We start from the raw sequence: 72089 nt of genomic DNA on the forward strand, positions 1-72089 counted from the left end.
AAACTCGTAGTTGGTCAAAATCACCACCCTGCATTTAATTTGAAAAATAAATTAATTTAGGAAACAATTCAAATGCCGATAAAAAAGATAAATAATTGTTATCCATTATGTTGTCATTCTCCGGCTTTAATTTAAAAATTTTTATCAATAAATCGTGCTAAACTATTTCATACATTTTAGGGACTCAAAATATTACCGATAAATTTGTTCCATCACAAAATCCACATAAATTTGCGCCAGAGGTTCCACTGCCGAATAAATCAAATTCAAAGCCCTCTCCATGAATGTCATCGGTTGATTTGTACCGAAAAACGGTATCTGTACATATGATGTTTCCGACGGATTACCAATCATTCGATTCACTGCCCCAAACGGTGCTGTCAGACTTACAACAACAATAGGACATCTATATCTAGCAGCCACGCCCACCATAAAGTCATTATGAAAATATCCCAATAACATCAAATCAAAACTATTTCCCTCGTCATTGAAGAACTCACGAAAATTCTCCCATTCGAGTGCATTCTTTTGAATATTTGTAAATTCATTCGTTGTCAAAAAAATATTCCTCATGATTTTGTACTTTGGCGGATTTACATCAGATATTTCTGTCATATAAACATTTAATGTTTTTATAATGTCAGATGGTACTTTGAGGAAGATATGACGAAATGTTTGTTTTCTCTTCGTCATCAGTGATTCTTGGGGAATTGGAAGGACTGTCACAATTGTTAAATTATGTCCTCTTTCGATTAGAGTATTGGCTACTGCCATGAAGGTAATAAGTTGATTCTTAACCGGACTTGTAAACATACAAAGGACATTTTCCGAATTATTTACGCGGACTAGGCTGACGAAAATTAATATTAATTGAATAAATGCAAAACGTTTCGACATAATGCACTCCCTGTCGCTATATATTGGCACTGATTGTATTAACTTACTGAACTAAACGTACAATTGTATCAGCATTTGTTGGGACTACAAAATTAATTCTTATCAATAAGTCGGTATCTGATAAGAGTTGATAGATAGCAGAAAAAAGGGAAGTAGAAAGTAAGTGGCTTCTACTTCTTACTTGTGACTTTTAGCTACTATATGGTAAGTATTGGATTTCCTAAAAAAATCTTAAACAGGGTTTTGATCAAACGTAACATTAGGATGGAAAAAGAACTCAAAAATGGGGGCCGGCAAATCCATCTGTCCATCTGCCTGTCCTCTCTCCTACAGCTAGAACCATTTTAGTATTAATAAAGATCTCTATGAGGTTAGCGTAGTATGAAATTTTTTGGTCAAAGATCAAACATTCGAATATTCTAAAAAATGGGAAAGATAAAGTATTTAAAAATGTAAATGTAATAAAGTTAATGTACTATTTATGAAAATAAATAAAATTCATTAAAGGAATATAAAGTACTTAACATATTAATTAAAACCGAAATCATTTACAAAAAGGAAACTAGTTTTGCAGCACGTACCCCTTTTGTGAGCAGTTGTCAGTGAACTTTCGTTGGGGAAGGTCCCCCTGTGTTGTGCGTCCGTTGCGCATGCGCTTCTTGTTCGAGTCTTGTGCCTAATCGTGATATCTGTCTAATTGTTTTCCTTAAAACTTAATGTTAACATAAAAAAAAAATTAAATAAAACAAATAATCAAAAAACAAAACGAAACAAAAAAAATAGCAAACAAAATATTAAAAGTGATAAACAAAAAAAACAACAAAAATTAAAAAAAAAACAGTAAATCACGCCACACCAAATCAATTACAATAAAACAAAAACAACAAACAACAAACAACCAACAAAAAAATAATACATATCATGTTAAGCCAACTCAGCATAGCGATAGCACAGTGAGTACCATCCTTCACTTTCCCTCTTCTCTCGTACAGTCACATGGCTTAGCATGTGTACCAAATTGCATTGTGTTAATTACTAATGCAATTGATACACAGCTACGTCATCGTTGATAGCAGATTGTTGACAACAAAAATTTTACTGTTTTGTACTAACAGGGCCGGATTTGATTCTTGTCACTACTAAGGCATAACACTGGTAGTGGCGTGTATCGAATAGCATTCTGTGGTTCAGCGCAGTAATATTTTTCTTATAGTCTTCGTCTGTTTTGGTTTTTGTTATTCTTTTATTTGCAATGGCTGGAAATTTCAGGGTAGATTAATGTAATATTCGTGGGCTTAGAGCGAATTTTCTTTCTGTGTACTCCCATACTGCTTTAAACAGGCCAGCTGTTTTGGCACTAAGTGAAACCCAAGTGGGTGAGGATTCCGATCCCACTGAATTCTTTATTCAAGGGTATAACTTGGTGCCATTATTCTTTTCTCACCATGGTCTCGCCATATACATTAGGAATGATGTTGCTTATCAGTTTTTGCCACAATATGGTCTCTGCACCAATTCTTTTTTCAATTTTATGTGGTTTAAATTTTCCGTGAACAAGCAAATCATTTACTATTGCTTCCTTTATCGAAGCCCTAATCTAGACAGAGTATCAACTTCTCGTGAATTTGATGCTTTGTCTGATTCCATCCAAAGAATTGTTTCGTCCTATCCTCGCACTGAAATCGTTGTTACGGGCGATTTCAATGTACACAATTCTTCATGGCTTCAACATTCGGGCCAGTCAACACCAGAAGGAGTGTGTGCTGAGATCTTCGCTGAGTTAAACCACCTAACTCAGCTGGTCAACGAGCCCACTCGAATATCGGACGTCGTAGGTCGAGGAGAAAACACTCTTGACTTGTTTCTTACCTCTGACCCTGGTAAGTACACTATTAGTGTTCTATCTCCTCTAGGCACATCTGACCATTGTGTCATATCAGCAAATTTCTGGTGTAAAAACTCTCCAGTTAAAGAAAGAGCTCCTATGAGAACCGTTTGGCAATACGAGAAAGCCAACTGGGACGGTCTCAACAATTACTTTAGGATCTTTAACTGGTCACTATGCTTCCTCGATAGTGACGTTGACGCCAGCGCTGATATGATCACAAGTTTGATTCTCCTGGGAATGAGAACTTTTATCCCGAATAGGGTTAAAAGCATCAGACCTAAGGAAAACGCATGGTTCGATGCGAGCTGTAAAGAGGTTATTAGGGTTAAGAAGGTAAGTTTCCGTTGTTTTAAAGCCAATCCAACTGAGGAAAACCGGAATAAGTTCAAGCAAGCCAGGAAGGCCTGCAACGCCCATATTCGACGGACCAAATTTTTACATGACCAACAATTACGGCAAAAAATACTGCAATGTCCCAAAGGCAGTACAAATTTTTGGTCATTTGTAAAAAATATGAGGAATTCTTCCTCTTCCTCGGTTCCTACGCTCGTCGTGAATGACACTCCATTTGTTAGCTCTTTAGAGAAAGCAAATCTCTTTGCTAGGCAGTTCGCCGCCAATTCAACTCTGCCAGTGAGTGTTATGACTCCGCCTGTACTTGAGCGAGTTAATGATTCTATGGGGCAAATCTTTTTTCGAACTCGTACTGTAGCGAGAGTCCTAAAAGATCTTAACATACACAAATCTGCTGGTCCGGATGGTATCCCCGCTATTGTTCTGAAGAGGTGTTCTTCATCGCTGGCAAAACCACTGCGTAAGCTTTTTCATCTGTCCTACTCCTCAGGTCTCGTTCCGAGCGGATGGAAAACCGCATTTGTCCAGCCCATTCCCAAAAAAGGCGAATCTTCCTCACCGTCTAATTATCGACCGAATGCACTTACGTCCCTTCTTTCCAAGGTCATGGAAACGCTGATTAATTATTAGCTCAAGAAATATCTTGAAGAACGGAAGCTTCTTAATGACCGACAGTATGGCTTTCGTAGCAATAGGTCCACTGGTGATCTCATGGTTCATCTCACCGAACAGTGGAACAAATCTTTACATAGTTTTGGAGAAAGTAAGATTATTGCACTAGATATTTCAAAAGCGTTTGATAGGGTTTGGCATCAGGCTCTCTTATCGAAAATGCGTGCTTTCGGTTTGCATGAATCCCTACTTCATTGGATTAGTAATTACCTTTCGAATCGTTCAATACAAGTTGTATTGGATGGATTCAAGTCTGAAAACCACAAAATAAATGCTGGTGTGCCCCAGGGCTCTGTTCTATCTCCAACACTCTTTCTCATTTTTATTAATGATCTCCTGTCTTCAACATCTAATCCAATACATTGTTTCGCTGACGATAGTACTCTTAGCTTTTCATATTCGTTTTCAGATTCACACCCTTCTTCTTCGGATGTGGAACTGCAACGACAAAATATGATAAGCTCATTAAATTCCGACCTAAACAGCATTGTACAATGGGGAATAAGAAACCGCGTGGAATTTAATGCTTCGAAAACGCAATGCTGTCTTGTATCGTTAAAGCGAAATGTACCCCCCTTGCCATTATCCATAAATGGCACTTGCATCGAGGAAACTGAATATCTGGATATTCTTGGTATGTGTATCACCAACCACCTTTTGAGGAACGATCACATACGCGATGTCGCCAAAAATGCCGCAAGATGTTTGGGTTTTCTAAGGCGATGCAAGAAGTTTTTCTCCCCCTCTGATCTGGCTGTTATTTACAAGACTTATATACGTCCAAAGCTTGAGTATAACTCCAATATCTGGGCCGGTGCTCCTACAACTTACTTAAGCCTCTTGGATAGTATTGAACGTAGAGCATTTAGATTGATTGGTGATATTACCATCATAAGATCATTTACGTCACTTGAACATAGTCGAAATGTTTCTTGTCTCACCCTCTTTTACTGTTATTTTAATGGTTTATGCTCTAGAGAAATAGTCAGCTGCATTCCTCCCCTTAAACAGTTCAACCGTAATACTCGCGCTTCTAGGAATGCTCATCAATATACCCTCGAGCCCATCTTCGGTCGTACTGTCAAGTATAGAGATTCGTTCTTTAGCCGTACTATGCGAATGTTTAATGCCTTGCCACACTCTGTCTTTCCCAGCTATTGCAATATTCAGGAATTCAAAACCAATGTGCACCGACATCTCCTTTCAACCCCTCTCTCCCTTTCCTAGTGCTCACACTGTGTCTACATAATGAGGGTAATATATCCCCTTGAGTGTGCGCTTATTATAAAAAAAATTTGCCAATACCTGGTCTGTTGAAATATATTGTAGCTTGACTTCTAAATTCTCTAACTTTGAACAAGCTTTTAAATATTCTTGTGCATATGGCGATAGATCACCTTCTAGGCGTTTAAGCCATATAGACTCTTGGATAGAAGCAACAACTGACATAACTTCAGCTTCGGTTGAAGAAAAAGCGACCGTTCGTTGATGTTTTTTAACCCATGATGCAGCAACTGATTGTAAATACATAGCCAGTTGTGGCACGTTGGGCGTCAATCTCAACTGGGGAGATTCCATAATTTCCGAAACGATAAGCATCAAAACGATTATCATTAACGATAACGTCAATAATTTGCTTCACGTAACTTTATCACTATCGTCTCGTTCAATCGTTTTCAGTATAAGTTCGTTGAGTATATTATACTATGACTCAAATGTCAAAATGAACTCAACGAAAGATAATGCTTGTTCAATAGCTTGAAAATTGTATTAAACTTGGTTTTTCTCTATGAGAAATTTTGAAAATTTGCAAAGAGTGTATTGTTTATAAACATGCCACCTATTCTGTGATGTTTATTGTCATTGTCACTTTTTGTGTTTTCATTTGCTGCCGCCGAAGATAAAACAATAATACCAAAATGTTTGTCCAATGTCTGATATTTTTGTAAATCAGCTGCAGTAATAAACCCAATTTGGTCTTAGAGAAGGAAGTGAAGACTTCATTTTATCCACAGGGAACATAACTTGGCTTCAAAAATATTTTTTTGTTTCCAAAGCTAATTGGGATTAGTGCTTTGTGCAAGAGCAATACCTACTAAAATCGTTGCCTGTCGAATATACCAATGTAATTTATAAAATAATTGTTTATAATATCATTATAAAGTCCTCTTTTGCAATTGCAAAACAACAATTGTTTTATTTATTTAACAACAATTAAGAGAGATTACTAATGTCTTGTATAAAAAAAATGATTACATATGGGTTAGAATAGATAGAAAGTCCCATTCATCTCTTAATTTTGTTCGTAACCGAATTCATTGAGTTTGCTTAGTTGTCAATGGAAATTAATAGCAGACGATGCCTACTTAGCTATCGTGCAAACGCTATCGTTTTGACGATATCACTTTGACGATTATCGTCTTACGTGAAGTGATACTATCGCCGAAGCACTATCGTCTAACGATTATCGTTTTACGGAATGACTTCCGTGGCCCATCTGCGTCGCAGAATCCAGCCATTGCACGTTTTCAGTACTTCATCACACGTTCAATAGCTGACCAGCGCTTTCCGGATTCTCACCAAATCTGTTTCGTTTTGGCTTTTTTGGTTGCAAAAATCATATCTCCTAAGATATTGCTTAATTTTCTTCTATCTTGAAGTAAATATCCAACGCTATACAAATTGTGACTTTAAAAAAAACTGTTTACAGATGTTTCAGAAATTTGTGTTAAAATAAGGAATTTAAACAAAGGTGATAAACATTGCGGTATTTTAATTTGCAATCGTCAAAATCAATTTTGAAAGTAATATATATAGCAAAAATATAAAGGACGAACTCGAGTGAAACAGTGGGAAGAAAGCTTTTTTTTAATTGTTAGGATATTTTTTTCAGTATTCAAGAGTACGTAATGTATTTTGGTAATATATCAAAAATCAAAGAATGAACAAAGAAATAAAGACAAAATAAATTAATATATAAACGCTAAATTTCTTGAAAACTCATCATTTCTGGAGAGTATCGTTCTTTTAGTTCTTTTTGGCACCTCACGTGTCTGAAGGGAAAAACAAGTGGATCCGAAGAGGTTGCAAGCATGTTAAATAGGTCCTTTTTCTGCCGAATCCTTGAAACTTTACACGTATTATGATATCGATATTTCTTGTAGTCTTTATTTTTGCATTCCTGAGCTTCTTTTCTAAGTGGTAATGATTGATATTCAATGATATTTTGACTATGAACCGATATTTTGAGTATTTTATGGGATTTTGTTGGGGAGTGTGAATGTTTTACTTGACTCTTTTGACACGAAGTGGATTTGCAGAAAATATTGCCTGAATTATATCACTCTTCCCCTTTTCATCGTCCTTATTGTATCTTATACTCGAAGCTTCAAAGAGATGCTCTGAACATATCTCCTTTGTAGCTTTGATTAGTTTTTGTTCTTTAGTAATAGTTGCGCACTCATCGACTAGCTTCTTTCATCACCCGCTTTTTCTGTTTGTCCGGTAGTGATATGCAGAGATAAGGAACGCCATTCTGCATTCTTTTTGAAGATAATTTGATTTTGGCTTCTATCCATTTTCTATCAAGGTTGTAATCAAATTGATTTAATATCTGTTTGATTGCCAAGACATTTGCACAAATCCTCATTCAGAATATATTTGAAAAATAAAAGCAACTGCTCAAACACTCGTTTAAATTCTAAATGATTAGTTTAGTCTAATGTTTCATCCTTTTATACCTTAGAGTAAATACCTGAACTCAGGACTCTTCTAATCCTTACATTAATTATACTTAAAACACTCCAATACAACTACCTGTCTATCTGCCTTTATATTAACATATTTCAAAAATCTTTTATCCTTAAATCTTTCCAGAAAACAAATGCAAAAAAACTCTTGTTAATCTTTGATAATAATCATAAAACAAACCTTTTTTAAATTAAATCATATTTTTTAAATCCACCTAACACAAAAGAGAGAAATCGTACTTACAAAGAATTTTCCATGAAAATAGAATGGAAAAAAATGACTGACTTCATCAACTCAAATCTCCTTAACTCAGTTAGATGCAAAATGACGCAGTTGATCTTTTGGATTTATATTAGGAAATATATAAGAATTCTGAATAAGTTGCGATCTTACCACCACTCGTTGAACCTATTTTTCTATACAAATTGAAGTCGAAAAAGTGTGCAAATAGTAGCAATTAAACAATTGAACATTTTTTTGTTTAATTATCGATCTAAATAATGACAAAGCATATTATAAAAACAAAAATGAAAAGCTTTTCGAAGCCCTTTTTCTAGGTTTTACATTCAAAGTTAAGAAAAATAAATTTTAAAAATGATCATTATACAAAATCTTCAACTTTGGCCTGCTCTATAAGCACACCAATAACCCAAATTAAATAATTTGCTCGATTACTCGAGCTTCAAATATTTGTGAATCCAGTGAACTTAAAAGTTTTGCATTATAAACCCACTCAAAAAATTAATATTGCAAGCAGTTTTGCATAAACGAGCCATTGTGCGGCGCGCGGCGGCGCGCGTAGCAGATGTGGGTGCGTGTGATCTCAGCAGCACATCCTTCATTCGTAGTTTTTCATATTTGGGACGCATATCTGAAGACAGCTTTTGATTAAGATCTACCGGTGTGGATATAGGAATGCAGTCATCTATGTTAAAGCGTCTCAAAAATTTCTGAAATATACTGAGATTAATCAATTCTTAAGGACGACTCAGTTCGCTTGATCCGTATGCCTAAGACTGACGTGGCTTATTCCATGTATTTTATTTTAAAGCTTTGGGCAGCTCATCCTTCAAATTAATTACCAGGTCAAATGAGTTCGAAAAAATCAGAACATCGTTGACATAAATGGCGACGAATAACATCTGCTCTCCCGAATTTTGAAAATATATGTACTGATTCACATCTCTGCGCCTTAAATCCATTTTTGTCAGAATATGATTGAGCTTCTTATTGCAAACACTACTGGATTGCTTGCGTCTATTAAGAGATTTAGGCAGCTTACATATATCATCAGAACCATCTTTAAAAGGTCCAGGTTTTATTTGAGTCAAACTCGTCTTGCCTAGCGTTTCTCCATAGTTCACCATCACCACTCAACAAAGCTTCTTTGGGATCTAGAGGATCACTGAGAATTTATCTGTTGCCACAATATTGTAGTTTGGCATCATGTAACATCCTCATCTGGAAAAAATGTTTGGTCATCAGCATCATCATAGTCTGAAAATTTACTAGCAGAAGTTTCATGATTGGATGGAGCTTCATGACGGGGTTCAGCTTCCAAACTAGACGTTTGTGGCAATTCTATTAAAACTTCTCCCCTGAATTATCAACGGTGTTCTCTTCATCGTCCTTCTGGTCAACTAAGGGTGAAACAAAAGGATTAATAGTGTTGTGAATATTTAACAGAATTCATTTAAGTTAACTTGTTACAATGTTTAGAATAGTTTGATGACCGTATTCAGTGATAGTTTTTTTATTACCAACAATTCCCTTAATAATATTTGATGGTCACATGAAAGCGTTAAATTTTTAAGAAATGTTGTTTCTTTCTTTAAAATTCTATATCTCAAAAAAAGGTCAGCATTTGTTAACGAAATTCAAATCAAAAATGTTGTTTAATCACTGAAAAATTAAACATCTATATAAATTATTAAGTTATGAAAAAAACAAAAAACTACAATGATTTTTGGAAACAAAATTAAATAAATCAAAAATTTAAATATTTGGAGATAAACATTGCAGGAATATTTTCGAAAATCAAAATAAGGGTAGAATTTTTCAGAGACTCTTTGGATTCATGAGGAAGTTCATGCGACTTGGTCGTTCTTTAAAATATAGGTAATTTATAGATAAACCATTGCCTTAACCATAGACCCCAAAAGAATGGTTCTATAGGGTGGGTCGAATTTTTGAATTCCTCGTTACACCGAAATTGAATAAGTTAATCGATTTAAATTAAAAAAATTAAAATTAAATAAATTCAAATTAAAGAATTTATCATGTATATTAATGCATTTTGTAACAAAATTTGGAACTTCCATTAATTTTGTTATTTCAATATTATTACCTAAAAATGTACGTTTAGAAAATTTCAAATTAAATTTGTTTGCTGTAAAAAATTTCTGAGATTCCATTTTTTTACATTTTATTTTAATGCAAAGTATTTTTTATTTAATTTAATTTTAATTTTTCGTTTTCATGTAATTTTTATTTTTCACTATAATTTTTTATTCTAATAGTTTTTATTTTGCATCAAAATATTTCAATGCAATTAGTTTTTACTTTGCATTGCAATTTTCCTACTTAAAAATGTCCATTCTTTTGCATTAAAGTTTTTAGTTCTCTGGTCATAAGTTAAAATTGCTTAAGAATATGCTATACTTAACATTATAAACATATTATTTATGTATGTATAAACAAAAAACACATACAAATATCTTAGAATGTCTTAAATGATTTTCCACTTGTCCCTTTGGCGCAGAGGATAGCGCGTTGGACTTCTAATCCAAAGGTCGCGGGTTCGATCCCCGCAAGGGATGTCACTTGACATGGTTTTTTGTTATTTACTTAAATAAATTTATACAAACAAAAAATTAAGGAAACTAACAAATATATTTTCTTTGTTCTCCTTTTCCTTATTTGAATACAATTTCTCTAATTTAAAAAAAATACAAAATATTTACTTTATTTTCCTAAAAATCGAAAAATATGTACTTTAGATTATTAAATTTCGAAATTTGAAAAAAGAATTTTTGTACCAAATTTCAAAAATCTAAGCAATTACAAAAATGTCTCAACCAAATTTAAAAAAAAGCACACCTTTTGAAACTACCTATTGAAAAGTAAAACAGTTAACACTTTATACCTTCTAGAAATTCAGAATACAAAAAGTACTAGATCGGTACTAAATTTCAATCTACTTGGCTTATACCTAAAAATAAACTCAAATGGACCAAATTTATCTGTTCCAAGTTTAAAACATATCAGGTTGGTCTATGAGACCACCTGTCAAGTTCAAATATCAGAATTTGTACCAAATTAGAAGCACATTGGTACACAATCTAGTCGGCGTAGATTGTGGAAAAACGTTAAGCCAAAACAAGATCCACCAACTAACAAATAGGAAGTCAAAAAAGAGCCCCTTATAACCAAAATTTTGAGAAAATTGAAAAAATTATAAAAATAAAATGCACGACTGGGTCGCACGAACTTGCTCCTGTATGCTAAGAGTCTGTTTAAAAAGGTACTTATGTATATTTAGATTTAAAAATATACCTGTAAAATAAGTTTGTCTTCAAAGATATAAATGCCATTATGTACAATTGTACATAATGAAAACCATAGTACTCTCATGAGCCGAAACTTTTAGGGCGACCAGATGCAGAGTCGTTGGCGTGGCGTATCGAAAGTGGAGAAATTCAGCGGGAGCGAGAGAAAAATATTATTTCCATTCCCATAAGCAGCCAGCAGAATAAGGGAGATAATTAATTTTCGACCCAAAAAGTCTACACAATTTCCTTCATTCTATTTGAGTCTATCCTTGTATATATTTTCACATAAAGAGCTTCCATATGAAGGTTGATGAATTTGTTTTTGTTTTATTTATATCAATGCACTTTATATAAAAAATGGAAAAGTAAAACAAAATGGCTTAATATTGTATCTAATAAGGGGATGAAAGACACTTTTCCATTCTTACGTCAGCTTTTTAGGATCTTGTACCGATATTTGTTTTTATTCACATTCATAAGTCTGCTTTTACTTGGGTACGATCTTTGTATATGAAAAATGAATTCTATTATGTATAAAGCTACGATGCGATTCATATAGATTCAACTTGTTCCTTCAAAGCTTTTTTCCTTTAGATAGCTTTATTGTAATTTCATATTAGAAGAACCAGGCAGGAAAATAAATAAGATAAGAAAGAGGCAGACCATGAATGTTTAAATTGTAAAGCGATCGCCTATTGGTTGTGTAGTTAGGTAGCAGGTAGGTGTCTAAAACGAATAAGGAATAGTTCATTGGCGTGCTTAGCTTTAAGCAGATAGATAGATGAGGACATGTTTATGATGATAATGAAGGAATGTTATTGGTAGGTAGAAGGTTCTTACTACAATCCAATCATATTCCTTCTTAACTACAAGCTTTCGGAGCAAGCATTTAGTTTTAACGTTCAGTTTATTTATTTTGTTAAAGTTTAAAAAAAATAACAAGCATACGAACAGGTACAAGAAATTGATATTGATGTGTTGTTTACAGTCAGGCTTTTGTACGTTTTGGATTTTAGTTATGAAGTGACACGTAAGCAGTAGTTGTAGAAGTTGTACGTAATACCTTTAAAAATAGGTATAATGTGTATACGTTGAAAAAGTGATTCTAATAGGAAATACATATACACTTTCTGGCCCGTTTCTTAAACTTTTACTAAGTATTTATTCTTTTATATAGGCGAAGGAAAGTAAATCATGTGTGAAACAACCTTATTCGTAAAGAATAATATTTTAAAATCACATATACGAAGTTACCAAGATATTACTTCTTGATAGATACTTTAAAATAGATTGTTGATGAAATATATCATATCCGATACAGTTGCGCTACATAGATGGCCATATCGTTGGGTATTTACAATAATTTTAGTTATAAAAATACATAAATATGTACGAAATGCACTTATTTAGATAAAAGCTAGGAATGTAATTACAATTTTGATAAAATAATGCGCTCTTTGGGGCTCATCAGTTAAAATATTAAAAAAAAAACTATTTTAAGATTCAAAATTTCGCCCGAAAAAAAAGTTTGTCTTCAAAAATTTAAATGCCATTTTATAAATAAAAAAACATTTGATTTTTGAAATTTTTGTTTTGAAAATCGTTAGAGCGGTTTTTTTTAAATTAATTTTTTATATATAAAATTTTTCAATTTTGTTCCAAAAATATTTTTGGTACGCAGTTGTTTAGAGATTGTTAATATACGCTAAACGTTTGAATTTCGTAAAAAAATGTTGATCCGTTTTTGTGATATTGAATTTTGAAAAAATGAAATTCAATATTTTTTTAAAAATCCAAATAACAAAAAATTGCGCTTTTGATAATCAAATATTGTTAAAGCAATATAAGAGCTTATTCAGAAAAAAAATTATTGACATCGGTTTATAAGTTGCTGAGAAAATTAAAAAACAAAATAACGGTTCTATGAGCGGTACCTTTCCTGAGCAATACAAAAATTTGTTTTTCTTATTAAAAGCAGCCAAATCAAAAAATAAAATTTCAGAGAAAATTTAAAGAAAATCTATCGGTTTGTTTTTGAGAAAATTCAAATTTTCGTTTTTTGACCAAAAAAATTGTATTTTGGCCACTGTTAGTTTTGATCTTAAAAAAAAAATGAAAAAAACGTCTAACGCGAATCTGCTCAAAACCTTAACTTCCAAGTTTGGACTCAATCGAAGCAATGGTTTAGGCTGTAGAAGCGTGGACAGACAGACAAAACCGACCGGACGGAATCGCGGGACCCACTTTTTTCGACTTCTCTACCATCGCAATATCAAGTTTGATTAAAATCTCGAGTTCGAAATTTTGCACGAATGCAAAACTTGCCATATAGTTCCTATATGTCGCAAGTAAAAATATGTGTACCAAATTTTTAAGCAATAAAAAGAAATTTCACATTATAATTTCTAAAATATCAGTCCACTTAAAAAATTTCTACAAGTCACAATACATACAATTTTCTGTACAAAATCTTAAGTAAATCAACACACTCCTTAAAACTTTTTAATATCTTACAAAAAAGTCATGTCAAATAATTGCAGCAACATATTGAAATACTCTTTAAAATCCTCAACCTTTACAATCAGACTCAAACTCAAAAAAAATGTAATCTGTTAAAAATTTTTTTAACTAGTTGGTTAAGACTTTGGAAACACATTATCGTTTGCCATCTGACAAATAGGAACTCAAAAAAGAGTCTTCAGTACCAAATTTCAAGAAAAGTTGTCCACAAAAAAAAATGTTGGAAGTAAAAGAAAAAAGTATAGTAGCAAATTTCATGATAGTCCGCTCACACTTTGGAAAAACATCGTCCCGACCAAACGTTAGGCCAAACATCTACTAATTAACACATATGTAGAGATTCCAAAAAGATTCTCTTGTGTCGTAAATCCAAAATTTCGCATGAAAAACTATAACAGATTTTAAGCTATTCGTGAAAAGAGTTCTGTACTAAATTTTGAGAAGATTGAAAAATCACACAAAATGAATCCGTACCAAATTTCAAATATTTAAACAACCTGAAAATTTCTCAAAGTTTACTCTTTAATACCTTCTTAAAAGCCACAGTACATATAATTTTCTGAACAAAATCTTAAGCAAGTCAACACACTACTTAAAACTTTCAGATATCTCAAAGAAAGTCATTTGCAATAATTTTTAATCGATTTACTCTTGAAGTTTCTCAAAAAAATAACAAATATAAACTGTACCAAATTTCAAAAAATTCAAACAAATTTGTACATAAGAAGTTGACGAAAGTTTCGCACCACCTGAGCATTCACGAAAATAATATGAATGAGTTGTAGGGTAAGATCTTCTAGAACCTTTTGTACCAAAATTAAAACTAAAATGTATACCCAGCGACAAAAACAATTGGGAAATATCGAAATAAGCATCAGTACTTGTACCAATTTTTAGCAAATGTGTCTCCTGAAATTATCTAGGCAATTACAAAAAAAGTATCGGTACAAAATTTCAAGAAATCATGTATAATGTACACATTTTAAGAAAATCAACTCTTTAAAACTCTAAAAAAGTATCACATAAGTTATCTGTACAAAATTGTTGCTTACAAAAATTATTAGGCAATTGAAAAAAGTAATTAGTTACAAATTTGAAATATATTGGTCTGATCTTTAAGAACACCTGGAGAATCACAAAAAAATGTACATTAGTATTTGTACCAAATTTCAAGCAAATTGGTCAACAAAAACCATCTTACTCAGTCCCAAAATAAAGTAACGTACCAAATTTCAAGCTAAGGCTTTGAAAAACAGTTTTCAGGCCAATATGTCTACCAGCTGACAAATACGAAGTCAAAAAAGACTTCTCTGTACCAAAATTCAAGAAAATTGTACAAACAAATCCTATCCAGCAAATTTTAGAAGAAACCCAAAACAGATTTTAATTTATTTTTTAAAAATGTTCTGTACTAAATTTCAAGAAAATTCAAAAACACTCACAAAATTTAGTAAATTTTAAACACATCGCTCCAAAAAGTTTTAAATTGATGGCATTGTTTAGTTCAATTCCTAATTCCTTTTTGCTTATAAGTAAATGCTATGATACAAAAATTGTCTAACCTTTCAAAGAATCATATTCCAAAAAATTATTTCTTCCGCTCCAGTTAAAACAATTTGAATGTTTATTAAATTATATTGATGTATTTAAAATGTAGGTACACCCGAAACAACGTTACATATCTATCTCCAAAAAAGTTCTCCTTTCGAAAATGATACCCAAATATGATATTAAGGGCGCTCATCCATGCAAAACTTTTGAATTAAGCTATATGGATGTGGATGCTGAGCTGATGGAGTCTTTATAATATCGACGACGACAGTCAGAACAACCCTCGTTATTTTCGTTATTATGGTATCTGAATATACATAGAGCTGAGGTATAAGTAAGGTATAAGAGTTTTACAAAACAATTCAATTTTCAAATTTACATTTATAAATACATATTCATACAAACATATCCCTAGCACATTTTTGAAGGCGTAAAATGTCATACTTAGGATACACATAGAAATATTCGTGTATTATTTTTTGAATACAATTTTGTTCACGCGATTTCCCTTCACGCACAAAAGCTTAATTGAATGAAGGTCCTTTATTCTTATTTGTTACACCTTATATTATATTTATACTTTATACACATACATACATATAGCGTGCCATTAGAGAATTTAATGACATTTCTCATTTACGGTTCAGTGAATTCTTCTTTTTTCTTCTGTCTTTTTGAAAGGAACTCATTTAGTTATTATAAAGTGATATAATGAACATAATCTAATCCGAGTCTCTTGTAATTTATAAGGGAAAACTTAAAAATATATTTTTGACGTTGAATAGAAATTTTAGAACAAAGTTCTGACAGCTAAAACATCAGGAATTTTGACTTATATAATATTATAGATGATGACGTTTTATCTGTCATAATAGACATAAGATTAGAGATTTATTTTTATTAGCACGCTATTGGGCAGCTGTCATTTTTAAACTTTCATCTTTTGACACTTGATAAGTAAGATCTACGTCATTTGTTTGAATGGCACGATACACTCTCTAACGATAGACTTGAAACTGTCAAAATAACCTACAAAAATGGTGATCATCATGAAATGGCAACGAACGATGGACTTGAAACTGTCAAAATACACTACAAAAATGGAGATCACCATAAAATGCAATTTTGAAATAACATTCTTCAAATCAGAGTTTTTCCACAAGATCTTAACACTTAAAAACTTTAGATTGGTTTTCTTTGGAGTCCCACAAAAGATAAGCTCTATAACAATGCTCCACAGTCAATTCAAGACCTTAAATATGGAATTCGTGGAGTTATCACTCAGCTGTTTGAAGTGGTTATGGAAAATTTCAACTGTTTGGCTGATATCGTTGGCTGGAAACTTCAAAATTTTGTATGATTAATACACTAATTTTTATAAGGAAAACTTTTGAAACAAGGAAAATGTTAAAGAAGTGTTTTTATTAAACGCCTACAACTATTTGTATATGCTGTTTTATGTAACGCTTGTTTTTCTTCCACAAAACTAAAAAAGAATAACAACCTTGTAGCTTTGAACACAATGATTACAAAATAAACAAAACTTTGTTTTTAATTTGACAGTTCTATTCAGATACAAAAGCGTTTAAGATCATAAAATAGTTCTGAACACAGCCAATTGCTTGTGTTTAGCATTGAACTCATTCAGCTCAGTTATTTTATTCTGAGCTCATGGAGCTAGATCTAAACAACTTACTTACTTACTTAAGATGGCGCTACAGTCCTGTGTGAAATAGGGCCTCACCCCACAAACTACTCGATCTAGCTCGGTCCCTAGCTAGATTCTCCAGTTGTTCGCTCCTAGTTGGGTGAGGTCTCCTTCCACTTGTGCGCGCCACCTGATCCGCGGTCTTCCTCTACTGCGCTGTCCTGTCGGTGTGGATTCGAAGACTTTTCGGGCCGGAGCATTGGTTTCCATGCACTCAACGTGACCCAGCCATTTAAGTCGTTGGACTTTTACCCTTCTGGCTAAGTCTACGTCGTTGTACAGCATATAGTAACACTTTTGTCTCTCGAGAGTGGACTTTAGTCCAAAGAAACAGTGTTTAGCAAAAATTTCGCCGTGGTCATCCTGCACAAACTCGTTCGTTCATGTAGATGCTGTCATATGCGGCCTTGAAATCGATGAAAAGATGGTGGGTGTCGATTTGGTGTTCTTGGGTTTTTTCCAGGATCTGCCATAATGTGAATATTTGATCAACTGTGGACTTTCCTTGTCCAAAATCACACTGATAAGGCCCTATCATGTTGCAGAGACGATTTTATAGGCGATGTTAAGAAGACTGATTCCTCTATAGTTGGCAGCTTAGAGGGTCTCCTTTTTTCAGGATCGGGCAAACAATACTGAGGTTCCATTCATCGGGCATGTTTTCTTCCGACCATATCTTACAGATAAGTTGGTGCATGCTCCTAACCAACTTATCTCCAGCTGCTTTAAAGAGCTCGGCATTCAAGCCATCTGCTCCAGCGGCTTTATTAGACTTCAACTTAGATATAGCAATCTTTACTTCGTCTAAGTCGGGAGGACGGGATTGTTAGCTTTCATCGTCTATGTTGAATGGATCATCCTGCCTGACAGTGGAATTCAGTTCTTCGTCGCCATTATACAGTCTGCAGAAGTGGTCCTTCCATATCCTCAGCATTGACTGCGGTTCCACTATGATGTTTTCACTTTCGCCTTTGCAGCCTTCGGTTCTAGGTTAATGTACCTGTGAATTTCGTTTCACCTGTTCATAAAACTTTCGAACCTCATTTCCGCTTTTATACATCTCAACATCTTCGAACGTACGCTTCTCATGCCCTCTCTTTTTCCTTCTGAGAAGTCGGCGTTCCTCTTGCCTCTTCTGCTCAAAGGGCTCATGAGCAGCTCTCGTCCTTTTATGCAGCGCCGCTTTGCGTGCCTGTTGTTTGGCTGCATTTGCCTGCCGACATTCGTCATCAAACCAGGGGTACCCTGTTGGTTGGCAATTTTGCCAGTGAGAACTTCGAGAGAGGTTCCTTGTAACTCGGTCGGAAAAGGGTTTGGCGATCTCTGGTGTATGTAGCCGTTCGACGTTGTACCTTCTTCCACCTCCCTGTTTTGCCTTGGGTTTGGAAATCCGAAGTGCTACCTTGGCTAGAACGAGGTAGTGTTCCTGGTCGATGTTAGCTCCTCGGAAAGTTCGTACATCCATGATGTTGAAGCGTGTCTGGCGTCGATCGCAATATGGTCAATCTGGTTGACGGTAGATTACTCTGGAGAAGTCCAACTTCCTTGTGTGTTGAGGTGTGGGAAACACTTACTTGTTACCATGACGTTTCGCCCCGCAGTAAAATCTATGAGCCTGAATCCGTTGTCGAAAGTGTTGTCGTGCAAGCCGTTCTTCCCGATTATTCCACCAAAGATGTCTTACCTTTCTAGCTAGGCAAAAAAATCGCCCAGGACTATTTTAATATCGTAGCTAGAACACTGCTCATATGTTTTGTCTATGAGCTCGGAGAACATATCTTTGGTGTTGTCGTCTTTCTCTTCTTTGGGGGCGTGCGCGCATATCAGGCTAATGTTGCCGAATTTGGCCTTGTTGCGTATGGTCATGATGCACCTATAGCTCAAGTTTTCTTGCCCTTGTCTGGCTCCAATGAATAAGCCGCATCAGAATAAATGCTGTTGGTTTTCGTGGTAGCAGTCACCATAGTAAATATCGCAGTTTTTTATCCTCTTTTTCCCGGTCCATCCCATCGTATTTCCTGGATGGCGGTGATGACTGCTTAATAGTAGTCTACAGGGCCTCCACTAATTCTTCGGCCACACGTAGTCTGTTAAAGGACCTAACATTCCACGTGCATATCCAAAGTTCGTTGTCCTTAATTCGTTTGCGTTGGTTGTCAACAGTAAATCCGTCCGTATCCGAGGCTTGTATGTGCTTTGTAACTATGAATCTTTTGCGTGGCCAGGAAGTCACCCCGACCGCACAAACCCCAAACTGGAGCGCCATATCCTTAGTATAACTAAAAGGACGGGGAGCCGGATAAATCCGTTCCTTATATGCCTGGGGTCCGAATAAGTCGAAGAAGCCCTATAAGGTGTTCAGAAAGTAGTTCAACCTTACTGGAACTGTAGACGCCACCGTTGATTCCATCTCGAGAATTCCTCCGCTGCCATCTGGATAAGGAGAGGTGCCTTGGTGGAAACACCTCTCCCCCCCCCTAGCTTGATTGCTGCCCCCAACGACTTTCCACTGTGGTTGGAACCCACTCTCCAGTTGAAGTACTAGGCACCCGATGTTCACCATGGGGAGGTGAGAGTAGGAGTTGATACCGCTTGTGCCTCTTGAATGCACATGTTTACCATTTGAACAAAAAAAAAAAAACAAATTTGAAGAACTGAACCTTCAGAGGTAAAAACAAGCGCCATTATTTGTTTGACAGTTCAGGCTCTGCTTTGTAGTAAAAAGAAAAAACGCACTCAAAAGTTCTTAGAGAAATGTGTGTGTGTGCAGGTGTACGCACGTTCGTATCCATACGTTCAAGTTACACATTTTTTTCATCCTTATCTCCAGAACTAGTAGAAATATGAAATAAATTGTGTTTTTCATAAAATAACATCTAAAGATGAAGAAATAACTTTCAAACAAATTTGGTTAATCCGAAATATCTCACGAACCAAAACCTTAGTGAACTCAATGAAATTTTATATTATAACGGCTTATCCAATTTGTGGTTATAAAGGTATAAGGCTGGAATTCGACATTTGTCAAACTAAGTTTGAAAAGACTGGATTGGTTACAAAATTGTGAAACATGTGCCTCAACGTTTCGCTCGTAGCTCTGAAAACAGCTGCTGTAAGAGTAATTTTTGCCGAAAACCTGAATGTGTTGATTCATCGTTCTCAGGAATTAGGACGGTATTACTGCACATTATGGCATATTTTGCATTTTGATCTACACCTACATCCATATAAAGTCCAGCTCACATATTAACTGAAGCCAGCTTACCATTCACAACGTCTTCGTAGATACGTCGAATGGGGACTTGAAAAACAGGCGGTAGACAGTTTGTTAGTCAGTAGCGAACAAAATTTTCTTTAGTGACGAAACACATTTCTTACTCGGTTGATATGTTAATAAACAAAATTATCGTTTTTTGGGTTCTGAGAATCCCCTATTGATTGAAGAAAAGCCATTACATCCACAAAAAGTCACTTAGTACTCTCTTCGGTCCAAAGGTGTGATTGGGCTGTCACCGTCAATACGGAGCGTTATGGTCAAACATTTGATAACCGACTTTTTTTGCCTGTTATTAAAGAATACGACTTGTAAAATATGTATTTTCAACAAGACGGTGCCACATGTCACAAAACTAGAGCGAATATGACTTTTTTGCAAGAGGTAATTTCGATTTGACAACTCTGGATTTTTTGGCTACACGAAATACCGAGTTTATGCAGATAAACCTTGAACTCTTGAGCAATTAAAAACCAATGTTCGTATAGTTATGACTGAGATACCGCCCAATATGTGTCAAAAAATGGTCAATATTACCTCAAACTAATCGATGCTGCAACAATTCGAGAGGTGATCATTTAAATGATGTAGTGCTTAAGGCTTGTTTCACACTACGCTGTTCTGACCGTACGGCAAAAAACCGGACGGTGACATTAAGTGAGAGGCGCGAGGAAGAGCATATACGCTTTTATTTTATAAGTTCGCGGCAAAATGCCGGCGCCGCGCCATGAAGCAACCATCTACTGCCACTACAGTATAAGGCCGGGCGGCTTAGTGGTGTACCACTTCAAGACACGATGAAAAAGTATACTAAGCACAGGGACCCTGCATATATCGTGTTTTACTGTACGGTTAAAACCATATAATGTGTAATTAGCCATTGATCCGGTGTATTTCGTCCGGTTTTTTGCCGAACGGTCAAATACGTGTATTATAAAACGAGCCTAACACATAATTTAAACGTTTAAACTTTATAATAAAAAAGAAACATCATACAAAAATAATTAATATGTGTTTTATTAACGTTTACTTTTAAAACCCCAAAATGGATAACCCTGTATTTTGATCGTATGAGATTATAGTAATGGAAAAATAATCCCTAATTACTTATTTATCAAGAGGCATAGAAATGTGAATTTTAACTAAGTTTCTTCTTCGTTTGATTAAAGACTTTGCGATTAAATTATATGATATCGTAAATTGCTTATCATTCTATCAATTAATTAACATCCAATTGAGAAGTTTGCTCTTAATGCATTTTTGATTTGTTTTAGGTATAAATTAAATCGCTCCCTTAACATTGACTCTCAGTTTTTGTTAAAGTTGCAAACAGTATGGTAGGCCTTGATATGAGGACTTCTTTGTGTTTCTTATATTTCTTGTTTCTTATTAAATCGGCTCAGCTTGAGGTAAGTATTTTGATATAATTATTTTATTTCATACAAAATTAAACATTCTTCAATCAATGACATACTTGATTTCTATTAATAATAACTACTTTAAACTTTATCACATGGAACTTTCTTTCAGCTTTATTATTAATTTAATGTGATCATTAAAACTTATGCCTTTCTTTTGTTATTATACACTACACAACAGTGGTGTCATATAAAAAATTATATGATATAAAGAATTTTGTTTTAAGTGAACCTAAATAACTTTTAATTCACGTCCCTCCACTGTTGTGCAACAAAATACATTTTCCATACCTAAATGTTTAAACTTTTGTGAACGAATAATTATTTATTTATTAGCTCTCGAAATACATATATTTTTCGTTTGCGTCAATAACTTTGAAAATTTCAATCGAAAGATCAGAAAATCTAATACCATTGCGACAGCACTGGCACTTACCAATGTGTATTTAATTAAAAGCACAGTGGGGTATTCCTCAACAAAATATGACATAAATTTGAATAATTTTTCAACGAAATGAAATAACACGAAGGAACACTTACATTAACGAATTTTACACGTCAGAAAATAAATAGCCGTGTGTTGAATTGCTTTTGGGAAAATTGAAGAATGCACGTATATTGTTCCTTAATCTAAAGTGTCATCTGTCAAATAATCTTTCTGCTAAATTGAAGTTTTCTCTGAATTTAATGACACCTGTCACTGAAATGAAATTTGTATCCTAAAATTTTGTAGAATTTTTGTTATACAAAGCAAAAATAAATGTTTTCTTTTTTTTAAGGATTTATCTGCATCTAAATCTTTCTACACAGCTGGAGTCGTTGAATTTGCTCCAGCCAAATACCAAGGATCATTCCTAGACCAACTCAACGACAATCTCGATAACTACATAGAAATTATAAACTCACATGAAGCTTCAACAACCGATATTATTGTTTTTCCCGAATTGGCTCTAAATAATCCACAGTACTTGACACTCCTTCCAGAACCGAAAGATAATATAATTCCATGTAACATAGTCAGAAAAAATTATGAACCATTTCTCAAAAAACTATCTTGTGCTGTCAAAAATGTCAGAAAATATGTTGTAGTCAATGTATTGGAGAAAGAAGTTTGCACGCGTACATCTCAGATGGAGAAAAATGACCCCAGACCATGTGCTCCAAATGGTTTCAATAGTTTCAACACAAATGTCGTATTTAATCGTGATGGAATGGTGATAGGTCGTTATAGAAAATACAATTCATATGATTTGATGACAAATGTCACTTTGATGCCAGAACTGTCAACTTTTGAAACAGATTTTGGTGTCAAATTTGGGATGTTCATTTGTTTTGATATTAATTTCTATTCACCAGCCATGGAATTGGTGGACCTAGGAGTGAAGGATTTTGTGTATAGTTCTTTTTGGTATTCGGAACTACCATTTTTGACAGGTTTGTAACGACCATTTTTATGTTGTATGAAACCTCCTTTAATAATTTGTTCTCTCTCTTTCACAGGTGTACAACTTCATCAGTCTTGGGCTTACGCTAATAATGTGAACTTATTAGCTGCAGGGGCAAGTTCTCCTAACGGAGGGACCACTGGTTCTGGCATCTACTCTGGACGGCAAGGGGCTCTAGTATCAGTGATGGCAAATAGTCCTGAACGTAAATTGTACATTGCAAACGTGACCAAAAGTTTCCAATCGAAATCCGTCCAGCAAAAGCCTCAAGTCTTCAAAACTAACAGGAAACACATTGCTAGCAAGCATACCACAGGAATCCGACTCATGCGTGAATATCGCATGGATGATTTTACCTCAGAACTTGTAGAAATTAACAATAATGGTTTGACAGTTGTTGAGAAACTCTTATGTCACGGATCATTTTGCTGTCAATTTAATTTGGAACTAACCAAAATTTCTTCAAAAATTTCTGACAATTCTTATAAATATCATTTGGCTGTTTTTGATGGAGATCGTAAATATTCTGGTTTTGGTTATACGAAATATAAGTTTTGTGCTGTTTATGCTTGTACTGGAAAAACCCAGGACTCTTGTGGGCGAATTTTTGATGGAAATACTGAAATTCAACCAGAAGTAGTTTTTCAGAAAATATTAATTGAAGGTGATTTTCCAAAAGCAGACAAGGTTTTGATAATGCCAAATAGCTTGGACCAAAGTCTGATGCCTCTCTCGACTGACCGTTTTGAATTTGACATCGAAGATGACAAGTAAGTTTTTGATTTTTACAAAAATGTACTGTTATAGAGTTGCCAACCTATGGTTATTTTAATGTTTTTTTATTGCAGACAAATGCATCATGTAAAATATTCACTCTCCACGGCATCAGATGATCTATTAACATTTGGAATATATGCGAACTATTACAATGGTGAATTTTAACAATTTAGAAAAACATCAAGTTTACTCATTTCAATGGGATTGAAGGGAAATCAAAGTTTATAAAGTTAAACGGTCTTAAAATTAAAAATATGATGACAAAATAAATATTAAAATGAAAAATTTTTGTTTGAATATAAACATAAATATAAATTTAAATTTAAATATAAATATAAATATAAATATAAATATAAATATAAATATAAATATAAATATAAATATAAATATAAATATAAATATAAATATAAATATAAATATAAATATAAATATAAATATAAATATAAATATAAACATAAATATAAATATAAATATAAATATAAATATAAATATAAATATAAATATAAATATAAATATAAATATAAATATAAATATAAATATAAATATAAATATAAATATAAATATAAATATAGATATAAATATAAATATAAATATAAATATAAATATAAATATAAATATAAATATAAATATAAATATAAATATAAATATAAATATAAATATAAATATAAATATAAATATAAATATAAATATAAATATAGATATAAATATAAATATAAATATAAATATAAATATAAATATAAATATAAATATAAATATAAATATAAATATAAATATGAATACAAATATAAAAAAGTCAAATCCAAGTCGGATCCAAGTTGTCCAATTTTAAATGACTCGTTCCCATAGATCTGGCCGAATTTGAGGATATCCTTTGTTATATTCACCTTTAGAGCGATTGTGGTTATTTGCATAGAACTGCGACTTGAAGAATTCCACAGCAAAGAAAACTAGCGGGGTCAAATCGTATGAAGATAACCTTACCCTCATATCGTTCATGCAAAATATTAATCGTGGCTTTTTCTGTTTCGCACGTAGCACCGCCGCCGTCCTGCTGGAACCACATGTTGTCTAGGTCCATTATGGTTTAATTTGGGTCACAAGAAATTAGTTACCATCGTTATGTAGCGCTCGCTGTTGACTGTGACCGCCTCACTAACGTCGTTTTCAAAAAAATACCGACCAATTAGGCCGCCAAGAAAGCCCAAAATCCTCACTAAACGGAAACTTTTTGAGGATGCATTATAACCTGGTAAACCTCGCGCGAGTTGGTGTCGTCCCATATACGGCCAGTTTGCTTGTTAACTTAGCCATTCATCCAAAAATGCGCCTCATCACTAAAGATGATTTTTTGGCAAGAATTGGGTTCCTCTTCCAAACGATTCAAAGCGCAGTCATCGAACAATCGGCGTTGCCTATGGTCATGAACTTTAAACTCCTGGGTCAATTGAATCTTGTTCGGGTGCAGGCTAAAGTCCCGAAGTAAAATTTTCCAAGTTAAAGTTTGCGAAAGTAGGAGTTGCCTCGGGTTCTTCTTTACACTCCACGGACCACTCGATGTTCTGGGCCGATCTTGCGTTCCTTGAAAGTACGGGTGTTGGCTAATTGTGTACTAAACCGGTCGTCTCAAATTTGGCCACTAAACGATGAAGAGTCGACTGTGAAGGCCCACCACGTCTTCCGTAAAATGGGGCAATGCACGCAACGTTTGCGTTAACAAACACTTATTTTGACGGTAAAGTTTTATCATTTGAACGTGCTGTTCAACCGTGTGACTTATCATGAAGTTTTGGTATAATCAAATAAATAATAAACAAAATAATTGACAGATGTCACCAAAACAAAATGGCCGCCACGGGGCGCCAAAATCTACCTTCGCCAACTGGAAAACCCTTTATATTCGTGCCTCAAATCTATATTTTAAAAATCATTTTTAAATCGTTTCTCAAAAGTTTTCAACAACCTAGTTAATTAATTATTTAAATCTCCCACACAAATCACTTTTTTTTTTATTGTCCACAGTTTCAAGTGGACCTATTATTATAAGTAATTTACCCATTTTTGTATGTTAGTCCCATCACTACCAACACTCATCTGAATAGACTGCATTTGCATGCAAATAAAAACATTGCATTGTAATAAATTTTTGACTCCACACATATTTCAGATTTCACAGTTCACAATTTTTCCTCCCTTAAATTGGCTAAGTAGCCCCATGTATGATACTACGAGATAACCACGATGATGGTGCTGATGCTGACGCTGATTCTGATGCTGATGTTTATAACACTTATAAATTTATATTCAGTAATAACAGCCTTATGGTGCATTGGGACTCATTCAACAGCTCATTCATCCCCTTCCCATGCAAAACATCAATTCCATGTAATGTAATAATCATTAAAAGCATATATGATAAAAATAATATAGTAAAAGCAAATCGAGTTAATGCAACACAATTATTTTTATATGGCGTTAAAACTGACTTAACCATATAACCCTTCTCAAGGGATTTAAAAGGGAGCTAAAAAAAAAAAAAACGGTTTTGTTCATTATAAAAGCTTATTGTACTTTTTTAAATGCTTAAAAAAAATTATGAAACGAGTTGATGGTTTTTTGACTTAATTTGTTTCACTGTTAATCTTTTGGTTCCTTCAATATGCACAGTTCATCATTTTCAGTGCCGAATTTTGGTGAAATACGTTTTTCGGAAATGACTTTCGTGTTAAAAAAAAGTAATCAACAATAATTTAAAAGATATCTCATTTTCCATTGTAAACGGTCGGTGCTGCGGGGTGTCATACAGGGCGAATAGGGTTAAAAGCATCAGGACTAATTAAAACAGATGGTTTGATGCGAGCTGTAAAGAGGTTCTTAGTGTCAAGAAGTCAAGTTTCCGTTGTTTGAAAGTCAATCCAACTGAGGAAAACCGGAATAAGTTCAAGGAAGCCAGGAAGGCCTTCAAAGCCCAAATTCGACGGACCAAAATTTTACATGACCAAAAATTACGGCAAAAAATACTGCAATGTCCCAAAGGCAGTTAACATTGTTGGTCATTTGTAAAAAATATGAGGAATTCTTCCTATTCTGAAAACCACAAAATAAATGCTGGTGTGCCCCAGGGCTCTGTTTTATCTCCCACACTCTTTCTCATTTTTATTAATGACCTCCTGTCTGCAACATCTAATCCAATACATTGTTTCGCTGACGATAGTACTCTTAGCTTTTCATATTCGTTTTCAGATTCACACCCCTCTTCTTCGGATGTGGAACTGCAACGACAAAATATGATAAGCTCATTAAATTCCGACCTAAACAGCATTGTACAATGGGGAATAAGAAACCGCGTGGAATTTAATGCTTCGAAAACGCAATGCTGCCTTGTATCGTTAAAGCGAAATATACCCCCCCTGCCATTATCCATAAATGGCACTTGCATCGAGGAAACTGAACATCTGGATATTCTTGGTATGTGTATCACCAACCACCTTTTGTGGAACGATCACATACGCGATGTCGCCAAAAATGCCGCAAGATGTTTGGGTTTTCTAAGGCGATGCAAGAAGTTTTTCTCCCCCTCTGATCTGGCTGTTATTTACAAGACTTATACGAATATACGTCCAAAGCTTGACCATAACTCCCATATCTGGGCTGGTGCTCCTGCAACTTGCTAAAGCCTCTTGGATAGTATTGAACGTAGAGCATTTAGATTGATTGGTGATATTACCATCATAAGATCATTAACGTCACCTGAACATCGTCGAAATGTTTCTTGCCTCACCCTCTTTTACCGTTATTTTAATGGTTTATGCTCTAGAGAAATAGCCATCAGCATTCCTCCCCTTAAACAGTTTAACCGTAATACTCGAGCTTCTAGGAATGCTCATCAATATACCCTCGAGCCCAACTTTGGTCGTACTGTCAAGTACAGAGATTCGTCCTTTAGCCGTACTTTGCGAATGTGGAATACCCTGCCACACTCTGTCTTTCCCAGCTATTGCAATATTCAGATATTCAAAAACCAATGTGCACCGACATCTCCTTTCCACACCTCTCTCCCTATCCTAGTGCTCACTCTGTGTCTATATATATCCCTTTGAGTGTGTGCTTATTATATAAAAAAAGAGGCTGGGATGCGACCCACACTGATAACTTCCCATCCCGTCTGTCGATTTGTCTTGCTTAAAAGTTTGTCTTTATGTACTCGTATCAATTTTTACCAAATTTGCGTACTATTTTTTGTAGATTTTGTTTTTTTATGAAAAAAATATAAAAATTACTGAATATCTATATTGTCTTTATGTACTCGTATCAATTTTTACCAAATTTGCGTACTATTTTTTGTAGATTTTGTTTTTTTATGAAAAAAATATAAAAATTACTGAATATCGAAAACAATATTTTCTGTAAAATAAAATAAGTTTGAAGCCAATATTTTTATTTATTGAAAAGCTTTTTAAATCGAAAATAAATTTTTACTAACTTTTGTTAATTTTTTTAGGTTTTTAATTTTTTGTAAAAAAAAACTGTCAATTCGATTTTTTTCAAAATTTTACTGAATGTTAACAACAATATTTTTGTAAAGATAAAAGTAGTTTAAAGCAAATATTTACAATTTTTGAAAAGATATTGGAGTCGAAAATCAATTTTTACCAACTTTTGTTAATTTTTGTATGGTTTTTATTTGTTTGTAAAAAAAATTGTCAATTCGATTTTTCTCAAAATTTTTCAGAATGTTGAGAACAATATTAATATTTCTTATAAGATAAAATAAGTTTGAAGCCTAAATTTTAAGCTTTTGAAAAGATATTTGAATCGATATTCAATTTTTACCAACTTTTAGTAATGTTTTTTTTTTTTAGATTTTATTTTTTATAAAAAAAACTATTAATGCGATTTTTCTCAGATGTCAAAAAAGCAATATTTTTCGTTGCACAAAATTGTTTTGGAGATGAAATCATATTTTAGTCGTAAAATTTTGGAATAGACAATTTTTTTTTCAGTTTTTTTGATTTAATAAAAAAACCGTTAAATGGATTTTTTCCAAAAATATATGTACGTCTTTCATATCACGTTTAAATATATTATATAAAATTTTATTCAAGTCTCTAGCGTTTTTGGTTCGTCAGATATTAAGAGTTAAAAAAAATGTTCACCTTTTTTTCAAACTGCTATGGTAAAAAAACCACGCAAGCAATTTTCTTGAAAGCCCTTTCTGCATCTTTCTGCCTTATTATCTGTATAACAAAATTTATTTGTAATCGGTATCTCTTCTGGTTCTTGAGCTATGGACGACGAAAAAAACGTCGCGAACGTACGGACGTACGAACGTACGTACACTCGCACGCACAGACATCTTTCTAAAAATCTTTTATTTCGACTCTAGTGACCTTGAACGTCGAGAAATGTCAAAATTTTCAATTTGAATAATCAGACCCATTACAATAACTTCCTATGGGAAATTAAAAACGAATTTTTTAACACAACAGGAAAACTTACAAACTTTTAAACAAGACAAATCGACAGACGGAATGGGAGATTATCAGTGCGGGTCGCATACCTGCCTCTTTTCTTCTTCTAGATTTTATTTTGTTTACATAAAACCGCCAGTTAAATTGTTCTAAAAATTACACCTTATGTTTAAAAGAATATTTTGTATAAGATGAAATAAGTTTGAAGTCAATATATTTCTTCGTTTTAAGACGTTCTCTATGTTTTGTCATCTTAATTCGTCAATGTAGGTTATGGATTAAGTATCGAGTAAAGTTTCTTTGAAATTTTTAAATTCTATTGCAGGAGCTTGTATCATAGGAATTCCAAACTACTGCAAAAATATCCAATTCAGATTTTTTCAGAGAATTGAAAAGTGACTTAAGCTACTTTTCTAACTCTTTCGTGTTGGTTTTTAAAAACCGAGAATTTGACAAACCTTTTTGATGTTAACCATATAGTCAATGTGTGAGAAAAATGAAAGTTTGATGTTTTAAACGACCACATGGTCTGTCTTTTATTCCACGTGTGATATGATAATATTATTAAGTTGAACAGAACAAGCATAGTTTGTCTTAAACAAGACATCAATTGGGTTTTAGAGAAATTAAAATAAACGAAATAAGACACCATTTTTTTAATCTAAGTTCCGCTTCAACAAGAAAATGACAATCAAATACACACTTAAGTTTATGGTTCAACTTCGGGTCGTCGGGATATATAAGAGTCGACGAGAGGACACAAAAATTGACGGAATATTATTTTAAAATAACAAACAAAACAATGCGCATAACTGACTTCCTTGAGGATTCAATTTTGAAAATTCGAATTATATTGGAAAATTAAGATTTTAACCAACTATCAAGTGTAGAGTATAAACTTAGGAATAAAATGTATTGAGAAGCACCCATCCATCTCAAACTACCTAAGTTTGGAATTCTTTTGACAATTTAAGGAACGAAATTTTGAAAGCCCAACATATGAAATTTGTATGATCCTTCCATGTTCTAAGAGTGTATGAGTTCTATCTTCTATCCAATTTAATTATTGATCCTATAAAATGATTGCTATGCTCTATTCCATTTTTAATAAACTTTTAACTGAAGATCCTTTTAATTAACATCAAATACAAATAATTGTAATGGGTCATGATATATTTTCCTCGTCCTGATGGACAATACTTATATTTATTTACAAAATATACAGAATTTGATATTAATAAATAATTTTTCAGAAAGACACATATCCATATAAATATTTATATAATAAAAAAAAAATAATAATAAAATTACCCAAAACCGAATTCCTTAACGAAGGAATCAATTTAACATTATTTATTGAAGAAGATGAAGATATGCGTACATTTCAAGCAAGGAGTATATAGACAAAATTAAATTTTCCACATCGAGAAGAATATATCCAATTTCAAGGAGTGAAGGAGGCTCTCATTTTAAATGATGTTCATATCCGAAAAGAGCTCTCTTCTTCAGTCTTCATCACATCAACAACTTATATCATCGACATCAACATCAACATCATCGTCATCCTTGTTCTTCAACGAACACACATAATATCAACACAAAATTCACAATCAAACATCCCTACAAAATGATACAAGGATATATGGAAAATAGTGAGATAGTGATATGATACAAACAACATCCTTCTGATTCTCGTCCTGACGATGCTGTGGCCATCGTATCGTATCTCTCTATCTTATATAATTTAACTATAGATGAAAATCCTGAAGTGTATAAGGTTGCCAATGCAACCAACAGTAATCGAATGGTAAATTGATTAAGAGCTGGCCTTCAAGTGGCAATATTCAATATTATCATCATTTCGTTTATATATTTCGGAAAGCTTTTCGGAGAAAGGGAATGATGATTTGGACTTTGGAGAGATATGATATCCGAGTGCACTTTACTCAAATAAACAAACGAACTTACCAGTTACCATTAACAACTCATCCATCCATTCAGGAAGAGGAAATTCAAGGAGGACACTTCTTCTCATCGCATCAGGCTCTTAATATTAAGTTCTTCGAACACAAAAATGAAAACTTGAAAAAATATTATTTATGGTAGAAAATTCTTATTCCAATCTCGTGTTGCAGCGTTATCCTTTCTTCATCATGATTCAAGTTCATATTATACCAAGAGATATAAATTGAGTTGAAGTGCGTAGGATGATGATGATTTTGAAACGATTTCAATTTTCTTGATGAATATTGCATGATCTCTCTACAAGTATAATATTATCATGTACCTACTCTCTTTTTTTGAAAACATTCGGTTTTGAAATGCAAATAGATACAGAGAAAGAGAGAGCTTACCTGAAGGGATACCAATTATAAGTTGCATATAGACAAAACATAATAGTCTAATAGTATAGATAAGCCTCTTTAAATAAAGAACCAATCAACTAGAGAATTCAAATCATTTTCAAGAGTACGAGTATACATTTATAGAAGGAACTTTATCAAAAAGTATTGTTGATTTCAAAAACTCAGACAAGTCTAAAGAGGTAGTATAAATAATTAAGCATGATGTGAAAAATTGGGGAGTTTAAATCTGTTAAAATTGATTCAATTTCCAGAAATAGGAGTTCTTTTTAGTTCTATATGAAATTTAGAGTGTGAATCTGTCAAAATAATGACAGATCGACGGCCATCTTGTTATTAATTTCATTGCGTTTGCTTTTTTTGTGTTTTTATGAGTTTAAATCTGTCAACATCGACCGTCATTTTGCCTGTCAAAAACTTTAGTATTTGTTTTTTTTCTGACTGTGGTTTTGAGTACCAAACTCTATTTGTCAAATAACAAGCATGTTTAATTTAGCACATGAAATCATTTTAATACAATTTTTCATTTTAATACAATTGTTCCACCAACCCAGAATATAAATTTATAGTGGGGTGGCTTTTTTCGTCTGCCGTGACGCCATACCAAATTGGTCCTCATTCAAAAAAAATTAAAACATATTTTATTTGTCAATTCCTATATTTTACGAAGAATGAATGGTATTACCTTTAAAATGATTTTAATCACCAAAAACACAATTTTAATAAAATCAAATTGATAGTTATTTATTATTTTTATTGTTATTTATAAAATGAAAACCTAAGAAAATAGTAGCAAAACTTGGTCATTATTATTCATTTTCAACTCGAATATTTTAACAACATAATGAAAGTTTTTGAAACCTATTTTACCGTGCGCGCTTTACAGATAATAACGTAGAAAGATGCTGAAGGGAGTTTCAAAAAATTGAGTAGGTGGTTTTCTCGACGTTTCAAGGTCCCTAGTCGAAATAAAAGATTTTTAGAAAGATGTCTGTGCGTGCATGTGTACGTACGTTCGTAAGCCCGTACGTTCGCGAACATTCAAAAACTTTGAATTTAGGCTTTTTAGCAATATTCTATGAATAAAACTCCGATTACTTTTAATTTATAAAATTTATTTATTACGATTAGTTCCCGACACGACTGCTCTACTAGAATGCTCAATCGAAACTGAACTCTTTTCGATCTTCTTTGCTTTCGTTCAGTCTTACAGTGTTGCCACAACTCGGCCATCCTGACCGTAATCGTCCCGATTACCATTTGCCTTAATAATGTTACATCTAAGCCACGGTTTCATATTAGCCGCTTCCCAAGTACCCCGATAAGGAACCTGGCTAACCTGGAACCCATCTACGTCAGAGATCAAGTATCTATCATTGCCAATGTTCTTTTTTATTTGGTATGGACCCTTGAACTTGGGTGCAACCTTTTTTGATACCCCGGGGGTACTAATATAGTTCTTGACCATTACGTAATCGCCTATATTTTACTTATGAGCCTTTTTACGATTTTCATCCGTTTTTCTCTTATTATATTCCTGCAGTCTTTTTTGTTTTCTTACAGCCCGTGACCTTAAATTGTATAAATCTCTACCCCCTTTCACATTTTCATTTAAATACTCGCTTACATAATCGATCACTTTCCCTCGCTGCCTTACCCCGAACAAAAGTTGGCTAGGCGTTGTACCTATCCCGCGATGCAAAGTATTGTTCATTGAAAATTCAATCTGTGGCAAAATGTTGTCCAAGCTCGCCGCTGGATTACCACTACCTAGTTTCGCTATCATTGGTCCTAAGCTCCTATTTATCCTTTCAACTTGCCCGTTCGCTTGGGGCGATTAGGTCGCTATTTTTATATGTTGAACGTTATTCACCTCTAGGAATGCTTCAAAATCATTTGAAGTAAAGCTACTGCCCCTATCCGAGATCAACATTTTTGGACGGCTGTACATGTGAAAATATGTTTTCAATTGACTTATTACTTCTTTAGTATTGGTAGTGCGTGCCGAAAACAACTTTACAAATTTTGTAAATGCGTCCACTACCAATAGCACGTATTTCTTTTTTGAATTGCCTAAAGAAATCGGACCGTAATGGTCTATGTGGATGGTCTCGAACGGCAGCTCACCCTTGGGTATGTTGTGCAACATGCCTTCTCGCCTACCCTCTTTTGAAGAAAATGCTAAACATTTCAAACAGTTTTCTATGTACATACCAATTTTCGTCTTGATCTCTGGAAACCAATACGTTTTCGTTATAGCTTCTAACACTTTATCGCGACCGATATGACCAAGCTCGTCGTGGTATTTGCAAAGAACGCGATTTTCTATTTCAGATGGTACATAGAACAGTATACTATCTTTCACTTTTCTATATACTAGCCCGTTATGCATTTCATAAAATTTATTTTCCGAATTCTCTAATTGCTTACGAATACTACATATATCTTTATCCCTGTACTGGCAAATTGAAAGATTTTGTTCAAATGTATTTTCCTCCAATACTAGTATATTTGTTGCACGACTCAGTGCGTCTACGTGTTGCATTTTATCCCCGTTTCTGTGTTCTAAAACATAGTCATAGTTTTGCAGTTGTAGGACCCATCGGGCGATCCGAGGATTTATATCCCTTTTATTCATAGTCAATGCTAATGAGTTACAGTCCGTGACAATTTTGAATTTAATGCCCTGTAGGTATATCCTAAATCGCTCTAATGCATATATGATTGCCAAAGTCTCTAGTTCGAAGCTATGAAACTTTGATTCGGCATCGGTTGTTCTCTTGGAAAAGTAAAATATGGGGTGGAACTTGCCATCGGACTTCCTCTGTAATAATATAGCTCCGAAACCAATAGCGCTTGCATCGCAATGCAGTTCGGTTTCGTCGCGGGGGTCATAGATAGATAAAATAGGTGCTTCAATAAGTTTCATTTTCAGAAATTGAAAACAATTCAATTCAGCCTCGCCAAACTTAAATTCCGTTGCTTTCTTTATTAAATTACAAAGCGGTTGAGCTATAATGGAAAAGTCCTTGACGAATCTACGAAAGTAGGAGCATAGCCCCAAAAAACTATGGACTGCTTTTACATTTTGTGGAACGGGAAAGTCAACTATAGCTCTCATCCCCCTATCGTCAGGACGTATGCCTTTACCGGATACCGTATAACCTAAATATTTAACCTCTGAATGCATAAATTTACATTTATCTAGTCTTAGTTCAAGATTATTTTCAGCTAATCTACATAAAACTTCCCTCAAAACGGAGAAATGCTCTTCCTCGTTAGCTGTCGCGATCATAATATCATCCATGTAAACTGTCATTTTCCCTTCGTTTATTAGATCACTAAAAATTTTGTTTACGTATCTCTGAAACGTTGACGGGGCGTTCTTTAAGCCAAAAGGCATTCTTAAAAATTCATATTGACCCGTCGGTGTCACGAAGGATGTATACTTAACTGAGCTTTCATTCATGTGTACATGATAAAAAGCACTTTTTAAATCTAAAAGAGTAAACAAATTTTTATTTGATAATCGATCTAGGAGGTCGTCAATTAACGGAAGAGGGTAGTTATCTCTCAATGTTACCTTGTTTAGAGAACGATAGTCGATGCAAAACCGTAACTCTCCCGATTTCTTTTTTACGAACACAACTGGAGAGGCGTATTCTGAATCACTCGGTCTTATAATTTGTTTTGCTAAAAGATCATCTATAATCTCATTTAATCTACCTCGCTCGAAATACGACAACCGCCTTGGGGTACAATGAAAGGGTTTCTCGCTATTCAAAGATAATTTCATTTCGTAACTGACATTAGGCAATCGGCGACGCTCACGGTTTACATAACATGAATTAAATACATCAATTATTTTCTCTCTTACTTTATAACTCAAATTTTGGTTTATATCTAAGTCTAAATTATCTTGCTCAATTTCCATCATATTAAATTCGAACTTTTCATTTCCCAAAATTTCATTGTTCTCATTATTCTGTTCTATGCTTAACTTAACGTTTATTTCTTTTAACTTGTCATTGTCTAAACTTTTCTCTTTTATTTTTTCCATTTTCTGTAAACTCATCTTTGATTTTAATAAAAAGTCTCTTCCTAATGCTACTGGGTATGCCATCGTCTCATCCGTTACAACAATCATTTCCAATAAAATACTTTCATTTTCAAACAAAACATTTATTTCAACTTTTCCAAAAACAATTAACTTAGTTTTATTAATACCAAAATAATTTAGTGTGTTACATTTTAATTCGATAAGTTCCGGTACAAACTTCCGGCGGATGAGGCTGATGGGACTACCCGTGTCAATTAAGCATTCTAATAAAAATACATTGTTAAAATTAATCATTTCAAATCGTAAATATAAATTTCTTACGAATTGGTTATCATCGTCATCGTCCACATGATGAACAACATGGTTCTTCTTTTTGTAGGCAGAGCATGCGGCCGCAAAATGTCCAAACTGTCCGCAAGCGTGACATGCTCCGATTTCTCTCTTCGGCTTTTTGCAATCTGAAGCAAGATGCCCCAGAGAATTGCAGTTGAAACAACGAATCTGTAATTTCTGCTCGCCTTCGTTTGACGGACGCAGGCCTGCGTTAAAAGGCTTTGGTAAAGATATTCCAGAGAATGCTTCCAAAAGTTAATTTCTGTTGACGAATCGGTGCATTTTCGCCTGTACACGTAAATGATGATCTGGGATACCTTCAATTATGCAGTCTAAGAGTTCTTCTTCTGCTAACTCCATCTTGTTGGCCAGAATTAGTTTGTCATGGAAATAATTCTGGAATATTTCGCTAGACAGCCACTTTCGCGACTCAAACTTCCGACGAATTTCTAATTTGCTGGTCCGATTATCGAAAAGAGTTCTCATCTTCTCAAGCATTGAGTCAATGGAAATTGTTGCAATGTCTGGCTTAGAATGCAACCATTGAAGAGCCTTTCCTTTTAATTTAGCTGCAATTAGAGCACGCATGTTATTATTGTCCAAATTGTATGATGATTGAATGTTTTTTATTTGAGACTGCCAAAGTGAAAAGTTGTCTCCTTCTCCAGCATAGTCAGACAATAATTCTTTAACCATGTTTATATTACTTATGTAGCACTCATTTGATGGTTCTTTCTTTTTTGCGCTAACCAAATCATTTTGCATTTCATTCTCTTTTTCTATATTCTTTTTGTCACACTCTTTTTTCAATATTTCGTTTTGTTCACGTTGCTTGTAGTTCTTTTTTTAAATGCAAACACTCTTTCTCTCTCTTTTGTAGCTCATTTGAGAGTTTATTTTCTTCTCCTTTTCTTTCATTCTTTAAGCACTCATTTTCAGTTCTCAGCAATTCGATTTCTTTCCGTTGTATGCAGATTTCTCTCTGCATCAGTTCTATCTCCTTCTTCATAAAATTGTTTTGTTTGTTGTCGTTGTGTTTCTGGTCTGTGGTTGGCATTTTGTTATCTGCATCTTCAACATCATCATCGTCTTCTTGGTGTTGGTTTCCATCGTTTTCTTTGTCTTTCCCCTTCGTTTGAACAGATGCCTCTGGATCGTTGTCGCTTTCATTGTCTCCGTATGCAGCTGCAGCTGCTTCTATGTCTTTTGATGTTTCCGTTGTTTCGGGTGGGTTGGATCCACGCTCGTTAACGGGAACGGATTCCAAACGTAAAATGAGGGTTGCTTTGTTACCGTTTGTTTTTTGTCCAAGCGATTTTAACCACGATTTTAATTGCGCTGTGGATAACTCAGACAAATTATTATCGCTCATAATGCCGAATAGGTTCGAATTCCACTTCTGAAATTTTAGCAATATTCTATGAATAAAACTCCGATTACTTTTAATTTATAAAATTTATTTATTACGATTAGTTCCCGACACGACTGCTCTACTAGAATGCTCAATCGAAACTGAACTCTTTTCGATCTTCTTTGCTTTCGTTCAGTCTTACAGTGTTGCCACAGCTTCAAACTTATTTTATCATATAATAAATATCGGTTTAAACAATCTGAAAAATGTTGAGAAAAATCGAATTGACAGTTTTCTTACAAAAAATAAAAACCTAAAATAAGAATTAATAAAAGTTGGTAAAAATTGATTTTCGACTCAAATATTTTTTTTCAAAACTTTGAGATATTGGCTTTAATTAACTGTTATTTTTCAAAAAATATTGTTGTTAACATTTGGTAAATTTTTTAAAAAATTCGAATTGACAGTATTTTTACAAAAAAAAAAAAAACCTAAAAAAGTGTATAAAGGATGGTAAAAATTTACTTTCGACTCAAATAGCTTTTCAAAAATTAAAAGTATTGACTTCAAACTTATTTTATTTCACAGAAAATATTGTTTTCGATATTCAGTAATTTTTATATAAAAATCCAACAGTCCGTTTTTTCATAAAAAATTAAATTTTCAAAAAATAGTTCGCAAATTTGGTAAAAATTGATACGAGTACATATAGACAAACTTTTAAGCAAGACAAATCGATAAGACGGGATGGGAAGTTATCAGTGTGGGTCGCGCATCCCAGCCTCTTTTTTTCTTAATTTGGCTCGTTTCAAAATGAGACAAAATATGTTTGTATTGCTCCAGTAACCCCAATAGAACCGTTATTTAGTTTTTAAGTTTTCTCAGGAAAAAATCAACTGAGTTCAATATTTTGTTTTCTGAACTGTCTATTATACAGTCCGAAAAATATTTGATGATGTCATTGTTTTTATTTTTGAATTTTGAAGAAATATTAAAACATTTTTTTTTCGAAATAAGATATCTTGAAAAGGGGTCCTCATTTTTTTAAATTAGAAGCAAAATGTATTTAAATAAGTTCTAAGCGACTGCATACCGCAAATATTTTTAAACTTAAATTTAAAAATTGTATCTATAAGAAATTAATTTAGAGAATAAAATAGCTCTAACGATTTTTAGAAATCTTTTTTTTTTTTCAAAATTAAGGTTTATTGAAGAGATCAAATATCTTTTAAATTTTTTAAAACAAACTCTTATGCGTTTACATTTTTAAATCATAAAATACAGTAAATATTTTTGAACAACGCAACTAAAATGTTACTGTATTAAATGGAGCCTAGAAGTAAATCTATCTTAATCCGAGATAATGATGTTCAGAAATGGTGGCAGGTTATCTAGTCAAGAAAATTGAGAAGTCTTACTTTCACCAAAGATGTAGTTCTTAAAGCACATAGAAAAGAGAAACACTGCAGCCAAGAACAGCATAAACTTGACGTGGCAATGTTTTCTAGCAGAAAGAAATATCAGCTTAAAAACCCAATGGTAACTATTTCAAGAGGTTTATAGAGCTATTCAAACATGAAGTAGTCAGATCTGGCTTTGGAATGTTTGAAGAAGGGGATAAACTTCAACGCTATTTTTTAAAACTAATTTTAAAATTGTCTACACTTCCTCCAAACAACTATTTGACAATGGAAACTGGGCGCAGGACGGACATTACTATACCCTTGATCTTCACCTCAGATATACAAAAACAATATTTGAATACAGTGCAAAAATACTTTTGAGGAAAAAATTGTTCTGGTTAAAGGAATTGAACAATCTTGGATATTGTTTTGGACTGCGTTGGGATAAAAAATCTATTTCTCAAATTGATTGACTCCAAAAAGGCAATGATCTATAGCGGCTGTTGAAATCAGAGGGTCAACAAGAAAGCCTAAGAAGGGCATTTGAGAGCATTACGCGCATCTACAAACATCTGGATCATTTAAGAGGACAGATTTACATTAACGATGGTTTCGAACTGAACAAGATTACCTGGATTTTTAAGGCAAGATGTGATTTAATGAAGCTTAATGGAAATGGATTTGGCCAAAATGAATCATCATTATATACTGTGTGCAACTTAAGGGAGGAAGAAAACATCCATTAGGGTTTAAAGGAATTTAGGGTGGCCTTCCATGGGATAGTTTGGTTAACAGAAGCGGAAATAATCCTTGTGTTCAATGGAGAAAACACCTTACATTTTGAAGGACTTGCGAATTTAATAACTGTAGTTTTACCATACCGAAATGAACTATTGAAAGAATACAACCACTACAAAATTTTCTTAAAATTATCACCAAATTTTGAATTGAAACTAATAATTGTAATAATATGTAAACTCAACTATTTAACTTCGAAAGAAACTTAAAATCTTATTTGAAAATGTTAACTTTTAAATTACTTACTTACTTAAGGTGGCGCTACAGTCCTGTGTCAACTAGGGCCTCAATTAACAAACTTCTCCATCTACCTCGGTCCCTAGCTAGATTTCTCCAGCTTTTCGCTACAAGTTGGGTGAGGTCACCTTCCACTTGTGCGCGCCACCTGATCTGCGGTCTTCCTCTACTGCGCTGTCCTGTGGGTGTGGATTCGAAGACTTTCCGGGCTAGAGTATTGGTTTCCATGCGCTCTACGTGATCCAGCCAGTCTACGTCACTGTACAGCCCGTACAGCTCGTCGTTCCATCTTCTCCTCCACTCCCCTTCGTTGCATACGGGACCGTAGATCACACGAAGAACGAAAGTGCTACCATTTTCATAGTCCATGCTTCTGCACCGTATAGCAGGACGGGGATGATAAGGGTCTTATATAGCAACACTTTGGTCCCTGGAGAGAGGACTTTAATACTCAATTGTTTTCTTAAAGTCCAAAGAAACAGCGGTTAGCAAGAGTTATTCTGCTTTTGTTTTCATTAACCGTTAAACCCATTTTTGCCCCCTCTGCCTCAATACTCAGAACAGCCCCATTGACAACAGGGTGAGTTCTTCAGATTTTGTAAATATCATCAGCATATGCCAGTAATTGGACAGACTTTTGAAAGATAGTGCCTCTAGTGTTGACGTGTGAGCTCTGCACTATTCTTTCAAGCACGATGTTAAAAAAATCACATGATAGCGCATCACCTTGTCTAAAACCTTTTTTTACATCGAAAGGTTCTGTTAAGTTGTTTCCAACCTTTATGGAGCAGCGTGAATTCTCCTTTTAAATATTATGTTGGAAATAAAAAACATTTTACTACTACTTACTACTAATTGGTTTTGAACTCAAGTATTATAAAAACTACTAAATATTTTGTCTTCAAATTTTTGTATCTCTGACTAAACTAACTGAAAGGCACGGGTGAGAAGGAATTTATAAGTGTGGGTCGCATCCCAGCCTCCTTATATCTTTTTTTTTAAATTTTGTACTATTAAAAATGGGTCAACCTTCTTTAATGAAATTTAAATGTTTTATTTTTAGTTATAACTGCATACCAAAAATATTTCTTAAACAAGTATTGAAAAGCGTATATATGTATAATTATTAAAACTAGTAAAAAATATTAATTAAAATTTAAGCGTATCTAAAATCGCTACTGTATCAAATGAGTATATTAAAAGTTTCATACAAGATATAATTAATAAAGTTGATAAAAAGTATCGGAGACAGGATAGCGCCCTTTGGTACACCATCATTTATTTTATTGTTTTCAGGTTTGATCAAATTAAAAGAAGTAGGGACTATTCGAGGACGCTTTCTACAAAACGATGTACAGATTTGTTCCACTATTTTTAAAATACACCATGAGATTACCAGCGAGTCTATTGATGCAAAAATCTTACTACTAATCAGCCTTAGGCCCTTGGAATATTGCACGACCTACTAATTAATCAGCATTTCCATGACTTTGGAAAAAAGGAACCAAAGTCGAATCCATCAATAATTCAAGGGGGGATCTGCCTTATTTGGGTTTCCGCTGAAGAAATACCGTTTTCCATTTACGTCTAGTAAAGATCAAGATGTCAGCGCTTAAGAACACCTCCTTCGAAGGATATCCTTCAAAAATAAAAATGCTAGACCGTAATGCATGTACTATTATTGCGACTGTGAATATGGCAACGGCATTTCCAATCCATTAAACCCTACATTCCTATACTTTATAAAATCATAATTCCTGTTTAGCTAATTGAATGTCATAAAAACAAAAGTGTCCAAACCATAAGAGGAGGCTTCCTTGCATTTGCTATTTATTTAATATCAAAAGCTCATTCCTCATTATTATTAATATTTGTTATACTTCTCACATCGAAGTACCTTTACTATTTCTCTACCTTAATTGTTGACGTCTTAATGAATTTGTTATGAGGATATATAATTCAATTAGTAGGAATTCGTATATTTACGATTATTAATTGTGAGTTCTCTGAAGGATAACGCTTGCTTGTTGGTCGTCGTGTATTTCGTCCTTGTTTTGCCGTCGTCGTTGTTGAGGTTGTTGTAGTCTGAGGGAAATTAATGTGACTTGCAGTTCTTGTTTTGCAATTAACAATATTTCACTATGTACCTAAGTTACAAGTAAGTAACATTATTTTCCTTATTCCTGCCTCTTATAAATATCATAAATAAACCTACAAAATATACATACATACCCAAATAAGGACGAAAAGACTAAGTAACGTTCGTCGTCGTACAGATACGCATGAGAGTGAGTAATGTTTTAATAATAATGGGAAAAAGGATTTCGAAGCAGATTCAGCCAAGCAAAACGAGGTTCTGTTCCATATACGGAATAGTATATAATTTATTGCTTCATTCGACGAAGAGTAGAGAATCACTTTGTGTAATTTGAGGCACCATCAAGCTTCAACATCTCAACACACTCGACTTGTATAACCGATCAAGTGGGATATTTCATTTATTTTAGTAACATTTTTGTTGGTTAAAAATAAAAAAAAGGATATTTAAAGAAAAGTTCAGCCTCACAGGACTATTTATTCCTTTTTACTCTTTACCTTCCAAATCTTTGATTTCACGAACAAAAAGATGAATTTGTTAATTCTGAACACAATGTAGAGGCAAGCCAATAAAAATCCAATAACATCGATGGAATGCAATTGGAATGCATTCAAATGTACCGCAGGACTTTGCATATGTGGGGCACCATGATGTCTAAGGACATACTCGGCCCAGAAGACTGCTGTTTCCTGGGCATTCAATGGTCGATCTTTGTAGAGTGTTGCGAATTTCTGTATATTTTCCTTGTACTTCCGATCATTCAGGACTTGATCGATGAGACTACTTAAATCCTCTTCAGTAAATGTCTTATAATCGACGGCCAAGCCGAATCCTTGCTTGACAACACCGTCCATGTTCATAATTTGATCACCGAATATAGGGATACCAACCATAGGCACTCCATGGAATGTTGACTCAACAACACTACCCTGACCACCGTGGGTTATGAAAAGCCTTACATTGGGATGGGGAAGGATATCGTCTTGGGGCAGCCAGTTCTTGAAGATGATGTTTGGAGAGTGTCCAGGCACTTCGGAATCACCCCATTTCCAGAGAACTTTTTGTGGGAGTTTGGCAAGGGCATTGAAGATGGCCTGTAATTTAGCCGGTTCCAAGGTGCTGCCTTGAACGTTCGATCCCAGACTGAAGTATACGACTCCGTGTTCGGTGGCATTGTCCAAAATTGACTTGAGGTCCTTATAAATTAATTCAAAATTTGAAGAAATCCTTTAATTGGTGAAAGAAGAGTAAACTTACCTCTGGCAAAGGATCTGGTTTGCTTTTGATCTGAATTCCACCAATTTCGATAACAGCTGGAACATGTGGACGGATTGGACCCTGGATGAAGTAATGGTTGCTCATAACAAGGGAGACATTCTTCAACATATCCTTGAAAGATGGATACTTATCGGCTGGGAAATTTTGACTGAAACATAATTGATAATCTAAATTTTAGTATCGAACATCAATGGGGGTGTTTTTCAAGAACTAGGAACCCCCTAAAGAAATAACCTTTAAACGTAAATCACTTAGGATAACATCATTTTTATCTTTTTCACAAACTTTTTCAACGACTTTCAATATTTGTATGAAGGTGAAACTATAATAAAATTTAATAATGTTGATGATTAGATTGATTATGCTGATAGATTTTATTCATAACCGTTGATATCAATATACGAGTGCTTGATCAAAAAAATAAGATATTGCCTACAGATAGTCAAGACATTTTTAATTGTTTTGTTTATACGAATAAAATTGTTTTTATGTCTTCTGCAATTTAGACTAATCTTTTTTTTAATTCTTTTCTACAACTTTCATCCATCAAGGTTTTGACTTTGAGTAAACTGACAATGTTAGAAGATGCACATTATTGATTAAGATATTTTATTGTTAAAACTTACTTGTATAAATCAGCCTGGTACCACATTTGTAAATTCTCCATTATCAACTTCTCAACTATATTCACAATCAGGAAATTTTTCACTCTGTCAAAGAATCCAAAGGGTTGTTTGCCCTGAGCAACAACACTTGGAACATAAGCAACTTCTTCAGGATTGCCAACCAATTGATTCAATTGTGTCACTGTTCGAATCATAAATGACAGTATCACTGGACATTTGAAATGAGCCGGCACACCCAACAAGAATTCATTGAAGAAATATCCCAGGATAACCAAGTCGAAGGATTCTTCAGCCATAAGTTTCTGCATCTGAGGTTGATGCAAACTCGTGTTGGCATAATGATTCAAAATATCATTTAGAACGAAGAATCGTTTGTGGATTGGAGGAGGATTGGTGATGAAATTGGAAAATTCCTTTTGTGAGAATCCAGGAACATCGATTTGAAAATATCGGTAAGGTGGATTTTTGTGGGTACATTTGTGTGTTGAAACGACTGTGACATCGTGTCCTTGTTCGGCCAAGGCCTTTGCAACTGAACTATGAATGATCAAATGGCTCTTTGAGGGTGTTGGGAAGAAGCCGAGAATTCGGGCTGATTCGTTTGACGATATTAGCGTAGCTAATACGAAACACGCAAGCACTATTTTTATTCCACACGACATACTTGTGGTAAGGAAATAATAAAACCAACAAAAAGAACACTGAAGGTTCACCCGTAGGTTTTTTTTGATACTGAAGATCAAACGAAAAGTGGCAAAGCTTTTATTTGAAAAGATTAGTGGTAATATGGTAGATTTTAATTAAGTTTTTCGTTTTTTTCAATCTGTTTTGTTATATCGTATCTTATCTCATAGAATTTCGAATTTTAAGTTTTCTCTTCTTCTTTCTTATAACATTTTTTTTAAGGACAAACCACAATAAGGCGTTGAGGTGAGGTGAATTCGATAAAAACAAATAATGGTTAATTTTGTTCAACTATTGCTGTTTTTATGAATGCATTTCCAACTTTAAGTAACGTTCAATCATAACAATTCAATTCAAATTAATACAATACAATTTATTTCTAATTCAATTAAAATTCAATTCTAATTTAATTCAAATTCAATTCAAATTCAATTCAAATTCAATTCAAATTCAATTCAAATTCAATTCAAATTCAATTCAAATTCAATTCAAATTCAATTCAAATTCAATTCAAATTCAATTCAAATTCAATTCAAATTAAATTCAAATTCAATTCAAATTCAATTCAAATTCAATTCAAATTCAATTCAAATTCTATTCAAATTCAATTCAAATTCAACTCAAATTCAACTCAAATACAATTCAAATCCAATTCAAATTCAATTCAATTCAAAAATTCAATTCAAATTCAATTCAAATTCAATTCAAATTCAATTCAAATTCAATTCAAATTCAATTCAAATTCAAATTCAATTCAAATTCAATTCAAATTCAATTCAAATTCAATTCAAATTCAATTCAAATTCAATTCAAATTCAATTCAAATTCAATTCAAATTCAATTCAAATTCAATTCAAATTCAATTTAAAATGACTGGCTTGTTTTCATTATGTCTTGTCATCATTTCAAATTCATTTTATATTTCTGCTTTGTCATTGAGACTTACATTTTTAATGTTAATAAGCTTTTAGCTGACAACAATCATATATTAAATATTAATTGATAATTTAATCTTGAGACTAAACAAAATTTTAAAATGGATCAGATTTGGAATCCAAAAGATAGAACCATGTGAGCTTATCAGCCGAATATTGTTTGTGTACAAAAAAGATAAGCGAAGTAAAAATCAATGAAACGTTAGCCTAATTTTTATCGGCACAAAATTTGAAAACAATATGTCAACAGTATTAAATTGATTGCAGACAGCGTAGGTGTTGTTGATTATGATGCTGTCAATTAAGTTAGTGTTTTCGTGTGTTCTTTTGACTACTTTTTTAGTAGCCAGTGGTGATTCTAAGAAAATTCTTGCATTCTTTCCGACACCCTCCAAAAGTCACCTTATAATTCATGGAGCCATTGCTGAAGCTCTCGCCGAACATGGACATGATGTAACTGTTGTCACCACCATCCCCTGGACATCAAAGCAGCAGCCTCAACTTCGTCATATTCAACTTAAAACTGTTCCAAAATTCTCTGTGGACAATTTTGCTCAAGCTGCTGATAATCCATTGCCTTGGTATAAACGCTTAACGCAATTCATCGAAATGATGACCGATTATGCGGAGAACAGCTTAAAGGATCCAGCAATGAAACAGCTGATGAAAGATGAATCCTTCGATGTTGTTGTTTTGGGATATTTTACCAATGATTTTCTATTGGGTGTTGCTGGACATTTCAAATGTCCTGTAGTCTTATCGTTTCAAGTGCGTCCAGTTGGACAGGTTAATGATTTGTTGGGGAATCCTCAAGAGATAAGTTATGTTCCGAGTTTAATGGGTGGCGGAACACAACCCATGGGATTTGTTGACAGACTTAAGAACTTCGTTTTTGTGGGTTTTATTGAGGGTGTGGTGCTCAAGAATCTAATAGACTGGTTTCAAGCTGATGCATACAAGTAAGTTATTAAATTTATATAAAAATAAAAATAAGCAAACATGTATGACTATTTTAAGTAATTATTGTTATCGGCGCGGCGTCGCAAATGTTTGATCACTTAAAGTTCAAACGGATTTGAGTTTAAATCTTTTTTATATAAAATATGAAACAAATTCAAGCATTTAAAACGACACGATATTAAATTTGTATTGTTTTCGATTCAAGCAAGAATCGACAAATATTTAGAAAGGGGTTGTTCTTTTTCTATGTCTGACAAATCTGAGTTTTGGTAAAGTTTTTTATTTATACGTCTCAAGAACTTCGAAAAAAGGGCAAACAAGTTTTGGGAGTATGATTTGGAGACAAACGGTCGAACATATTGAGGTGCATTGCATTTAGTAAACAAAATTGGGAAAAATCATATTTTGGACCAATTTTTTTTTACTACAAAACAAGATTTCAGAAAAATTGCCAAACCTTGGCTACATTTTTTGTGTACGTCAATTTCTTGTAAACTATTAGTCAAAACGGGGGTAGAAAACTTTAGACTTTTCCTGTTTAAGTTGTGATTAGTGGAAGTATACTTTTCCGTCGGCTTTTTTTGGTCGGTGTAATTTTCGCATTGAAAAAATTAAGTTACATTAACTTTCCCAAAGTTTCAGCGGGTGTTGCTGCCTTCTTCAGGGGAACTTTATTAACACAAAAAAATATACAAATAATCTTTGTTATATCAATGTGGTACAAAGCAAACTATATTTGCTCACACAAGAAAAATAGTAAAACAATTTAATATAAATTAAAAATAAAACTATAAATATAATTAGCACTTCGAAGAATGAAGTTCAGTCTAAATTGAATAAAGCACAAATTACCTTTAAAAAGAGAGCAATACACAACAGAAATGTTTTGAGTGTCTTGTTTTCGGTTCATGTTGTTTTTGTTATTGAGAATATGAAATGTTTTTAAAGTGTATCGTTTCGAAACATGTTTCTCTGTCTGTAGAACTTCCACGCCTTCAAAGTTTTGAGAATGACGGCTTACAATGCTGTGACTGGCCAGGGCCATTTCAGTTAATTTTGTAGATCACATCTGTTTGTTTGTCCTTATCAGGTTTCGTCTTGAGTTTAGTAAAACAATGGCAAGGTAAATTTCTTAGAAATGGATTTTTTGAAGTTTTCGGATAGAGTTGGGACGTAAACTATGGTTTTGTGGTGCGTTCAATATTTTCAATATCAATATTTTCTCGTGGAATTTGCATTTTGTATTTTAAATGGAGATTTTGAATTATGGTAGAAGGATAACCATTATCACTTAAGATTTTGATGACCTTTCCAGTTGGCGACGTGTAATCGTTCAGCAATTGATTTGAAAATTGTATTCACGAGGTTGGACGCACTATTGCTGCCTTGCTTGGTTTGATCAGAAATTACCTAGTCTTCCAGATGCTGTTCGTTTTTGATACCAGTTGAAAAGCAAACGATTTTCTTCACGGTACATTTTTACATCTAAGAGAGATATAATTTTGTTAACCTCATTATCAAATGTGAATTGAATTTTTGGGAGGAATCCGTTTAGAATTTTTAGTACTTTGTCCATGTTTCTTTTATCCATTATAGCAAATATGTCGTGAACATATTTTTTTATTAACGCAGGTTTTTCTTCTATGTTATTTAAACATTCTCCTAAAACTTGGTCCAAAATCAGATCTGCAATAGTCGGAGATAGTGGTTTGCCCATAAAATAAATAAATTGTGTGGCGAAACAGTCCGTTGAGAACCAGCGCCCAGTGACTTGCAACTCTGAACCATTCCTGAGTGCGAGTAATGTTGCCAGGAATGGAGGGGACCTAAAATGTATATGCCGAATCCGAACGGTCTATTTGAAAAAGCACTTTTTCATGAAAAGAGTTACTCTTGGAGAATTTGTCAATTCCTCGCAAGAGGCAGTACCCGTGAAAACACTTAAGGTGACATAGGCAGGGATCGAACCCAAGACCTCTGGCATGACAGGTTAACGCACTAACCATCATGCCACGGGTACTTTCCCATTGGCATCCCAAAATGTTGTTTGTAGATAGTGTCTTTGATTTGAAGACAAATAATAATACCTTATGATAAGTTTAACGGTAGAACGTCAAAAGTGGCAATGTAACTTTAACCACAACATTCTTAATTAAAAAATAATTCAACATTTACACCAGCGATCTGATAGTAGTGTTATGCCCAATTTCATAAACAACTTTTAAACATTTAACAAGATTTTAAACTGTAAAATGGGATATTTTCGTTTCACCAAGCGTTTTTAAAGTAAATAAGCTTTTAAACCGCTTTTAAAACTAAATGCCCGTTTTTGGCTCATTAAATTTTAAAAGTGTCATTAAAAAATGAAAATGACAGGTTGACAGCTGATGTTTTACTTCGTAAAATGTTTATTCTCAATATTTTTAGATACGGAATGAACAGGTTAACCAAATCAACATAGCATTACTATTTATAATATTAATTTTATGATTTTAATTTTTAATTCGAATATTAGATTCGTCATCTTCATCTGACGAAGAAGAACATCATATATAGTTATACGCCACCGTCCATTACTCAAACGTTTGTTTTTCATTTGTTTATTTTGTTGTATTTTGAGATTCTTGTCATTTATATCAACATATAATGCTTTCTCATTTTTCTCACACAATTCGCTTAGTAGAAAGAAAAAAGAGGTTTCCTTTTACAGGGTTGTGAGGAGAACTCTATTTTAACAAAAATATCCCTGAAATTTCCCATTTTTAGCTTGGTGAAACTAAACAAATTTAAAGGCCTGATAAAATTTAAAAAGCTTTTAGATAAAAGTGCTTTTAGTGTTTGTTTATGAAATCGGACATTAGTCTTTTAAAAGGGTTGAAGTTATTAGAATTCTCTTGCATCGTGATTTCGACAAGATTCGATGAAATGGCGACGACTGGAAACTGAAAATAAATGTCCAGAAGTCGGAGGCAATTCTGCTCCGGGCTCCGCTAGCTAGGGCCACGAGGAATACGTTCAAGAACTGGCGCAAGATGGTCATCGTTGATCTTCACGGGCAGCCATTAGCGAGCAAAAGTGTAGTGAAGTATCTGGTTAGATCAGTGTTTATATTTAGACAGACATATAAATGTTGCTCTGATCAGGGCCAGAGGAGTGTTCGCTCTGATGAAACTGCTTTTTTTCAGCCGTCGACTTGAACCTAGAGTGAAGGTTATTTGCTACATGGCCCTCATATGGCCAATGATCGTTTATGGTTATTCGATCCGCAGTGTTTACGATGCTGTACCGGCTTATATCGAACAGCTGAATCTTCTTACGTGCATTACTCTTCCAACCAGGTATTACACAACAGGGCTCGAATCAACAGCATTGACAATTTCGTGATAAAACCCGTTCGAGGTCACATTGCAAGAGCTTTGTCTTCGACCAACAATTTAACTTTCGGGGCGTTCTATCCGAACGACGAGTATTTAGAGAGTACACACTTGAGTGGCTTCATTCCACCAGAGGCATTGCTCTTTTTATATAGATGCGGTCTGATACAGGATAGACTGCCAATTCTGCTAATCTACCATGTCAGACGAGGAACCGTGGATAGGCGTATCCTGTACAATCGGGACGTCATGGCACAAGGCGGAGCAGAGCTCCTTCGGTTCAGTACGGCTGTGTCCGAACGGGACCGAACTGATAGGGTGAAGCTGGAGAACCAGTTTTGGTGGCTTCAATCGGCTCTTGATATTGGGTAGTCGGGATTAGGTTTTGAGCCTTGGCCGGCTTACATACTTGTTTTATAGTTTAAGGGTTTAGTTTTAAGCAGAATGCGCATGGTGGCACAAAAAATTGCAAATAAAAATATACACAAAAAAAAATACAAAGAAAATAAAAAGACAACAAAATATGAAAAGCAAAAAACGTTAGATAGTTAGATTTCCTTCTGTGGTTGTTCTTGTTTTAAGTAGTTTATGGGTATAATAGGTAGTATTAGTTAGATTTAAGTTTTATAGTAAGGTCCTTATTATAAGTAGTAGGATATTGATGTTAGTTTTTTTCTAAATTTTCTAATGAATACAAAAAAAAATAAAATGGAATCAAAGTTAAATAGATCTTAGGGCCGAAAGGAATTAGCATTAAGTATTATTGTTTAACTTATAGTGGCTATGGGACCAGTAAGTTAGTTGTAAGTTATGGTTAATTAGGCTAGTTTTTCTAGCTTTGAGATAGGTTTAAGATAAAAAAAAGAAATAATTAAGTTCTCTTGAAGAAGGCAGCAACCCTTGCCAAAAGGGAAAGTTAATGTAACTTAATTGTTTCATTCAGAAAATTACAGAGACCAAAAAAGCCGATGGAAAATTACACTTTCACTAATCACAACTATTGCACAAATTGATCAATAAAGTAACTCAAATTTCCTGTTTTATCATAAATATTTTTGGATAGCACTTTCTTTTTACTTACTTAAGAATATTAAGTTTTCATGATTTTTTTTTCTTCCGTACCCGCGACTTTCATGTTACAAATTTGTGTTCAACCTTTTGCCCGTGATGGTTACTGCCTCTTGCAAAGAATTGACAAATACTATAAAAATGGTTCAGATTTGTGTATGGCAAGTTTTGCATTAGTGACAGAAGTTGAACTCAAGGTTTTTTGATCAAACATGACATTAAGATGCTAGAGAAGTCGAAAAACCTGTGTGTCCCAATTCCACCTGCTCGTCTTCGCCCCTACAGACAAAACCATTTTTTGATTCAGTTCAAGCTTGGAAATTCAAATTTTAAAAATTGAGTTTTGACTAAAAATTTCGCGGTAAAATTGAAATTAAAATTTATCGTATATGCAAAATATTGTTTCTACTTTGGTTTCCTTTTTTAAAAAAAAATCAAAATTCATTTTTAACAAAACATGAAAACCTACAAAAACAAAAAAAAAACTTTTATGAAATTATTTTGGAATCAAGTATTTTGTGTATCACACACATTTTTTTGAAGTTTTAGAAAACTTACCGCCAAGCTGGCAAAGTGGGAACTTACCAGTATTTTTATTTAATATCAAAACAAATCATGCTCTTCAAATCAAAATCTGTCAAGACCTTAAATAAAAAAAAAGTTTATAAACTTCCCATAGGAAGTTATTGTAATGGGTCCGATTTGTCAAATTGAAAATTTTGACATTTCTCTACGTTCCAAGGTCCCTAGAGTCGAAATAAAAGATTTTTAGAAAGATGTCGCAACGTTTTTTCGTCTTCCATAGCACAAGAACCAGAAGAGATATCAACTTCAAATAAATGTTGTTATACAGATAATAATGCCGAAAGAAAGGGCTCTCAAGAAAATTGCGTAGTTGGTTTTTTTACCATAGCAGTTTGAAAAAAGGTGACAATTTTGGTTAACTCTAAATATCTTACGAACCAAAAACGCTAGAGACTCGAATTAAATTTTATATAATATATTGTAACGTGATACCAAACAAGTATATTTTTAAAAAAAATCAATATAAAGGTTTTTTTATAAATCAATAAAACTGAAAAAAAAAATTGTCACCTCCAATATTTTCGACTGAAATATGATTTCATCTTTAAAACAATTTTGTGCAACGAAGATTAATGTTTTTGACATCTGATAAAATTTGGAGAAAAATCGAATTGACAGTTTTTTTTATGAAAAATAAAAATCTAAGAAAAGCATTACTCAAAGTTCGTAAAAATTGAATATCGATTCATATATCTTTTCAAAAACTTGAAATTTAAGCTTCAAGCTTATTTTATCCTATAAGAAATATTGTTTTCAACATTTTGAAAAAGTTTGAGAAAAATCGAATTGACAGTTTTTTTACAAAAAATAAAAACCTAAACAAAAATGTATAAAAGTTGGTAAAAATTGATTTTCGACTCAAATATCTTTTCAAAAATTTGAAATCTTGGCTTAAAACTAATTTCACCTTATAAGAAATATTGTTTTCAACATTTGGTAAAATTTTTAAAAAATTCGAATTGACAGTTTTTTTACAATAAATAAAATTCGAAAAAAAAACAGTACTAAAACTTGGCAAAAATTTACTTTCGGCTCAAATAGCTTTTCAAAAATTAAAAATATTGGCTTCAAACTTATTTTATTTCACAGAAAATATTGTTTTCAATATTCAGTAATTTTTATATAAAAATCCAACAGTCCGTTTTTTCATACAAAATAAAATCTACAAAAAATAGTACTCAAATTTGGTAAAAATTGATACGAGTACATATAGATAAACTTTTAAACAAGACAAATCGACAGACGGGATGATATTTTAAATGATCAAAAACTTTTCCTAACACTAGAGTGCAGAATTTTCTTTCTATGTAAAATCTAAAAAATTCTTTCTTTCTATATTTTTTTACGAATCTGAAAATTTCCCCAAGATTGAGATTGAGACCATGACATGAAATAAATTTGATTTGTATTTTTTTTGTTTTGATAAGCAAAATGCAAAGTCATTACCTCAAGTCTAATGTTGTTTACTAGGAATCTACAATATTAAAATTCTATACCCTTAATTCTACACATTTTGATTGATTAGATTAGGTTTTTTAAGCCGTCCATCATTAGTGTTGCAGAATTTGTAAAGGTACAAAGTTCATGACAAATGAAATGAATGCACTTTTTAATGAAATTTACATCTGCTTAAATCCTATATTATCTGTCTTTTGTGTGAGGTAATTTTATAAATATAACTACATAATGTAATTAATTCAATTTTGTATCCAATTTATAATGGCAACAAATTCAATCAATTTAACTGCTCATTAATTCTGTAATTAGCAGTTTACATTATTCCCTTTTTCTGTAATTCAAAAAATGTAATTATCAATTTTAATTGTATTTCAAATAATTCAAATACAAATTCACATGTTTTCAATTTAAAATTTATGTATCGGTTGCTTTTTAAGAGCTTGATAACTTTTTTGAAGACTTAGAAACAAAATTGGCAATTCAATATATTGAAAATGATTCGAAGTTTGTTTTAACTTAGTTTTTAGAAACACACATAGGTAAGTAAGCTCATAAAAATAACTCATCGTTTGAAAACTCATTTTGGTTTGTAAAGAAAATTCTTTAAACTAAAATAAATGAGGCCACTTTAATATAAACACGAGTCCATGTTTAATTTTACCAGACTCCTTATAGAAATAAATATGTGCAAATTTTATATGGCCACTCGCCGGAATTTGAAATTCCCAAAAATATCAATTGAACTTAGTCAGCACTTTTTAAGTAATTGACAGACGGTTGATAAAATATGAAAGATAACTCAACCTCAAGTTTCTAAGGTAAATAAATAAATTACACCTTGACCTATCCCAAACTTGTTTATCGACTTCAGTGTGCGATAACATAGATTAGATACAAGATTTTGCAAGATATCATAACTTCAACAAATCTAATCTTTGTGAACAAAAACTCCTTCATTAGCCTTCTGATCAACAGTATTCAATAATTTCTCGAGACCGATACGACTCTTAACCAATTTGTCCTAAAGTGTGCGAAAACAAGCTTGACGAAATGTTAAGTGGACTGAAATTAGTGATTTGCTGTTTCGTAGCATCAGCTTATCTGATAACAGCCAGTGACTCAGCACGTATATTTGGTTTCTTTCCAACTCCCTCAAAAAGCCATCTGATCATACATAGTTCCATTTCGAAGGCCTTAGCCGAAGCAGGTCATGATGTCACAGTCGTTTCAACACACAAATCAATCCACAAAAACCCCCTCTATCGTTATATTCAACTCGATGTTCCTGGATTCTCACAAAAGAATTTTTCAAGTTTTATTAGCAATCCACCGGCAGGACTTGAGCGTTTCAAAAAAACCATGGACATGATGAATTACTATGCCAATACTAGTTTGAACCAACCTGAGATGCAGAAGCTGATGGCAGAAGAATCATTTGACTTGGTTATTTTGGGATATTTCTTCAATGATTTTTTGTTAGGAGTTCCAGCACATTTCAAGTGTCCAGTTGTGATGTCTTTCATGATTCGTACTGTTCCAAATCTTAATGCAATGATCGGAAGTCCTGATGATGACCCTTACGTAGGTATTAGTCAACCGGTGGGATTCTTTGAGAGAGTTGGAAAGTTTTTGTTTGTAAACGTTTTGGAGAAAACACTTTTGAAATATGTGCTATTGTGGTATCAGTCCGATTTGTATTAGTAAGTTCGATTTTACCTTTTGTTTGATCATTACTGGCAACTTTTCAGATCAGACCTTCTTCAATAAATCTAATATTTACTAATTTAAATGAACTTTTAACTTTTTTAAGATTTTATCATCAACCAATAATTTGTTTCCTCCAATTTCAGTAAAAATTTCCCATCTGATAAATATCCATCGTTCGAAGATATGAAGAAAAATGTGTCACTAGTTCTGACCAATCATCATTTTAGCCAAGGTCCAATTCGTCCCAATGTTCCAGCCTTAGTCGAAATTGGTGGTATTCAAATTAAAAACAAACCAGATCCATTGCCAGAGGTAATTTCTTCAATCTTAACAAACTTGAACATTTTTTAAATCTTTGTATTTCTGTAGGATATCAAATCAATTTTGGACAATGCCACCGAACATGGAGCTATTTACTTTAGTCTTGGATCAAATGTCCAAGGAAGCAGTCTTGACTCGAATAAAATCAAAGCGATATTCAATGTTCTATCGAATTTACCACAAACTATTCTTTGGAAATGGGGTGATTCGGATTTTCCAGGACAATCACCGAATATTTTCTTCAAAAGTTGGCTACCTCAAGATGATATTTTGCCCCATCCGAATGTTAAGCTCTTCATTACTCACGGTGGGCAGGGAAGTGTTGTGGAATCTTCGTTCCATGGTGTTCCAATGGTTGGTATACCATTATTTGCTGATCAAAGTTCAAATATGGAAGCAGTTGTCAAACAAGTTTTTGGTCTAACAGTTGAATATTCAGATCTTACCGAAGAGACTTTGGGTAGTGCGGTGAAGGAAGTTCTGACCAATCCGATCTACAAAGAAAATATTCAAAGATTCGCCACTCTCTACAAAGACCGACCAATGACAGCCAAGGAAACAGCTGTTTTCTGGATTGAGTACGTCCTAAGGCATCATGGTGCTCCGCATATGCAGAGCCCGGCAGTGCATATGAATACCTTCCAATTAATGTCACTCGATGTTATTGGATTTTTATTGGCCTGTATCTACATAAAGTATAAAATCATGAAGATCTTATTTTTGTTTATCAAAAATAAGCTCGTAAATAAGAAGAAGAACAAGAAGGAATAAAAAAAGGCTTCATGATATTACATTGTTGTTAAATTTATTGAACGATCTAAAAAAAGTATTGGTGACAACATACATCCTTGTGGAACCCCATTGTTTCTTTGTTTGTTCGTTTCTTAGGGAAAGAAGAATTGTCTCCAAATTGTTTAAAACAATAAATGTACCTATTCCTTCATTCTCCAATGTGGCAATGTGTCCCAAGTGTCAATATACGTCATTGTCGTTCATCTACTTCTAGGCCAAAAACTTCCCTTCCAAAGTGATTGCCTTCAATTATTTTTTTCTTCCTTTTCGTTTCTTGTAATGCATAAGGATTTATCACCCCCCTTTTTCCCCCTTTCTCTTACTAGTTTTTCTATTTTAGTTATCAAGGATGATGTCGGTCCGGTAACAAACAATCTCTCTGTTAGATTTTCAATTAAAACACAAATTTCAAAGCTAAAATATATAGGAAAATGCCAAAAGCAGAAAATAAGGCCAAAACTGAAGCAATTTTATTAGAAAACTTTCAATTGACTGTTTCATAGAGAGCCAAAAGTTACATGCATTCATACGCATAGATATCCTTATAGGTATATAACGTCTATTATATTTTATAGGAATACCAATACTCTTCTTCTAGAAACAATTGAAATTGAAGTATTTTGTGGCATCAAAAGTTACAAAAAGTGACCAATATCAAAGTATCTATAGACAGCAGAGAGATTGTGATGTGATTTGATATAGAAAAGCAAAAGACTAAACGAAAATATATTGAAATTATTTTGGCAGGAAGTTTTTCGAACAAAAGCCAAAAAAAAAAAACAAAAAAATAAGCCTTATCGAAGGCATAAGAACGAAGAACGAAGAGTGTCAGCCTCTCCTCTTTTTGTAGCTCTAAAGCAGCTGTCAGGACTGAGTGACATATTTTCCATTTTGAAACTAGCGTCGAGTCTAATTGAAATTCCGGAAATTCTTTCTTTCATTCATTTTGATATAAATTTATACCAAAATGTATGTACCTCATCCTTATATAGTTGCAGGGTTTGAACTTTATTCTTTTATGTGCAAGGAAGTTTTATGTATGTATGGTGCTACAATCTATGAGATTCTTTATGTTTTTTTCTTTGTTTGTTTGTTGCATTTGACTGGAAACAGAGATAAGTTTGTCATAAAAGATTTATCATGAAATTTGTTCGTAAGAAATTTTAATTTGATTATGAATCACATGATTGATTTACATTCTCTATAAGCTGTCGAAAATTGTCTGGGAGTCTCTTGTTTCAAGAAACTTAATTTTTCATACATTTATTAAGCATTGAAAGTGAGGTTTTGCCAAATGTATGTTTAAATATTTTGTATGATTTACAAGACGGTTGCCAAGATCGCTCAGTCGTACTTTTGTTGTACTTGATACCATGCCAAATTAAAAAACAAAAAGACTGACAAAAGTTAATTGCGCCCTTTAAAATTAATATTTTATGAACAATAAAAATTAAGGTTTTTTACTCTAAAAAAATCCGATACCTCTAAAAATTGATAAACACTGACTTCCGACAAAAATACCTTATTTAAGGAAAAGAGATATTAATTGGGAATAAGTTTATCTAAAACACAATATTGTTGTTAATATTTTCAAATATGTTTTAAAAAATATAATTGACAGTATTTTAAACATAAATTAAAGTTCTCCCAAAAATAATATCACATTTATTTAGCGTCTCAAATATTAAGATTGAAAACAGCTTAAACTTACATTTGTGATTGCATTTTTTTTTAAGTTGTATCATAATGAGGAATTAAGGTTGTAGAAAATTTTTAAGGTCACCATTGAGAAGTTGTTTGTCGGTCAAATCAAGGATTTTTTAATAAGGGCGTGTGGAAATTGAAATTGAGTAAAACAAGCTGTGTGTGAGGTATTAAAAAAAATACATTTTTTAATTTGAACGCGCATATATGTAGGAAAATAAAAGAGCGATGAATTTATTAATTCATTACAATTTAATATTTATTAGAAATTCGTTTAATTAGTATAAGAAAGTTGATTAAAAAAAGGAAATTGTATTAGTAAGTACGTATGTAAGTAAGTATTACAAGTAAACTGCTTGTTCTTTACTGCTTGACGGCTGGTTCGCAAAAGAGAAAGATTTTAATATTTTAATAGTCAGGTAAACTAAACGTAAGTGGCTTCAAAGATTATTTTAAAGAAGCAAATAACAAAAGAATTTGGAGATAGATAAAAGGATAACAACGTTATTGATTTAGGGTTGAAACAGAATGCAATGTGTCCGGCCTTCGACTCTACACCCGGCCATCCTGCTAATCGTTCGACTCGGACGATGATAAGTCTTCATTGCCATTAGTCCAAGGCTTCATAAACTCGCAACTGGTTCTTGTTATGTTTGGACCCTCTGAAGATGGTGAACACTTTTTCACTGAATACCTATTGCCTCTACCTTTGGATGTCACTTCGTAAGGTCCTAGAAAGAGAGAAGCTAATTTGTTACCAGTTACAAATTGTGTCCTTTTAATTGCAACAATGTCTCCGATGGCATATTCTTGTGGTGCTTTTCGTTTCTTGTTAAATGTTATTTTGTTTTCGGCTTGAATTTTTTCAATCTGTTGACGAACGTCTAATCGAATCTGCTCTCTGTTGTCACAGAAATTGTTTGTAAATTCTTGTTGGATTAGTTCTCTGATCTCCAGATCTTCTTTTTTGCGGATGGGTACTCCAAATAAAACCTCGAACGGTGTTCGATTAATAGAACGATGGTAGGTGCTATTTATGGCGATTTGTACGCTTCCAACAAATTTGTACCATTTTTCTGGTGATGCGGCTGATAATCTTTTGAGAACTTCCAAAATAACACGATTTGCTCTTTCAGCTTGGCCGTTACTTCTGGGCATACCGGTCGTGATCAAAATATGTTCGATGTTCTCATCTCTGCAGTAACTCTTAAAAACTTCTGAGGTGAAAGCACTTCCACGATCGGTGATAATACGACGAGGGTTACCGAACACTTGTTGCTGCTCCTTCAGTCTTCTTAGCGTTTCATCTGCTGCTACGGTTTTGGTAGGGAAAATCCATGTGTACTTCGAAAATCCATCTATAGCTGTTAAAATGTACTTATACTGTTTTTGTGTAATGTCAATAGGACCTATATGATCCAAGTGGAGAGTGTCAAGAGGCTTTTCTCCTTTATCTAGTTGTTCTATGTAACCTTCTTGTTTTCCACATTTGCGATTAGCTAAAATACACTTAACACAGCTATCTATGCAACTCTGGATCTTTTGTCTTAACCTTAGGATGTAAAATTCTTGTGAAATTAAAGCGAATGTTTTAGCAACACCAAAATGACCTTGTTCATGTTTTAATTTAATAATTTCCTTTTCCATAGTACGTGGAACTACTAAAAGTTCATAACCTTTTTCTTCTTTAAATAAGAGCTCACCTTTTACTAAGAAATTATCGTACGCCTTCTGCTTAAGAATTTCCTTTATGGACTTTATGAAATCATCTCCTTCTTGGTTTTTTCTTAACCTTGTCAATAGCTCAGGTTGCACTGCATAAACGACTGGATATCTACTCAAGGTATCGACGTGTGTCATGCGCTTACCCGGTCGATGCTCTACGAAATAATCGAAATCTTGTAAGTACATTATCCATCTACTTACGGAACTTGGTAAATCCGTCTTTGAAACGGTTTGTCGAAAAGCGATGCAATCTGTGACTACTTTGAATTTTTTTCCTAAAAGGTAGACTCGAAATTTCTCACATGCTTTGTAGACGGCATACACTTCTAGAATATAGGAATGCATTTTCTCTTCTGCCGGAGAATTCTTCTTGCTGTAGTAAAATATAGGATGCATTTTTCCGTTGTTGTCTTCTTGCATTAGTACGGCACCTATGCCCAGCTGACATGCATCCGTGTGAATTTCTGTTGTGGCATCTTGTCTGTAAAGGGCGAGAAGAGGGTTATTAGTTAATGCATTTTTCAATGCTGTGAATGCTTGTCGCTGAGGTGCGCCAAACACAAATTTAGTCTCTTTTCTTGTCAAATCTGTAAGAGGTCGAGCCATTAGTGAATACCCATTTATGAATCGACGGAAAAATCCACTAAGGCCAAGAAATGCTTGGATGTCTTTTACTCTTTTCGGCTCAGGAAAGTTTTTTATTGCTTTAGTTTTTTCTAATGATGGACGCACAGTTCCCTTTTCGATAACATGACCCAAAAATTCAACTTTTCGCTGCAGAAATCTACACTTTGGCCAGTTGAATATGAGATTGAAATCTGCTGCAACTTTGAGAACCATATCCAATTTTCTTAAGTTTTCCTCTTCAGTTTCTGCCCAAATAATAAGGTCATCCACGTAAACTTCTAAGATTTTCTTACTTACCAGTTCACGAAATATGATTTGAATGTATCGTACAAACACTGCGCCAGCATTTTTGAGGCCAAATGGCGTGAAATTAAATTCAAATAGACCATCATCGGTTACGAAGGCTGTATATTTCTTACTTGCTTCTGCAACTGGAACGTGAAAGTAGCCGTTCTTTAAATCCAATGTAGTGAAGACTGTAGCATCTGACAAATTATCTAAAACGACGTCAATTAATGGAAATGGAAAACTGTCTCTAATAGTCTTAATATTTAATTTTCTAAAATCGATGCAAATTCTGTGCCATCCATTTTTCTTTTTGACGACGACGACTCGACTACAATAAGGTGAATTAGAATAGCGTATCACACCTTCATTCAGCCATGTTTCCACCTGCTGCTTTACCACTTGCTTTTCGGTCATAGGAAGACGCCGCGGTGCTGTGTAGACTGGAACTTCATCGTTAAGCAATATGTTCATTTCGATGGGACAGCGTTTCGTCTTAATGGGAACATAGTTTTGTATTCGGCGATGAATATCTTCGGCGTATTTCAGTGGGACTTCTATCTCTGAATTTTCGTCAATGGCAACTTGCATCATTAGGTTTTCGGGTTCTATTTCATGAAAAGTCGGACCATTTTTGTCGAAAACCACCTTCGCTTGTGAAATTATGTCATTTCCAATTATGGCTTCAAAACTTATAGCAGAGTTATTCACAACGAGAAGGGGAGATTTGAAACTTATGTGGTCGACAACCACATCTGCATCGAAACTGCCGATAGATTGAGACTTTGCTGATTCTAATCCCACAAGTTTAATTTTGGTGTTATGCAACTGTGTTTTCCCTAATTTTTTAAAAGCGTTTTCTCTCAAGAGGGAGACCTGGGAACCCGTGTCGATCAATGCTTGGAAAGAGAAATTATTGATTAAAATAGTTTTGCAATTTGGCACTGATATTGAGTAAGTTTCTTTTCGTACGTAACCTGCATTTTTAGAACACGTGTTAGACATATGGCCTTTTCCATTGCACTTAAAGCACTTCGTTTCTTCTTTACAATCTTTTCTCTGATGATCTCTAGCTCCACAATTGAAACAATGCACTGAAGAGCTCCTGCCGTTGTTCTTCTCTAAGAATGATTGATTTTGAGGTCTTGAGCTTCTGTTGTTGCTGCTGCTGCCACCGAAACTGCTGCTGCTCCCACTGCTACTGCCGAAACCGCCAAAACTTGTACCACTTATTTTGTATTTATATTTTTCGTGTATTTCGTAAAGCTCTTTTAACTCAGAAATTGTTTTTGCGTTATATAACATTACTTTATGCTCTTCGCGCCCTGGAATACCATTTATAATGTAAAAAATTAAAGACTTTTCGTCAACGTCTGCCAATTGGCTAATTTCTTGCATTTTATAAATATATTCGCGGAATTTTTCGTTTTTTTGCATTCTTCGACGTTGTAATTGATTATAAACGTCAGCTTTGCACACTTTTGACTCGAATTCACTGCTGAGCTTAGCTTTGAAATCTTCATACGAGGTGCACACACATGTTCTCATAAAGCTTTGTGCGGATCCTCTTAATTGTTTTTTCCCAATTATATATTTCTCTATGTCACACCATTGCATCAATTTAGAGAGTTCTTCGAATTCTTTAAACCACGATTTTACTGAGAGATTATCGTCTCCGCTGAACTTTGAAACCAAGTTGTCTATGTCTTTCACAGAAATTCGACATGATGTACTCGCTTCGTCACCTTCAGTTTTTGCATCGTTCACTGGCATGATTACTTCTCTTGTTAATTCTTCTGCGTCTTTGTACCCGTCTTCTAAACTTTCTGAACCCTCTGAATCGTCTTCTTTATTTTTTGTGTGCCTTCTTAAACGAGCAATCAATGTAGCTTTGTTACCTCTTGTGTCCAACGATAAACTAGATAATTTTACTTTTAATTGTTCGACGGTCAACTTATTAAGCATAATCAACTGAAAGACTAATTAAATAAGTTAGTTGAGCCCCCAAATATGTAGGAAAATAAAAGAGCGATGAATTTATTAATTCATTACAATTTAATATTTATTAGAAATTCGTTTAATTAGTATAAGAAAGTTGATTAAAAAAAGGAAATTGTATTAGTAAGTACGTATGTAAGTAAGTATTACAAGTAAACTGCTTGTTCTTTACTGCTTGACGGCTGGTTCGCAAAAGAGAAAGATTTTAATATTTTAATAGTCAGGTAAACTAAACGTAAGTGGCTTCAAAGATTATTTTAAAGAAGCAAATAACAAAAGAATTTGGAGATAGATAAAAGGATAACAACGTTATTGATTTAGGGTTGAAACAGAATGCAATGTGTCCCGCCTTCGACTCTACATATATGCCATTAAGTGTGGAATATAACATCATTCAAATGCCTACCCGTGGCTTCTTACGGTGGCATGGATTCGAGTGGTCCAATTTTCAATGTCTCTTTTACATAGATGCGGCTATATTTTAGCGATGGCTTGTGTTATGTTCACATTTAAGGCATCGGTCAGTTGTGGTTCAAGAAACCCCACAGCAAAAAGTATAGCTGGGTCAAATCGGATGTCCTTGGTGGCCAATTCACATCACCACTGCGAGAAATAAATTTACCCTCTCCATGCAAAATGTCAACCGAGGCGTTTGATGTGTGGCACATAACGCCGCCGCCGTCCTGCTGAAACCATATGTCGTCGAGGTCCATATGGTTAAATTTGGGCCACAAGAAATTAGTTATTATCAATATGTAGCGCTCTCTGTTGAGGGTTATCGCCTCACTAACGTCGTTTTCATAAAAGTACGGACCAATTACATTGCTCCACCGGCCTAAAATCCACACCAAACTTTAACTTTTTAAGGATGCCTTATAGGGTGGAGTGAAAATTTTTTTCTTTAAAAAATACCCCCCGCAAAAGTTGCATATAGTTATAAAACCAATTTAAATAATTTTTATTTATTTATTTCCACCACTAGGGGTCGCAAAGAAAAAAAAATGTATTAAAAAAAAAAAAAAATAATTTTATTTAGTGTATGGGGTTTCCTACAACTTTGAAATGTATGAACGAGTTTAAGAATGCCCTATTTTTATAAAATAGACCTTTGTTATTCTATTTTCTTTTTAGTAATTTTCTATTTATTACGTACCTATATTTTAATTCATAAAAGAATTTGATGGGTTTTGGTATAATGTTCTTCATAATCAATGTTTCTGAAATGTTTCTTTCGTTATTTTTATTAATTTTATTTCTGCACTTCTGCAGTATTACAAAATTTAATTTGAAAAAGAATCATAGTTTCTTTGCACCGTTGCTCGAAATAAAATTTAAAACCAAAAACTTAGTTACCCGGCATTAGGTGTCATTTTAATAGTTCAAAATAAACCTAACTGCTTTTCACTCGTGACTCGTGTATTACAAAAGAAAATTTGATTTACAAATACTTAAGTGTTCCTTTTAATTATTTTCTACAAACATTATTGTTTTAAAAAAAGTAAGTTGTTGAGATGTATGTACGTCGTACGATTGCCTTGAAAATCCAAAACAATTATTTTACCGGAATTTTTTTCTAGAAATTAAAGTCAGAATGGATACTTTTACTCGCTCACAGAGAAAAGTTTGCCAAATATTTGGAACAGGGAAAATGTTATCGATTCGTCTGTTGCCAACTAACGAAGATGTTTGTCGCCACATTTTCTTCCTCGAAGAAGAATAAATCTCCTTGATGAAGAGAATATCACTCACAGCTACGAAAATCATGCAAATCTACGTTATGTCTTCAATTCCAACGGTCGGTAAGTTCAGTGTTGAGAAAAAAATTAAAAAATTAAACGAGAAAAGGACTGCACTTCTTAAAACTCCAAAAAACAGAAGGTCAGGTGCATAAGAGCTGCAGTTAAGCTATTTTAAGAACGATGGTAAAAATTTTTTTGACATATCAGCTTGTAAGTGCATTGATTTGAAGTGCTGCTCCTGTTCAAAAGAAAAAAAAAGTTCCAGTAAAAGAGCGTTCCTTTCTTGAAGATCAAAGGACACAAAGAAAAATGGCCCTTGGCACAGTCGATGTTATTGAAACCAGTAAGCTTCAAAAATCCCTTGCAAGAAAGTTGACGAGTTCTTCAGCTTCAAGCTCTTCCAGCAAGCCGACGCAATTCATCACTGAAAAAGACGATACCGATATCTACTCTTCAGATGCCGAATCTGTTGTGATTTCAATGCCACTAGAAAAAAATACGGTTAGGCAATGACGCTCTTTTCAACACCAAACGAAAATGTCTCTCTAATGTTGCGAAGGTGGCAGACAGATTCAGAATGTCTGATAGAGCAACAGCAACAATGGTAACAGCAGTTTTAAGAGACTACGGTGTTATCCATGATATTGATCAATCAAATATTGCTGACAGAAGCAAAGTAAGGAGGGAAAGGTCAAAATCAAGGAAGCAATTGATTAACTCATCTATCCGTGAGCCCTTAGGGATCTATTTTGATGGTCGCAAGGACTCAACAAAAACGCCTCGTGGTAATGTTATTGAAGATCATATCGTATTGATTGTGTTACGGTAAAATTTACCGCAACAATGACTAGCCTTCGATTCCTTGACTTCCCTATTCTACCTTCTTTGCTGCTGCAAAATATTGGTGAAGTTGAGGGCAACCATGGTTCCATCAGCCAGTGGTGTACTTAGCCAATATGTTGCATAAGCAATAAAACAGGTGTTCCAGCGATCATGATGACCAAATGGAACGGGTGATTCCGAAATTGATATGCGGACGGGCGGTCTCGCGTTCCAGCATCTTTTATTCCGGCGGACGAGCCGAAAAGTTATAAATGTCCCGAATGTTATTAACTTAAATAGTATATAATTTTTTATTTCTCATTTAAATTAACTTAAAATTATGATTTGTACAAAATGGGTTTTAACGTCGGTAAATTTTAATAGTAACAATTAGTTTTGACATTTAAAAAAAAAATGGTAGTTTATATAACAATCCTTTCTACATATCCAAACCTATTTTAATTGATTTCCCACTTCGAATTCCGCGTTAATAATACAGTAGTAGGAAAAAGCCTAATTAAGGCTCCTTCTCCATTTGATTCTCTTTTTGTTCAATTTTCCTCGAAAGAAAATTTAGTTGGAAGGGGGGGGTCTGAACTCGCCATTACGTTTCGGCAAGTTTTGGAAACACATCCAACAACTTGTTGAAACCATGCTTGTGTGTGTGAGTGTAAAGTTTCGATGAGAATCTACAACGGTTGCTTTCTCGGTTAGCGTCAAGCTTCCAGGAAGCCGTAATCCCGTGACCGACGATCTCGAAAGCGATTGGTTGAGTTGTATGTATGTGTGTGTGATTGGAATGGACGAGGGAGGACGGATAGTTAGAAAGTTTCGCTTGGAAGGCACTCTTAGGAGAACCTTGAAAGCGAAAAGTAGAGTTGAAAAAAAAGATCGAGGAATTTTGAAGGAAAAGAGAAGATAAATTTAGAAGGAGAAGATAATTTTACGAGTAAAAATATAAAGAAGAAAATTTAATAAATCTAAACAGGATTCGAGGTTGGAAAAATAAAGGAAAGGATAAGGATAGCAGAAAGGAGGAATACCAAACAAAAAGCTAAGTAGTTGTATTTAATTTCAATTAGAAATATATATATATACTCATAATTTTGAAATATATATATTTTTCTATCGTAGTGCGTTTTTCATTTTTCGGTTAATTCGTAAAGACCCATTTTTTTTTGTAATTACTTTTAACTTTTTCACTTGGTTGTATTTCAATACAACCGCCATTTAAAAATTGTAATTTTTTTTGTGCCTTTCAATTCGAAAAAATTTTTGGGTTTTAATCCAGGGATTTTCTATCCCACGGTTTCCCAAAATAAAGAAAAATAAAATACATATAGTCAAATATATCCACTTCTATTTTTTTATTCACCTAAATCTTCTATTTCATTAGTTTTGGAATTTTCTAAATATACAAACAAAATTCCTGGCGCCCTATCATTTTCATTTGCACCCTAGTGTACAAATATATATTTCCATTTGATAAACTGAATTAATTCAACAATCAATTCCAGTTTATTAAAAGTATACAAAAATTTTCTTCAAAAGAACCCACCCCAGCTGACTAGCCGGTGAGCTGCATGGGAATTGCAGTTGTTGTTGCAATTTTATTTTCTCTTCTCTTTGTTCTTCGTTCGATTGTGACAGCTCATAATCATAATCGAACTTAACTTGCGCAGTGCTGGTTGCACATTTTTTTTTTGGTTTAATTAATTTCGATTGTTCATAAATCAGTGGCCACAAGCCATAACCGCTTAAGTCGATTTTTTCAACTTTTCAGGAGAGCAGTTTTAAATTTTAAAAATTCCCCTGGAATTGGAAAATTTCAATTTTTAGTTTTTTTAAATGCAAACATAAAAAAAAAATACTCCTTTATCGTATGTCAAAAGCAAATAATGTTTTTGACTTTTTGCTAAGGATTTATTTAAGAAACAAACACTTAAGTTGTTATAGATTATTGTGAATTAAAAAAACATGTAACCTATCTTCGGTTAGGTCGTTTTGGTATATTTATTTTTTTCAAAATAATTTCTTAAATCGAGTTAGGTTGTTATGGCATGTTCAATTTAAAAGATTACTTTTTCTAATTGGATTTAGGTCGTTTTGCCTCAATAAAATGTTTCATTTAAGTTAAGTTAAGCTTCATTTAACCCAATGTTTTGTATGTTGAGAGATATGAATTTAAAATTATATTCGGTGAGTTATACACAAAGTAGCGTTTTTCTCTTTTAACTAAATTTTGTTTGTCTTTCGTTTTCAATTAGCTTTTTTCTGAGGTCAATTATTTATCAAATGATAAAATAACTACAAAAATGATAATAAAAACCTTGCCGTACACTGCGGCGAATACTTACATTACATTACATACTTACTTTCACCTTTTAGGTAGAACTTGTTTTTCTTCTTCATCATTTTTTTTTTAATGCAAGAAATAAGAAAGTTAAACCAACAGAGTTTGAAATGTTTGCTGACTTTTATGTTTCATTGCATGTTTAAGTGACAATTTTTGAAAATATGTACAAAAATAAGCAAATACATTTAAAAAATTTTATAAAAAGAGATATACGCATGTACAAAACAAATATTAAAGGGAAAAATACATTTGTTTTACTAGTTTCAATTTTTGTATTTAGGACTCATCGAGCAAATCAGATTCGGTTAGATCGGGATGAATGTTTGGCTCATCAATGCTGCATTTAAGATTATTATAAAAATAATGAAAATCGGGATGTATGTATTGCTTTAAGTCCATCAAATCTTTCTTCTTTTCATTTGAAATGCAAGGTAAATCCATAACATTAGATATTTGGCTTTCATTCAAAACTCCAGCTCCTCTTTTACCAATTTTTAAAACTTTAAATGGCTCATCTTCATCTAAGGAATATTTAAAAGATACCTCTGTAGAGCTTTTGGTATACCGTAACCAGCGAACTGCGTTCCATGAAAATTTACTTCCGTCTTCACTTATTCGCTTCCAGGAAAACTTCGATTTGGAAAGTTTAGAAAAATCGAAGAAATCTTCCACTTTCATCTCAAATGCTTGCATTTTGGGACCTACCGAATTCACTAACTGATACCAGTCTCTTGGAATTTCTATTTTTACATTTGATTTTTTTTTCTTCCGCTCAATAAGAGCATGATCACTGTCGCATTCCATGTGCGTATGACCTGGTTCAAGGAATTTGTGATCTATATGCTCAATATTTTCGGAGTCGGATAAAAATAATATGAACATCGCAGCAACGAACGAATTCTTATTCTGTCCAGAACATGAATCGCTGTAAAATATTATTTTCTTTGTATCTTCTGGAATTGTGGCTAAAAGCTTGTAAAGACAAGATGAGATTTCATTCCCACCACGGCGCGCTGTCCCTTCATGCCACATAAAACATTTTGCTGCATTTGTTTCTAGGTCATGAATCGATAAATTAAAAGTCCAAAGTTGGCGTTTATAGAAACTGATTGAATTTCTCAAAAACGGGGTTGGTAGGCATTGCTGGAGGTCAAAAGCAAACGTTTTAACACATTTAGATTTTCTCGCTTCTATTTTATCTAAGCGTTTTGCCTCCTACGCCATGTCAGCCTTGCTTAAATGATTTGTTTTTTGTTCAATCAGTTGCTTTTTAACGTCCTCGTTTTCCGCAACATTAATTTTCGACACATACGCATCGCAGGTAGAGCATGTATCTATGTTAGGGGCTTTGAATTTTAATCCCATAGTCTTAAAAATTTGGGAATATTTTGAAAGACTTACAGGATTTTCGGTTTCTAGACTGTATAAGCGATGCATAGATGTTAAATTAATGCTATTGGCCAAGTATTTTTGACACGTATCTCTACGACTGTAGTGACTTTCGTATGCGGGAAATTTTGAAATATGCCTCCTTATTTCTTCTTCCTGAGCTGTGGAGCATTTGTTGGCAGGAGTATGTTTCCCTCTCATATTTTGAAAAGGAATTGCAGGAGAACCAATTATTTTCTTTATTACATTTTTAACGAAACTCTCTGTTTCGTCAAAACATTGAAGGAAATGTTTCTTACATGTATTAACATTAATTCCGTTGACAGGCAATGAATACTTCATGGAATGATCACGTTTCCTTTTTCTGTTTACGTCATTTACTAAAGTGTCACATTTTTTATCCCCAATGGTAATCAAGGAGCTGATATACAGGATTCTTTGATCGTAACTTCCCAGCGACCAATATTGGTTGAATAAAAGTTCAACGTTTCCATGATCTATCTTTTCACTGCACCGGTTTCTGGAATTTTCAAATTTCTTAACAGATCTAGCCTTAACGGTTTTTCCATTGATGGATTCATACATTTTCCCACTATTCCGTTGTTTAACTCGAAGTTTTTTTTTATTTTTTATCTTCGGTGATTCAAGGGCTTTTTCAATTTGAGCTCCCATAACAATTAACTCCTCATCACTCTGGGAACTAGAATTACCTGACTTGCTTGATAAGTTAAAATTAGGATCATTAAATGTATCATCCGAATCCATCCACTCAGGATTATCACATACACTCTCAACCTCGGAATCATTTTGATTGTTTTCAGTATGCTTGGACTTACCTAGTTGTAGAAAAATAATTCTCTAAGTATTTCTTAATAATATAAACCATGATTTAAACTAAAGTCTTTGAAATTTTTAAAAGTAAATATATAAAAACTTCTTGACTTAAATATAATATATATACATATATGTATAAAATACATAAATATAATATATTATGAACGAGGTTACTTTACTACAAATCTTCTTACATCGGAGGTAGTCAACATCAAAATTTATCCCATTCAATGAGGATTGTGTTTCTCTCAGTACACTAGGCTCAAAATTGGGCATTCCATCCATAACAATTTCTTCAGAACGTTGTAATTGTTATCTTGATGCGGAATAATTGCTGTTTGAATTTATTTGAACTTGCATTTCATCTGGTTTTTCTAAGTTTTGAAAATAAATATCTATTTCTAATTTCTTTCTCAGCTTTTTAACTAATTTCATACCAATGTCATCAACACGAGAATATTTCGAAAAATAATTTTCACCCTGAAAAGTCCCATTCTTAAAACCCCTAAGGTTTTCTAAAACAAAAAGTAATAAGAATATTAACACTTATAAATTGAAATGTAATGTAATTCACTTGAACGTCATCTAAAAAACTTCGAAAATAATTGCAATTATAAGTTACTATCGAAATGTTTATTTTTGATATTTTTGAGGCAAGCAGAAAATTTGGATATAAACTTCTTAAAAATAAATAAATTGGTTGGCGCAACAGTCCGTTGAGAACAAGGCCTAGTGACTTACAACTCTCAACCTATTCCTGTGTGCGAGTAATGTTGTCAAGAATAATAAACTTCTACTATGATTAAAATTTGAAGTTTTGTTTGAGATAGGATAAAATTTGCTGTGTGAATTGCGTTTAATGATTTTCTTCACATTCCTGCGGAGATTTAAGGAATTTCTCTAAACAAAAAATGTTTTTCTTTATCCAGTTAAAATAATTTTGTCCTCACCCCAACTTTAAGGATACAAAGCCAATAAAAAGTCAATGCAAATTAATAAAAAAACCTTTTTTATTTATTTTCTCGATTTTGCAGTATTAATTAGATACTATATATTCTCATATCTAAGTGTGTAACACTTCATCAATTCGAACGGCTTCACGAGTTTGACATTTTTCAAGACAAATTGATACTCTTGAATGTTTTGTCAGTTTTTTGCAAGAGGCAGACACCTTAAATAGATATAAAAACTTCTTATGCACTAGTAGAAGTGTCAAATCTTAACGCAGGTTAGAATCTAAACCACATTTAACACAATTCACTACTATCTTAGAAGTCTATGTTTATGAACAATACTATATTTTATATGAGGTATACATATAAATAAATACATAATATTAATAGATCTACATACATATGTATGTATGTATGAATCTACACCGAAAAAAAAAGTTGTTTAATTTTGTAAAATTCGAGGCTAATTGTGTTAAAACTTGAGAACAGATATACATACGGTATAGCTATTATAAAATTGAATTTATTTAAAAAAAAACTTGAAAACATAATTAAGAGATTTCTAGAAATCTACAATAAAGAAAAAAATGTATAAATATAAAAAAAAAGTTGAAATAAATACACTTAGCCGTTTTTGTTAAGGATACAAATTACATAATCGTAATTGAGGCTATCAGTGCAATAGTAGCGTAACCCACTTTTGGTTATTAATATGTATAATATTTAAGCGGATTAAGTCACATTTTTAGAAAGCTAAGCTAATGGTATCTCAAATAAATTTTGATGTGGAAATGTAAAAATTGGAGGTGAAAGAACAAAAAATTCAAAAAGTGGGTTACGCCACTATTGCACTGACAGCCTCAATTATAATGGAATGTTGGCGCACACGTTCAAGTAAAAGGACACAGACATAAGCACACAAAACGACGACAACAATAATTGTTAACGGACCAAAAGTAGTTTTTTTTCACTCTGCCCTACACTGGCCATATATAATATACAAATATACGCATAAACTTATGTACCTTTGGCTTCAGCACGTTCTGCGAGCATCCTCGCTAATTGCACCATTTGTAATGCTCTGCTCGACATTATTATTATAATTTTTTTGATTATAATTTGTACTTTTTATACTTTTTACGTTTAAAATCACTTTTAAAATAATCACTTTCACTCACTATTTTCTTTTGATTCGACCGGTCACGTCAAACCTAAATCAATTTAAGATTCAACTCTCATCGGTTGTGAATTATAATTGTTTGAGGCAAAGAAACGTTTGTTTACTTAGATTTGAATTTTTTCAAATTCAAATTTGCTATAACGACCTAATTCGATGTATTCCTTTCAAATATCTAAATTTAAATATGCCATAACAACTTATCTTTAGTTAATAGTTTTAGAAATCAAAAATGTAATTTTCCATAACAGCCTAACTCAAGTTACGAAAATGGTGCATCTATTTTGCAGTGGGGAATAACAGGCTAACTTGAGTTAGTAAAATAGAAAAAATAACGTTTGTAAATACAGGAAGACAAAATATTTCGTAACTCTAATTAAGATTTTATTACGAATTATTTTTTTTCAAAAAAGCAGATGAATGTAGTTTATCTTAAGATAAGTTTGTATGGCAAATCAAACTATAGGTACTTAAAAAACTTAACTTAAGTTATGAAACGGTCGTTACAAGAAACCATAAAATGTTAAAGTTAAGTCTTTTTGGCTATTGACAAATTCAAAAATTAGACTTAAGCTGTATGGTTTTTTGCTTATAATTTTCGTTTGAGAAGAGATACAGATCTAAAAATTTGAGTGTCCATAGATCTTAATTTTCTGAACATGCCTATTACAAAAAGTCATTTTCGACTTAACTCGACTTAAGCGGTTATGGATTGCGGCCACAGAAATAATATTCTCGGTTGTGTTTAAAGGAAGAAAATATTGCAACAATTTTGG

General features: G+C 33.4%; 3 protein-coding genes and 1 non-coding gene across 4 annotated transcripts; 3 read left to right on the forward strand and 1 right to left on the reverse strand.

The window, feature by feature from the left end:
- The first annotated feature begins 10307 nt into the window (after positions 1–10307).
- Trnar-ucu (transfer RNA arginine (anticodon UCU)) lies at positions 10308–10380 on the forward strand. The gene has a single exon. It is a non-coding gene; the product is annotated as a tRNA-Arg (tRNA).
- An 11079-nt stretch (positions 10381–21459) lies between these two features.
- LOC129951647 (vanin-like protein 1) lies at positions 21460–24081 on the forward strand. Its single transcript, XM_056063893.1, has 4 exons — positions 21460–21574; positions 22363–23017; positions 23084–23798; positions 23877–24081. The coding sequence occupies exons 1-4, from the start codon at positions 21500–21502 to the stop codon at positions 23968–23970; spliced, it is 1539 nt and encodes a 512-aa protein (XP_055919868.1). The 5' UTR covers positions 21460–21499; the 3' UTR covers positions 23971–24081.
- An 18217-nt stretch (positions 24082–42298) lies between these two features.
- On the reverse strand, positions 42299–44559 carry LOC129951645 (UDP-glycosyltransferase UGT5-like). Its single transcript, XM_056063892.1, has 3 exons — positions 43821–44559; positions 43174–43342; positions 42299–43112 (listed from the first exon to the last, which is right to left on the reverse strand). Exons 1-3 carry the CDS (start codon positions 44480–44482, stop codon positions 42393–42395), a joined length of 1551 nt encoding a protein of 516 aa, XP_055919867.1. The 5' UTR covers positions 44483–44559; the 3' UTR covers positions 42299–42392.
- Positions 44560–45730: 1171 nt separating this feature from the next.
- LOC129949017 (UDP-glycosyltransferase UGT5-like) lies at positions 45731–46402 on the forward strand. Its single transcript, XM_056060209.1, has one exon. It carries the CDS (start codon positions 45731–45733, stop codon positions 46400–46402), a length of 672 nt encoding a protein of 223 aa, XP_055916184.1.
- Positions 46403–72089: the final 25687 nt, after the last annotated feature.

This window comes from Eupeodes corollae, chromosome 3 (genome assembly GCF_945859685.1).
Source record: "Eupeodes corollae chromosome 3, idEupCoro1.1, whole genome shotgun sequence".
Classification (NCBI taxonomy): domain Eukaryota; kingdom Metazoa; phylum Arthropoda; class Insecta; order Diptera; family Syrphidae; genus Eupeodes; species Eupeodes corollae.

Excerpts from the sequence above, each read along its gene's own strand:
- LOC129951647 (XM_056063893.1), top strand. The coding sequence starts at position 21,500 with ATGGTAGGCCTTGATATGAGGACTTCTTTGTGTTTCTTATATTTCTTG. Across the intron at positions 23,018-23,083 it reads GGAACTACCATTTTTGACAG|GTGTACAACTTCATCAGTCT; the intron begins GTTTGTAACGAC and ends TCTCTTTCACAG. Across the intron at positions 23,799-23,876 it reads TTTGACATCGAAGATGACAA|ACAAATGCATCATGTAAAAT; the intron begins GTAAGTTTTTGA and ends TTTTTATTGCAG.
- LOC129951645 (XM_056063892.1), bottom strand. The coding sequence starts at position 44,482 with ATGTCGTGTGGAATAAAAATAGTGCTTGCGTGTTTCGTATTAGCTACG. Across the intron at positions 43,343-43,820 it reads TACCAGGCTGATTTATACAA|TCAAAATTTCCCAGCCGATA; the intron begins GTAAGTTTTAAC and ends ATTATGTTTCAG. Across the intron at positions 43,113-43,173 it reads AACCAGATCCTTTGCCAGAG|GACCTCAAGTCAATTTTGGA; the intron begins GTAAGTTTACTC and ends TTAATTTATAAG.
- LOC129949017 (XM_056060209.1), top strand. The coding sequence starts at position 45,731 with ATGCTGTCAATTAAGTTAGTGTTTTCGTGTGTTCTTTTGACTACTTTT.